The 72,089-nt window shown below is 42.2% G+C and overlaps 2 protein-coding genes and 3 long non-coding RNA genes across 7 annotated transcripts; 2 read left to right on the top strand and 3 right to left on the bottom strand.

Annotated features, from left to right (window-relative positions):
• The first annotated feature begins 464 nt into the window (after positions 1 to 464).
• Positions 465 to 1,915, top strand: LOC110503584. Its single transcript, XR_002470495.2, has 4 exons — positions 465 to 807; positions 897 to 1,012; positions 1,231 to 1,361; positions 1,642 to 1,915. It is a non-coding gene; the product is annotated as an uncharacterized LOC110503584 (long non-coding RNA).
• A 4,335-nt stretch (positions 1,916 to 6,250) lies between these two features.
• LOC110503586 (protein YIF1B) lies at positions 6,251 to 15,723 on the bottom strand. 3 transcript variants are annotated; one of them, XM_021581990.2, is made up of 8 exons: positions 15,533 to 15,723; positions 10,285 to 10,505; positions 10,067 to 10,171; positions 9,819 to 9,897; positions 9,659 to 9,716; positions 9,416 to 9,571; positions 9,138 to 9,231; positions 6,251 to 9,008 (listed from the first exon to the last, which is right to left on the bottom strand). In XM_021581990.2, the coding sequence occupies exons 1-8, from the start codon at positions 15,597 to 15,599 to the stop codon at positions 8,853 to 8,855; spliced, it is 936 nt and encodes a 311-aa protein (XP_021437665.1). In that variant the 5' UTR covers positions 15,600 to 15,723; the 3' UTR covers positions 6,251 to 8,852. The 3 variants fall into 3 exon arrangements, with proteins under 3 accessions (XP_021437665.1, XP_021437666.1, XP_021437667.1); XM_021581991.2 differs by having other exon boundaries at positions 15,563 to 15,722; XM_021581992.2 differs by having other exon boundaries at positions 15,553 to 15,707.
• On the top strand, positions 14,902 to 27,855 carry LOC118944026. Its single transcript, XR_005039337.1, has 4 exons — positions 14,902 to 15,138; positions 24,376 to 24,538; positions 26,394 to 26,536; positions 27,725 to 27,855. It is a non-coding gene; the product is annotated as an uncharacterized LOC118944026 (long non-coding RNA).
• LOC110503585 (HHIP-like protein 1) lies at positions 17,773 to 33,150 on the bottom strand. Its single transcript, XM_021581988.2, has 9 exons — positions 32,548 to 33,150; positions 27,640 to 28,286; positions 27,301 to 27,444; positions 21,227 to 21,555; positions 20,928 to 21,054; positions 20,554 to 20,699; positions 20,068 to 20,149; positions 19,578 to 19,660; positions 17,773 to 19,448 (listed from the first exon to the last, which is right to left on the bottom strand). Exons 1-9 carry the CDS (start codon positions 32,833 to 32,835, stop codon positions 18,322 to 18,324), a joined length of 2,973 nt encoding a protein of 990 aa, XP_021437663.2. The 5' UTR covers positions 32,836 to 33,150; the 3' UTR covers positions 17,773 to 18,321.
• Positions 33,151 to 40,471: 7,321 nt separating this feature from the next.
• On the bottom strand, positions 40,472 to 56,429 carry LOC118944082. Its single transcript, XR_005039386.1, has 3 exons — positions 56,292 to 56,429; positions 43,157 to 46,821; positions 40,472 to 42,137 (listed from the first exon to the last, which is right to left on the bottom strand). It is a non-coding gene; the product is annotated as an uncharacterized LOC118944082 (long non-coding RNA).
• Positions 56,430 to 72,089: the final 15,660 nt, after the last annotated feature.

Consider the following 72,089-nt stretch of genomic DNA (forward strand, 5'->3'; position numbering starts at 1 on the left):
TCAATATCTCATGGCTCAAAGTAAAGCAGAGATTGACTTCATTACTACTTGTTTTTGTAAGAAGTGTTGACATGTTAAATGCACCAAGCTGTTTAAACTACTAGCACCTATGCATACCCCACAAGACATGCCACCAGAGGTCTCTTCACCGTTCCAAGTCCAGAACAGACTACACTCAAGGAGTAAAATCGGATTTAAAAAAACAGAATAAAATATACTGCTGTTACCAGATGGAAAAGACTGCTCCCTGACTTCTGTGGCCCATGCCCTGGGAAAGGCTTGTGTTCAGGGACACCGTGTTAAGCAAGGCTGCATTCAACATGTGTTCCTCCTGCAGTGATGATTGTCAACCGCAATCGTTCATCAGCAGAGTTTCATCATTGTGCGTCTCTTTCTGCAGGGTTAGTGTTTGAGGTGCTGGCCGCTCGCTTCTCCTCCTGCACATGCTCAGACATGGTCTGGCAGAGGGTGCGCTGGAAGCTGCTGGAGACCGTCCCAGAGTGCTGGCTGGAGTGTGTTCTCACTGGGCTGGTGTGGACTGTCAACAGGTAAGGGAAGGGGAGATTGCTAGAGGTTATAAAAAAGGTGTCAAGCTTTGTCTTTGTCCCATGTCTTTTTCTCGTAATGCAAGTGTTCTTTTTCCTCTAAGCCTGACAGGGGTCCAGGATCATGGGGAACCTGGTGTTGAAGGACAGAAAGTCCACTTAAAAAGCTGTTGTTATAGCTAAAGTCTTCAACTTCACTCTTGTTTTGAGGATTCTTCTGGGCTACCCGACTCAGGACAGGGAGAGGCCACTACTTATACAGGTGAGTGTACAACAGTCTTTTGTGTTATGATGATATGTGTGTATTTTCTTGACAATGTTGATTGTGTGTGTGTGACTGCGTGTGTCCAGGTGCTGCGGTTGCTGTGCCAGGCCTGAGCCAACCCCCTCTGGAGCAGAAGCTCTGTGAGCCGGGCTCTGCTGCTGTGTGTGACTGAGTGATGCAGAGCTACAGTAGCTACGCTCAGGTAACACCCCTAATATTACGGCACAGTATTGTCACACGATCAGAGCTGTTCATACTACTTTCTGACCTGCCCGCCTCTTGAGTTATATATTCATTTTTCCTAGGAAAACGATAAACATTTTGTTATGGGAAGTGTCCATGTAGTCCCACCTTGTTGAAGTCTGTTTTCTTCTGTTTTGTGCCTAATGATCCCAACACTAATGTCTTTTCCCATGTCAGAGTTACTGCAGGTCATGCTGGGAGGGATACAGAGTCACCTGGATAGCAGCGTAGTGCATGTGAGGGGCATGGTGGTTGGGGAGTGTCTCCGCTCCTGCATGGACATCAACAGAGCCAAGCTCAAACTCGAGGTATACTACAGTATGGCACCTTACCCAAGGTTTTGGGGGCATCTCAATAGTCTGAAGTGACTTATATTCTGTTCTCTGCTCATACTGCTCTGAATGAACTGGACAGGTGAAGACAAATACCATAATGCTTTCACCTATCTGCTGTTCAGATCAGTGCAAATGAAAGGAGTTAGAGGAAGCCACTGTAGACTATTGAAGTGCACCCCTACAATAAGCTTTGCCTGCCTTATTATGATTAATGTGTAGGACACAGGGAAGGGTGTGTGTTTCTTTCCCTCAGGATGAGGAGACCAAGGAGCTGCTCTCACTGATGACTCCACTTTCTGATGAAGAAACGGAGCCGCTTGATGACAGATTGGCTCGTCCTCGAGGTCAAAGGGCAGACCATACCATCCCAGGCTGCTTCAGTGGCCCAGAAATCAGGAGCTGACCCAGACTCTTGTTATACACTACATTTATTAACATAATGTTGTCTGTGAGACTGAAGTTGTATATTTAATTCAAATCATTACAACTTAATGAATCTTCCCACGAGCAAGTTAAGGCATGGTATAGAGCTCACCAACTTGTAGTCCTAAAAAACATAAATGCTTCAAAAATCACAAAAATGTAGATTAACCGATGAAGATTATCTCATTGAGAACATATACGATCTCCTAAGCCTGTGTTTACTACAGACCTTATTTTCGGTGTTTATCCAAAAACCCTACAAAAACGCCATTAATTTCCCCATAACCTTGTCCAATGAACCATGGTGGAGTTAGTGCCTACAAAAAGACGCCATTTCTATTTCTCGCTACAGTAGTGTTGTATTAACTAGGCTCTATGTCCCTGTCCTGTGTTTGTATGAACCAGTGATGATTCGCTCACCCCCTACTGACCAGGAGATGAGACAAGCCGCCCCGCCTTGCTACCTCCGAGACAGTCTTGGAGAGTAAGATACAGTACATTCGAAAAGTATTCAGACCCCTTCCCCATTTCGTTATAGCCTTATTCTAAAAGGGATTAAATGAAACATTGGACTCTGCAAGGTGTTGAAAGTGTTCCACAGGGATGCTGGCCCATGTTGACTCCAATGCTTCCCACAGTTGTCAAGTTGTTTGGCTGGCCTTTGGGTGATGGATCTTTCTTGATACACACAGGAAACCGTTGAGTGCAGGGTACTTGAATTAAAATGAGCAGAACAGAACATGATCAAATATGTTATTTCCTACGTGTTTTCCTTTCACCACAATGGTACTCAGCCAGGCAGGTACAGAATTGATTGATTAAGCGCCGCCAAACATCACATTGATAGCTAAAAGGCCGGGCAAATGTAGATGTATTCCTGCCTGGCAGGATACTGATGTTAATGAATGGGTTTTGCCAGACAACCAGGGATGTAGTGGAGCGTGAACGCCGTTTACGCACATTTTTACTTGTGAAATAGCATTTATTTTTGTATTATTGTTTACCCACTTATTATTACGTTCCCAGCATTGATCAGAGTTCTAACCTCAGCAGGAGCAGTTGACTGAAATTAAGATGGCTACCATCAAAAGATGGGCTAATACAATTTCTCTTAACAAAATACATTTTATTTACAGAGGGTAGTGAGACAAACAGAAATGAAGGAGGCAAAGGAAGATCCAAAGAGAGGAAGTGTTGAAGCAAGCAGGGACGGAGGACAGTGTTACAGTTGTACCCAAACTTGGGGTCCCCAAAATTTTAAATAGGGTCCCCTGAGAGTTCTTAATCTTATTAAACACATTAATAACTTGTATCTCTTCAAATGGGTATAGAATGCAACATTTTAGAGTCAACTAAAGGAAAGGCATTTTACACGGTCAGAATTCATGTCATTGTGTTGGGACAGCTTGTGGGACCCAACATGTTGACTTATAAAGACAATTTAAATATTATTATGTACACTGAACAAAAATATAAATGCAACATGCAAAAATGTCTAAGATTATACTGGGTTAGTTCATTTGAGAAAATCAGTCAACATCATCAGTACTCATCAGTACTGACTCACCACTCTTGTGTAGTAAATAAGTAGTGAAACGAGTAGAACTTGTAAGGTAGTGATGAATAGTATGTATTTTTTTTCATGTGGTTGATATACTGCAATCTGGTGGCGACGAAAAACATTTGCGTAATAGGAACTATTACAAGTTGATGATCCTTGAAAATAAATATTAGTGCTTAAAAGACTGCAGCATTGCAGTTCTTGACACAAACCGGTGCGCCTGGCACCTACTACCATACCCCGTTCAAAGGCACTTTAATCTTTTGCCTTGGCCATTCACCCTCTGAATGGCACACATACACAATCCATGTCTCAAGGATTTAACATCAATAGGGGATCATAGCGTTCACCTGGTCAGTCTGTCGTGGTGTCCACAACGTTTTGTACACACCATGCACAGTTTTGACAAGGTGGATGATACATACTGAATTTATACTGTTTTTCATACTAAGATGTGTTGCTTTTTCACATATTTGTTCATTGGTTTTGCAAGAGTTGGTTGATGGGTCAGTTCATTGGTTTTCAAATATGTTGATGCCATTGATTAAGAATAGGATGCAATGTCCACCCCAAAATATAAGCTTGTTTTACTCCATTGTTTGTAAACCAATATATAATTGTACAAATAAATTGTTGGTTGCATAAATAATGACTAAATGTTACATGAAATGTTATTAAGAAATATTTAAACCGAATGAAAACCCCCTATGTTTAATATGTATTGGCAATAATTCACTTAATGGTGAGGCATAGAATAATACAACATGTCTTTTCTCACACTGGATGTTTGAAATATGAGGTGATTTTAGTCATGCTTCTTTAGTAGTGGAATAAAGACAATTAGCACTTGAATGTTCTTAATCAATACTGTGTACTTACTGAATTGATGTGATTATGAATCCAATTGTTCATTGACCAATTTGATACTGTGTCCATTTGAATGAAACTACATTGAAATTACTTTGTTTTCAAGTCATTGAAACAACCTGAAAAAACTTTTCAACTTCCAACCGAAAGTAGGATATTAGGAAGATGTTCTTGATGTTTGGTACACTCAATGTATACTGTCCAAAATGTACCCTTGCCATAAGTGTCCCCATGGCATACTACATACAGTGCCTTCGGGAAAGTATTCAGACCCCTTGACTTTTTCCACATTTTGTTACGTTACAGCCTTATTCTGAAATTAAATCATTCCCCCCCCCCCCCCCCCCCCCCCCCTCAAACTACACACAGTACCCCATAATGACAAAGCAAAAACAGGTTTAGAATTTTTGCAAATGTATTACAAATAACAAAAACTATCACATTTACAGAAGTATTCAGACCCTTTATTCAGTACTTTGTTGAAGGACCTTTGGCAGCAATTACAGCATCAAGTCTTGTATGACAAGCACCTCCTGCATTGTCTTGGCTGTGTGCTTAGGGTTGTTGTCCCGTTGGAAGGTGAACCTTTACCCCAGTCGGAGGTCCTGAGCGCTCTGGAGCAGATCTTCACCAAGGATCTCTGTACTTTGCACCGTTCATCTTTACCTCGATCCCGACTAGTCTCCCAGTTCACGCCACTGAAAAACATCCCCACAGCATGATGCTGCCACCACCATGCTTCACCATAGGGATGGTTTTGGCCAGGTGATGAGCGGTGCCTGGTTTCCTCCAGACGTGATGCTTGGCATTGAGGCCAAAGAGTTCAATCTTGGTTTCATCAGACTAGAGTGTCTTGTTTCTCATGGTCTGAGATTCCTTTAGGTGCCTTTTGGCAAACTCCAAGCGGGCTGTCATGTGCCTTTTACTGAGGAGTGGCTTCCGTCTGGTCACTCTACCATAAATGCTTGATAGATGGAGTGCTGCATAGATGGTTGTCCTTCTAGAAGGTTCTCCCATCTCCACAGAGGAACTCTGGAGTGCTGTCAGAGTGACCATCTGGTTATTGGTCACCTCCCGGACCAAGGCCCTTCTCCCCTAATTGCTCAGTTTAGCAGGGAGGCCAGCTCTAGAAGAGTCTTGGTGGTTCTAAACTTCCATTTAAGAATGATCAAGGCCACTGTGTTCTTGGGGGACCTACAATGCTGCATAATCTTTTTGGTACCCTTCCCCAGTTCTGTGCCTCGTCACAATCCTGTCTCGGAGCTCTACGGACAATTACTTCGACCTCGGCTTGGTTTTTGCTCTGACATGCACTGTCAACTGTGGGACCTTTATATTAGACAGGTCATGCCCTTCCAAATAATGTCCAGTCAATTGAATTTATCTCAGGTGGAATCCAATAAAGTTTATTAAAGGATCATCAAAGATGATCCATGGAAACAGGATGCATCTGAGCTCAATTTCAAGTCTCCTAGCAAAGCATCTGAATCGTTATGTCTAAGGTATTGCAAACATTTCTGAACCTGTTTTCGCTTTGTTATTATGGTGTAATGTGTAGATTAGTTTTTAAATGCATGTTAGAATAAGGCTATAACAAAATGTGGAAAAAGTGAAGGGGTCTGAGTACTGTTTGAACATATGAACTTAGCTATGAATCTGGAAATACACTGTCTTGCAATACTTGGCACCAGTTGTCTATTCTTTTTGAGAACTCAAAAGGAAAAAACTTCAGTCAAACCAGATGGATAAATTATTTGTGGTCGTCTATGGAGAGTTTCTGTCGACAGGCATATAGAGAATAATATTTGCCTGCGAAGTAAAACCACACCTTCGTCTTTCTTCTATTGTCGCTACCCAATCAGACTACGGACAGCCATCTTCATGAGAGACATAACTGACCTCATTTTACACATCGAATTGTGAACATAATACCAAATAATAGTTTTATACAGAGATCACCTGAAATATGTAGATTGGTCTTTCTCAGAACATTGTCAGAAACCCATGTAGTAGTGCAAGTAGATTTTATTGGTTTCTCGCATTCAAAGACTAAATTGTAAATAAATGTTCAATCATAAATTATTAACAAATAGTAAAATCCTAAAGTAGCACAGTTTAAATATAACACAATGTTAACAGATACAATATATGCAAAACAATAATACAACTACAATCTTTGGGTCGCAGCAGAAAAGCTCAGTGCTTGACAAGTACTGTATATGGCAAAGTGTAATGTGTAGGCCAAATTTTCCACCTGTACATTTAAATCTAGCCAGAATGAAAAGTCCATTTCAGTTGCTATTAGCCTATCAGATATGAAAATAATACATTGGTATTACAATCCAATCCTTTTTGTTTGTATTATTTATAAGTCACATAGCTTTCTGTAAGCATGAACAAGGCGACTGTCCAATATATCGATTGCAGCTTTTATCTAAGCATTTTCATAATTTGACCACGTCTCTGCTATAGGTTATATTCAGGTTCCGTTAGCGATTGATCACTGATCAATTATTTGGAGGAAACTAAACCACAGTTGTACTCCCAGCCTGTCGTTTTTTTTAAAAATGTGGTGCTTGTTAGGCCTATATAGGGGTTATTTTCAATAGAAGATTACAATAATATAAAGACAACATCCATGCGTAAAGAACAACCCTGTCCAAACCTGTTTGGATAATGCTTTGCGCCACTCAGATGCACTTTGTAGCCTACTTGAACTTGTTTTGGTTTTTACTGTGGGCATTAGAGCCTACGTGTCATTTCTATTTATACTGTTCAATATATTTTGTACACACATCCAGATACTCAGCTCGTTTGCGTGGGGACTTTTTTAGGGATGGGAGAGATTCTCAGAATATTTATTTGTACGGCCGTGGACAGGGCAAGGTTAATTGGGACAGTAGGCTATTATGGCCAGTCTTAAATCATTGGATAAAAAAAGTAGGCTGTAATGATGAGTATAAAACAAAACGTGCCATTTCCTTTCAATTTATACAGCTTGTTTCATAATGGGAGGTCCAAGACAGGTTGAATTAATTTGCATACAGGGAGGGACCATGGCATCTGGGCAAAATGTGGAAGCAGCGGTGGATAAGACACATTTTATTACCATGTGTAACGCAACACATCTCGATTAGATAGTGATCCGATCAAGAACGGATGACAACCACATGTTAATCCAAGGTGTAAACCACAACTTCTGTTAATCTGATTGTGACAGTGGGGACAGAGCAGCAGTGTTGGATCAAGATTGACAGGAATATCTGACATACATCTGCTAATGTCAAGGTAAGCAGGCTTTATCATACACACCGGCTTTCCTTATTGATTACCATATCATCCTAACCTGGGGCAGAGAGGGAAAAGGGCTAAGGTGTTAATCTTACATAGATACAATGTAGCCATTGTCCATTAAAGCTTATTTCCTGTTGGAAAAAAATTGTATCAATAGGAAGCAAAGTTTGAGTGTATGTTAGTGATACCGGACGAGACATATTCAGCTTCATAACAGTTCAATTTAAAAAAGCCATATCAAATTTGTACTCCAGTTTCAGTTTATTTATCAAGTTGAAGAGAGCATTAGAGGATCCATGTTATTCCGCCTCTGTATATCAAATATTCATAAAAGCAACTGAGGCATGGCAAGCAACACCATTTTAGCGTGATATCTCTAGTAATTAGGCCTACATTTGAAATGGAGGCTAGTATTTGAACATCTTAAACCATTAAATATTGTTTCCACTTTTCCAGTTTGAAGCCTGAAAATCAATTACAGTGTCATATGCTCATGTAATTTTGTCAAGCTTGTTTAAAAAAGCATCAGCTGTAATTTAAGATGACTTAATGACTTTGTTACATGATTGAAAGTCTTTGTTTGGGCTTCAGTTCGTGGCACCAAGACATGTACAAAAAGCACTTTTCGTATTTACAAACACACATCCACAAATCTGTTTACATACATCATCCTGTGATTAAGGACATTAAGAGCGCTTTTTTTGTGTGTTCACTGGACGGCGCAGGCAAATTATGCTAAAGCCTTTGGGTCAATGTAAGTATGTAACGCAAGAACACAATTCACATTAAATGGTTTCCCTGCGTAGTTGTGACACATTACAAATTGTGGGCTGCAAATTCTGCAATGCAATTCTGCAGGACAGCCATTTCACGGAGCTAACTTTGTTCTTGCGTTGCCTACTTACGTAGGCTATGAATTTGCCTTAACTGTGCTTCCATCCTTGGCTCAGTCAAAGCTTTTGCGATTGAGGACCCAAAGCTGGATTGCTAATATACAACCATATGTTCACAAATACTTAGAAAACATAACTAATTACAGTATACAAAACATGACGAGCCAGTCAATTATCCTTCTTAGACAATTACATTTAAAAAAAACAATACAAAAGACAGGTCAACACTACTGTTACACTTGTACTGTGAGACTTCGCACAATGCTAATTCTACAATGCCATTTGTGTGTGGTTTTATTTATCCGTGCATGTGTCCCGCACCTCTGCAGCGAATGGTGGGGAGAAGTGATGGTCAGTGAACAGTCTTATTTTTCCATAGAGAGGTAGTGTCTTGTCAGATGAAACACTCCTGGTCAGCTCGTGGTCTTACCTGACCAGGTGATAGGTCAACCAGTACATGAATATGGGCTGGGCGGCTGCGATGGACATGGTCAGGTACATCCTCAGCTGGTTCCTGGCCCCGTGAACCAACACGCCTTGGGCTGCTGCCTCAGACAGGAGCTTGAGTCTCAACGTGCGGATCTGAAGAGAGGACCAAGACAGAGGGAGCCAAAATCAAGCTTGTGAACCTACGTACAGTAGTCAAGGCGCTAGCAGGGAACATTGGGTGGAGTAAATCCGATTCTATCGTCCGCTCGTCCTGCTACTCACCATGAAGACGAAGATGGATATACAGCACCACAGCAGCGTTAGGTAATATCCCGTTCGACCAAATAGTAACCCTGCCACGACCCCTACAATCATCCTGCACACACAAGGGAATCTTTCACAATTCATCCGAGTAGTTGATGTGTCATCATGTCTTTACAACTTTAATATATAATTAAGACAACTTCCATGTTGAAAGACAGGGAAATCCAGAAACACAAACCGCAATGTCATACTAATCATGTCAGAGAGAGCAAGAGAGAGAGAGAGACCAGCCATACCCCACATATTTGTATCCGGAGAAGGCCACAAGATCGATGGTGGTGAGGTCTGTGTTGACTGTGACCAGGTAGAGACTGAGGAGGACAACCAGCACCTCCATGATGAGCCACACCAGGGCTGAGCTGGCCTGCATGCCCAGGATCTCAGGGGTAAACCTAGAGGGGAGATTAGGGTAGATACACGTTTCAGGATACTCTTTATACAGAAAACTGGGAAGAAAGGTGCAAAGTGGACCAGTTTACCTGTTCTGTGTTCCGAGCGCTAACCCAGCCACCAGGATGTATGTGATAAAACCCATTGCTGCAAAATAATATAAAGCAATGTTAAAACAATAATAGGCTAGTTGCAGGTTTTATTTGTTTGGTTCAGTCAGGGTGGTAGACCTGACCAGATCTCCTTTACCTGGAATGTACAAGTCAGGAGCGTTGATATCAAAGCGTGGAGCCACTGGGGTGTCCTGTTGGTAGCTCACTTCCCAGTTCTAATCAAAAGCAAAACAAAAACATACACCTTCTTTAGTCACCCATTCAATGAGAGTCATCCTAGGGCGTAAGTTCAGTATCAACTTGGTAGCTCTGAGTCTGGACATGGACATAAGCAATACCAACAGATGGTGACCATAGTAACACAGGGTGACATGGCATCAGTACCTGGTGCATGTAGGGGAAGACGAGCAGGCCGAGTTTCTTGCCCACGTAAACTGTGTCCACGGCAAAGTAATATTTCAGCTTAGAGATGGGGAGGAAACGATCCAGCTGTAGATTAAACGGAGCAAAACCAAGACAATTTAGGCCCACTTAATGACACATCATGTTGCTACTTACTAACTGGTACCACAACTATGTACCGTCACTACCATGAGTCTTACATTTTTGTCCACCAAGTCTTTGCCCTGGCTGGCCAGGCTGCTCCCGTAAGCCATGGCCAAGTTGGACATAGGGTCTGAGAGGAGGGTCCGGCCGGGGTGGCCCATCGTCCCAACACCCTGGCCCTGGAACCCAGTGGGCTGCACCCCCGGCGCTGCACTGGTGTCATCAAACAGCTGACTGGGGTCTGTCCCGTCCATTGACGTGTTCCTCATTTCGGGATCTGTCACACAAGAGGTGGATGAAAGCACATTCTGGTCAGTGGAGTGGGGAATACGTCCAATGCATTTTGAAGGACAACCCAAATGTAGCTGCAAAAGGAGGAGCTATGCAGTGCACATTGACACAATTCAACAAATAGCCTAGCCTATGCAGACAGTGCCTATAACGGGGTCTCTTCACTCCATGTGTAAGATAAACCCTGTTCTCAGTCATCAATTCTGGGTGTGTTTTATCCCGAGTGCAGAATCACATCGCCCACTAAGCAGATGGATACCCTTATGTCACCCCAGCCGCTTCCTATCAATGTATACTTTGTCCTTCCACAGACATCCATTGGCCTGCACCGTAGACTAATCTTATTATTAATACTTAACAATGAGATCAATTGAGATTAGGAACCTCTTTCTCAAAGAGAGAGAGGTCAACCGGGACAAGTAGGCTGCATTTCAAAATTAAACTTCAAAAACGGACACACTTACAGATCTCCACTCGTGGTCTACTGTAGAGCCGGGACGATAAACCAAAAATGATCGGTACCAACCAAACCGAGGATTTTACAGATATCAATAACTAAGTATAGGAATGTGAAGTTTGAAATGAAATAAGTCTGCTAATATGGGCTATTGCTAACTGGACAAATGGTACAATATTACAAGTAGCAGTAGTAGTTAAGCGCCATATAACAAAAGTAACTTCTGCACACTGTTTTAAAGTTATTCAATTTCTCATTATCGTGCCAATTTATCGCGTTATAGATGTTTGTCCATATCGTCCAGCTCTAGTCTGTCTCAAAAAAGCCTATAAGCCTAAATAATGAAATACAATGTTTGTTATTCATTAGAAGCACATCTCTGATTCTCTATTTCTGACCTATTGAAATGGGTAGCCCTAATGTTTCATATCCTTTACCAAATCAGTAAGTTTACCATGGTACTCTTAGCCGTTCTCATGACTACAATTCCATTCCATTACAGTGGAGCCAATCCATGTCCCATTTTGCCTTGTGAGTGAAATGGCCCATAGCTCTGACGCTTTATGTAGCAGGTTTCGCCTGCTACATAAGTTCTGTTATAGTCACAGACATGATTGAAACAGGGTTAGAAACTTCAGAGTGTTTTCTATCCACACCTACTAATCATATGCATATCATATATTCCTGGCATGAGTAGCAGGAAGTTGAAATTGGGCACGCTATTTATCCAAAAGTGAAAATGCTGCCCCCTATTCCAAAGAGGTTAAGCAATGTCTTTTTTTTCTGGCCACTTTTCTGTAAAGCCCAGCTCTGTGGAGTGTACGGCTTAAAGTGGTCCTATGGACAGATACTCCAATCTCCGCTGTGGAGCTTTGCAGCTCCTTCAGAGTTACCTTCGGTTACTTTGTTGTCTCTCTGATTAATGCCCTCCTTGCCTAGTCCGTGAGTTTTGGTGGGCGGCCCTCTCTTTGCAGGTTTGTTGTGGTGCCATATTCTTTCCATTTTTTTATAATGGATTTAACTTCTCTAGGGTAGGGGGCAGCATTTGGAATTTTGGATATAAAGCATGCCCAAATTAAACTTCCTTCTACTCAGGCCCAGAAGATAGCATATGCACTCTAAAGTTTCCAAAACTGTTAAAATAATGTCTGTGAGTATAACAGAACTGATTTGGTAGGCGAAAAGCTGAGAAAAATCCATTCAGGAAGTAGGATTTTTTTTTTTTTGTCATTTTCTATTCAATGCCGTGTCAAAGAGCTTTTTCATGTGCGCGACCAGAGAGTGCTTTTCTTGTTTACCTTTTATATTGACGACGTTATTGTCCGGTTGAAATATTATCGATAATTTAGGCTAAAAACAACCTGAGGATTGAATATAAACATTGTTTGACATGTTTCTATGAACTTTACAGATACAATTTTGATTTTTTGTCTGCCTGTTGTGACTGCGTTTGTGCCTGTGGATTACTGAAGAAAACGTGCAGACAAAACGGAGGTTTTCAGATATAAAGAGATTTTGGACTGATCTTTGTGGGCTATACTCAGCCTTGTCTCAGGATGGTAAGTTGGTGGTTGAATATATCCCTCTAGTGGTGTGGGGGCTGTGCTTTGGCAAAGTGTGTGGCGTTAAATCCTTCCTGTTTGGCCCTGTCCGGGGGTGTCCTCGGATGGGGCCATAGTGTCTCCTGACCCCTCCTGTCTCAGCCTCCAGTATTTATGCTGCAGTAGTTTATGTGTCGGGGGGCAAGGGTCAGTTTGTTATATCTGGAGTACGTCTCCTGTCTTATCCGGTTTCCTGTGTGAATTTAAGTATGCTCTCTCTAATTCTCTCTTTCTCTCTCTCTTTCTTTCTCTCTCTGAGGACCTGAGCCCTAGGACCATGCCTCAGGACTACCTGGCATGATGACTCCTTGCTGTCCCCAGTCCACCTGGCCGTGCTGCTGCTCCAGTTTCAACTGTTCTGCCTGCGGCTATGGAACCCTGACCTGTTCACCGGACGTGCTACCTGTCCCAGACCTGCTGTTTTCAACTCTCTAGAGACAACAGGAGCGGTAGAGATACTCCTAATGATCGGCTATGAAAAGCCAACTGACATTTACTCCTAAGGTGCTGACTTGCTGCACCCTTGACAACTACTGTGATTATTATTATTTGACCATGCGGGTCATTTATGAACATTTGAACATCTTGGCCATGTTCTGTTATAATCTCCACCCGGCACAGCCAGAAGAGGACTGGCCACCCCTCGTAGCCTGGTTCCTCTCTAGGTTTCTTCCTAGGTTTTGGCCTTTCTAGGGAGTTTTTCCTAGCCACCGTGCTTCTACACCTGCATTGCTTGCTGTTTGGGGTTTTAGGCTGGGTTTCTGTACAGCACTTTGAGATATCAGCTGATGTAAGAAGGGCTATATAAATACATTTGATTGAGGAGTTCACCACATCAGTCATTGGCTTCTTCAAAAAGTGCATCGATGATGTCATCCCCACAGTTACCGTACGTACATACATACCCCAACCAGAAGCCATTTATTACAGGCAACATCCGCACAGAGCTAAAGGCTAGAGCTGCCACTTTCAGGGAGCGGCACTCTAACCCAGACGCTTATAAGAAATCCTGCTGTGCCCTCTGGCGAACCATCAAACAGGCAAAGCGTCAATACAGGACTAAGATCGAATCGTACTACACTGGCTCTGATACTCATCGGTTGTGTCAGGGCTTGCAAACCATTACAGACTATAAAGGGAAGCACAGCCGAGAGCTGCCCAGTGACACGAGCCTACCAGATGAGCTAAACTACTGCTATGCTCGCTTCAAGGCAAATAACACTGAAACATGCATGAGAGCACCAACTGTTCCGGAAGACTGTGATCCCGCTCTCCACAGCTGATGTGAGTAAGACCTTTAAACAGGTCAACATTCACAAGGCCGTAGGTCCAGACGGATTACCAGGACGTGTACTGCGAGCATGTGCTGACCAACTGGCAAGTGTCTTCACTGACATTTTGAACCTCTCCGAGTCTGTAATACCAACATGTTTTAAGCAGACCCCCATGGTCCCTGTGCCCAAGAACACTAAGGTAACCTGCCTAAATGACTACCGACCCGTAGCACTCACGTCTGTAGCTAAGAAAGTAATGAAGGGTGCACAACAAAACCTATTCCCCCTCAGGAGACTGAAAAGATTTGGCATGGGTCCTCAGATCCTCAAAAGGTTCTACAGCTGCACCATCAAGAGCATCTTGACTGGTTGCATCACTGCCTGGTATGGCAACTGCTCAGCCTCCGACCGCAAGGCACTACAGAGTGTTGTGCGTACGGCCCAGTACATCACTGGGGCCAAGCCCAATGCCACCCAGGACCTCTATACCAGGCAGTGTCAGAGGAAGGCCCTAAAAGGAAGCCCCCCCCCCCTTCTAGAACACTGCTGCTACTCTCCGTTATTATCTATGCATAGTCACTTTAATAACTCTACCTACATGTGTATATTACCGCAACTAACGGTACCCCCACACATCGACTCTGTACCGGTACCCCCATGTGTATAGCCTCGCTATTGTTATTTTACTGCTGCTCTTTAATTACTTGTTACTTTTATTTTATTTTACATTTTTTTAACTGCATTGTTGGTTAGGGGCTCGTAAGTAAGCATTTCACTGTAAGGACGGTCTACACCGGTTGTATTTGGTGCATGTGACTAATAAAATTTGACTTGAATGTCCCCCGAGTGGCCTAGTTACAGTTTTGGCAAGACTTGAAAATGTCTGTCTAGCAACAATCTACTTGACAGAGCTTGAAGAATTTAACAATTAATAAATGGGCAAATATTGTACAATCCAGGTGTGCAAAGCTCTTAGAGACTTACCCCAAAACACACTGCTGTAATCACTGCCAAAGGTGCTTATTTGAAACATGTATTAATTTTGTCATTATGGAGTATTGTGTGTAGATGGGTGGGAAAGAAATATTGAATCCATTTTGAATTCAGGAAGTAACGCAACAAAATATGGAACAAGCAATGGGTGCTAAATGACGTAAATAGAATACTCTGTATTGGGAACAAGTTCTGATTGAACACTGGGCGGAGACCAACAAGAGGCTAACAAAACAAGAGGCACAGTCCCATGTCCCAATTTAGAAGCAAGGCAATACGTGAAGGCTTGAAATCGTAAGTCTTGAGAGGGAATAGCGCGACCTTCTAACCTACACCTGAATAATGTGGCCCGAAACTGATCAGACATGTTTCAGATTCGCTGTCTACATGGAATATGACAACGTCACCAGATAGTTTATCTAATGACGTGGCTAACAGCCAGCTAGCTAGCTAACTCAGTCTTGTGCAACATGGCGTCAGCTAGCCATATTAGTAAGAAATTAGCTGTCATGATTGATAACACACCGCATATGACACAAAAAAGCAAGTTAGCTAGCAACATTTTCCAGGTAGTTAGTTTAGCTTTGGCTTGAAGAGCAGCCATCGAGTGGGTTAGCTTGTTAGCTAGCTATTGGTATTAGCATGCCGGTTAGCTACATTTCTAGGCCAAAAAGTTCAGACATCTTACCAATAGTTTGATCAACGTACGTTAACTTACGCTGTCTGGACACACTTTGGGTTGCGGTGTAATCCATGTCTATCAATTATTACAGGTAGTTTCGGATATCGTCTATAAAAACGCTGATATGAAACCATTCAATATGCTTCCTACAAAATTTGTACACAGCCACACCCATGTGTCAACTGGCCAATGATAGAATCGTAAAAGACAAGACGAAGTTGTTCCAGGAAAAATGTGGACCAATCGAAATAATCCACTATAATTAATTTATTTCTACGTCTACCATTTACCATCAATTCTGGGACAGACCATGATGGTCTTAGATATGCAGTTTTAGAAACGTATTTGTCCTGTAAACATTACATGGCCATTTTGATAGCGCACAGGGCTGCGGGCCAAACCGTTGTGGGTTTGCAGACTACCATAGAGTAGGGGTGGAAAGATCTCCTATATAGTAACATGAAAAATAATATTTTATAAACATTTCATGCAATTCTACTTTGTTATATAATAGCGGAAACGTTTTTTAATACCACACGTTACCTGAAATTACAAGATAAGAATGGACAGAGAGGTTAGGCATCTGTTCATTTTATCATATTTCTCCAACGCCAAATCAGTGTGTCTTGTTTGCAACGAAACTGTCACTGTTTGCAAATAATACAATCTGAGCATGGTGCTGAACTTTCAAAAGTTAGGCCTACCTTTCCACCAGAACAAATATAAGCTTTAATTGTGGGCTACTCTTCTTCCATGGCTTAACCCAATGAGAGGTCACAAGTAAACCCAGCTGTCTTGGTTTAAACAGTTTACTCAATTGATAGTGACAGAATTTGATTAATTCTCAAGCAAAGTAAATGTATTGTCTCCTCGGCTATGGAAGGTTGTAGCTCAGCCTCTGAATATCCAAGAAACGGAACAATGATATCCCCATATGTATCGGATTCATGTCTTTCATGGGTATTTTACAGCTTGTTCCTTCCTATATATAAAGCATCGGACCAAAGCGGTGTTAAATATCACTTTATTTAATCTTATTCGTTTTATTTTCTTCAAAATCTTAAACTAGTAAAATCTGGTTAGTAAAATCTAATTAAAATGAAGATGGATTTAATGAATTATGCCCACTCAGTTGCCTACTTTCAGAATCATGAGCTGTCCATTTCTGACTGATTGTGCCGGGGCTTCTGCTTCAAGTGTCAGCACCACAATGTAAATTACTCAAATATGGCTTATTGTGAGGTCAATAACTCTGATAAATAGGCTGACATGGGCAAGAAACATATTGCTTTTAATGAAATCAATTATAGTAGTAGCAAGCTATCAAAGTTGACCTCAGGTCCTCCTCATCTTCCTGCTCTCTTTCTCAAACCGAACAGAACATAGGCTATAGGCTTGTCCATGCGCAAGATGGACTAGGCCTAATTTTTTTGAAAGCCTTTCACTCTCCTGGACTGCCACTATATGCATACACAGGACAGCCATTATGTAAGGCAAAGCACAACAACTTTTTGATCAGCAAGAGCAAAGCAGACATTGGGCTCAGTGTTGGAATATCCATTGCAGTGTGTAATGCAGCCCAGTTTTATTTACACAATCCCAGCAGCCATCTTAGAAATATAACTTTGCTCTGTGCTTCTCCAGGCATGCATTTCGTAGCCTATAGTTTATAGGCTATGGATAATTTGGTTGAGACAATACTAGCCTATAGGCGCACTTGATATAGCCCACCCAGCAGAGAATCAAAGATGAGGGGCAGCATTGGGCACAGCATTGGGCACCCAAAAGTACTCTTTACATTTTGAATGCTTAGCAGGACAGAACAATTGTCAAAGTTAAGCACTTATCAAGAGAACATCCCTGGTCATCCCTACTGCTTCTGATCTTGCCAGCTCACTAAACACAAATGCTTCATTTGTAAATGATGTCTGAGTGTTGGAGTGTGCCCCTGGCTATGCTAAAATAAAAACAAGAAAATGGTGCTGTCATGTCGGATTTAGACTTCTCAGTTTTCCATTTACCATGAGCACATGAAACCACCCTTCTCCCTTATCGTCCAGCATTATGCCTCGTTCAAGTGCTAGTCGGAACATGTATAACTACAACCTATTAGCAAGTCGAGTTTCCTAGTTCCGACTAGCATGTGAACGCAGCCATTAGTCCTCTGAATAACAGTATCGTTTTATCGGGTTGTCCATGGGTGATGCAGTATGCTTGCTTGAGTAGAAATGAGGAGCAAGAATTCAAATGAAATCTCAATTTATTCGTCTCAATGGCCTTAAACAGTTTACATGCTGTATATAATCAGTCAAATTTTACAATAATAAAGCACACAATGTCCAGCATTTTCCTTTTCATTATCATTATTATAATTATTATTTTGACATCACTTCTTCACATGTAGAATTTTGTTTTATGAAAAATAAAACATATATATATATATATATATATGTAATTATCAATTCATACAATGTAAAAAATTATAAATTCAACAAAATATATGCCATTTCTTCCAGCAGAGGACAGTATTGTAAAGTGATACACTTTTTTCTGGTAGAGAGGCAAGGAAGGAAAGGGATTCTGCCTCTGAAGTAAAGTATCAGGATGTCTAGTCTACAATCAACAATTGTTGTTAATCATCTTGAATTCGCAGTGTGTGTGAGTATGTTTGGAGGAGTAGAAGGGTGAGATGTGTCTGACCACAGTTTGTGCCCTGAAGTACAGTGCATAGAGGAAGATTCTGTTCATGCACAGGAGAGTAGCAATGATCCCCCAGTCAGACGTATTTTGGCTCATTATTTATCCTCGTCGTGGTGGTAGCCACACACCACCCCAACATCCTCATCGTGTGCACAATTGTGCTTGCCCACCTTTGCCCGTTTGCAGTCCAGTAACGTCCTCTCTGTGCCTTCACACTCCACATCATCTAGCAGGATACTGCCACTGCCGCCCCCCAATTCCGCCCGTTTAGCCACACGCAGGGCTACAGGGAATCCTAGTTGCTGGCACACCACCGTGGCCGCTTTACTACTAAACAAGTCATCACACACTGTACCCCACTCCCCCCGTATGTAAATCTCCACCCGCCCACGGTCCGATAGCTGCTCTGCACTGATCAGCCTCACAGACCCAGCCCGGTGCTTCCGGCGCCGCTGCTTCCCAGGTTGGGAGCCCCGGTCCTTCTTGTTGAACCGGTTCCTTGTGGAACGGTCTATCTTGTCACTCTGGCCTTTCAGGAGCTTGTCCTGGACCTTTGAGAGGGTGAAGTTAGGCCTCTGGGTGGTGGGCTTTGTTGAAGCTGTACAGTACATGGGCCTTGGTGTGGTCTGGGGCCGGTTGGTCGTATCCCCTAGTGGTGGGGGTCTGACCATGTCGTGTGGTTGTGGTCGGGTCAAGGGTCGTGCTGTTGGTGGAGAGGGCCTTCTGGCTCCAGTTGTCAACCGTGGTCGGGGCTTCGGGGTAACAGTGGGCCTGGTGTAGGACAACGACATTCTCTGCCGGGAAAGAGTGGTGGCATGACCTGGCCTGGCCGTCACTACCTGCCTCCATGAGGTGGTCAGGGCAGGTGTAGCGGTACCAGTCGGCCTCTGCTGCATTGAGGTGGGGTTGGAAGTTGTTGCTGCAGGTTTAACAGTAGCCCGCGTCGTCAGAGGTTTAATAGTAGCCCTCATCGTTGAAGGTTTAACTGTAGCCCGCGTCGTTGCAGGTTTAATAGTAGCCCTCATCGTTGAAGGTTTAACTGTAGCCCGCGTCGTTGCAGGTTTAGCGGTAGCCTTCAGGGTTGCAGTTGGCGGTCTGTAGGTAGGTCTTGTCGTCGTAGAACGCATGGTGGTCGGAGGAGTACGGAGAGTGGTAGTAGCTGTTGTTCTAGCCGTAGTAGTGGGCACAGCAGTGGTCATCGGCTTCTTGTCAATGACAAACTCTGTAGAGAGGAAGTCAAGCGAGAGAAACAGCCCTTTAGACCACTCCAACTGACCGAGATGTGTTGCACTATGACTAATGATAGCTCGCAAACACAGAGCGACTCGTGTTTGTTTGTGGTGTCACTTACCCTCCGTCGGGTGGAAGTGAATCAGCTTGCCCTTAATCTTGACAAGAGTGGGCTTGAAGCTGCACTTGCCTGGGGGTGCTCTCCTAGATGGTGAGAGAAATCCATTGATTCCAAAGCTGCTCATGATAACTCTATCTCCTAATAATACAGTATTGTGTGATTTTAATCATACGTTATCATAATCACATGAAAAAAAACAATGATATCATAGATATAAGCACATTATATTCAGTAAATTGCATTTCAGGGTAAAGGATTTAGCAGATATTCCCTTAGCGTGACACAGAGCGATTACATTTGTGAATACATAGTTAAAGTAAGATATGTACTAAACAAACACAGGGGGATTGAAGACCACATCAATAATTGGATGGACAATAGACATTAGTATATCTGGCAAAGGTATGTCTGTTTTGGGAATCTTTCATTAATTCAAGATTAATTCCCAGAGCCCCCTGGCTGTTGAGACATTGGGACCCTAGTTTAATACCTGGATGGATCTACTATCTTATAGATCACCCCCGCTCTGGCAGACGCACTGGGAGCTCCCGTTGCCAGGAAGTACAGCTCCCCTAGAAACAAGAGGGGAAAAGGATCTAAGACCCAGCACAAAGATATGCAACACTTTCAAAGTGAAATGAAGACAGACCGTTTCTTTTGAACCTCTTCCCACTCTAATCAGCTTTGAAGTCAGGAATTCTGAACAAGATTGCTTTTTGAAACTTATCTGAAGTTAAAGAGCATGCACTAAGTGGTGCACCACTGGGTTTGAACTGGGTGTTTTTATTTCTTTATTGCCGTTCAAAAGCAGCAGACGCTCATCATGAAATAACTCAGAGAAGCAATTTGTCATGGTTGCCTTGGGTGAGTGAATTCACAAGCAGCATGCATCCCCTAATGGCCTTTTCATGTACGGATCAGTACGAACAAAACACAAAGAGACACAAAAACATGCAAAGCTAGTTGTCAAGGTTACCTGCCTCATCTTCAGCAAAGGAGATTATGTATTTGTAATAGCTGTTGATGAGTTTGGGGAATCGGCACGTCTGGCCTTTTCCCATACATATCTCCTTGTACTCCCACTTCCCAGTGCTTTGGTTCTCCTTCAGTGACATTAGGCGCCTAGGCAGACAAGTAGTCACTCAGATTGTGCATGTGTCAAGTGAGTTTTAGGGCAAAAAAAACTATTGTATTGCTATTGTTTTTATGCATTTGAAACATTTGGCAATAATCTTTCAATGTTAAGAACATATCAACTTCTTTTTGAGGCATGACAAACTATGGAACATTTTCAGCATATTAATTGGTATAACATTGGATAAATGTAGGTTATGTTGTATAAACACACACCCACTCATAAAATCCCCGAATATGTAGAGGCCATTGAGATTAGGCATCTGGCAGCCTCGATATATGTAGCCTCCAGTGACCGACTTCCCCAGTTTGTGGGGGTAAGCGAAAATAGGTAGAATGTCATCTGAGGAGAAAAAAATGTAATACAACAACACATCTCACTTTGGAAACACACTGCAAGAATGTTTTCACCGCTTAAGGGATTTAATAGATATCTGAACTTAAAATGAGCTGATGCTTGATAGAGAATCAGCCTGACACTTCTACCAAGCCTGTAGGAGGAGTAGCCTACTTACCAAGAGAGGAGTTGCGACACAGCCTGTTGTCATAGCAGGAGAAGCCCTCCTTGGCTCTCCAGCCGTAGTTGCCACCCTTGACGATGAGGTCCACCTCTTCAAACTTGTTCTGCCCCACGTCCCCGCAGAACAGTCGGCCACGGCCCTGCCCGGTGATGGGGTCGCCCCGGTCGATGGAGCAGCGCCACATGTTACGCACCCCGTAGGCATAGATCTCAGGCAGCGAGTCCTTCTCCCCCAGGAAAGGATTGTCTGACGGGATACTGTAGGGGTCCATGTCATCGTTGTTGTCCACATCGAGACGCAGCACCTTGCCCAACAGAGTGGACCTACGCACACATGGGGTGGAGTTTATTCATAGGAAAATGTACGAGCGTTTTAGTGTGTGCTTCTGTCATTGTTGTGTGTGCTTCTGTCGTTTTTCATTTGTGTTTGTGTATCCAAACTGGTCTCAGACCATTTTGTAAATCTGAGACACTCTAGTATGATACAGTGGCTTGCGAAAGTATTCGCACCCCTTGTCATTATTCCTATTTTGTTGCCTTACAACCTGGAATTAAACTAGATTTTTTGAGGGGTTTGTATCATTTGATTTACACAACATTCCGCTGATGTACAGCAATCTTTAAGTCATACCACGGATTCTCAAATGAGGTCTGTGCTTTGACTAGGCCATTGCAAGACATTTAAATGTTTCCCCTCAAACCACTCCAATGTTGCTTTAGAAGTATGCGTAGGTTCATTGTCCCGCTGGAAGATGAACCTCCGTCCCAGTCTCAAATCTCTTGAAGACTGAAACAGGTTTCCCTCTAGAATTTCCCTGCAATTAGCGCCATCCATCAGTCCTTCAATTCGGACCAGTTTCCCAGTCCCTGCCGATGAAAAACATACCCACAGCATGATGCTGCCACCACCATGCTTCACTGTGGGAATGATGTTCTCGGGGTGATGAGAGGTGTTGGGTTTGCTCCAGACATAGCGTTTTCCTTGATGGCCAAAAAGCTACATTTTAGTCTCATCTGACCAGAGTATCTTCTTCCATGTGTTTGGGGAGTCTCCCAAATGCCTTTTGGCGAACACCAACGCGTTTGCTTATTTTTGTCTTTCAGCAATGGCTTTTTTCTGGACACTCTCTCGTAAAGCCCAGCTCTGTGGAGTTCTTCATGGTGCCGCTCGCTTGGTGGTGCTCCTTTCTTAGTTGTGTTGAAGACTCTGGGGCCTTTCAGAACAGGTGTATCCATAATGAGATCATGTGACAGATCATGTGACACTTAGATTGCACACAGGTGGATTTTATTTAACTAATTATGTGACTTGTGAAGGTAATTAGTTGCACCGGGTCTTATTTATGGGCTTCATAGTAAAGGGCTGAATTACATATGCACGCACCACTTTTCCGTTTAAAATTTAGATTTTTTTTCTAAACAAGTTACTTTTTTGATTTCACTTCACCAATTTTGACTATTTTGTGTTTGTCCATTACATGAAATCCAAATAAAAATCAATTTAATCTACAGGTTGTAATGCAACAAAATAGAGAAAAAGCCAAGGGGTTGAATACATTTTCAAGGCACTGTATGTTACATTTCGTATGATATGTATTAAATTTGCTCAATACTCATTTCGTATGGTATGTTACAATTTACATTATATGTTACGAATTTGCAAAACGTACAATATGTTGTGAATTTGCAAAATGTATGATATAATGAATTCTAGCTAGCTGGCTAACATTAGCTAGGCTATGGGTTAGGGTTAAGTTTAGGAGTTAGGGTTAGCTAAAAGTGTTAGGGTTAGGGGAAGAGTTAGCTAACATGCTAAGTAGTTGCAAAGTAAAAAGAAAAGTAGTAAGTATTTGAAAAGTTGCTAATTAGCTAAAATGCTGAAGTTATCCAGGATGAGATTCAAATTCATTACAGACAAGGATTAAGGTTAGTGTTAGGGGAAGGGTTAGTTAAAAGGTTTAAGGTTAGGGTTAGTGAAAGGGTTAGCTAACATGCTAAGTAGTTGCAAAGTAGCTGAAAAGGTAGTAAGTAGTTGAAAAGTTTCTAATTAGCAACAATGCTGAAGTTGTCCATGATGAGATTCAAACTCACAACCTTTGGGTTGCTAGACTTTCGCATCATACATACTGCTGTACTTTCATTCTTGCTTTAAGTAACCATATGTCTTATGTAATCTTATGTAAATTGAGTGTCTCGGATTTCTGTTTACTATGTTGCGTCTAGTCTACGAGACCAGGCTAGTGTATCACAACAGTCATCAAAGACATTTATGTTTAATGATGAGTGAGTACGTTAAAGATGCACAAAGGTCATGACCCTAAAGCATTTTTGGGGGAATGATATTTATGACTCCGTGACTTTCTCACTGATCATTATTCACAATTCCTTCATGATTATCCAGAATCATGGTAACATCCACATTAATGTAGAAGTATCCAGAAACATATTATATTCTTATTTACAATAATTATTTTTGTATTATTTACCATTTATTTCTATTGACCACAACATCATCTGAAACACAACCAAAACAAACTGCAAATGCATCCAACAAGGTTGTAGAGTAGACAAGTTTGATGTAGTCATTGTGTGCTAGGAAAATGGGACCTAATATTAAAAACTTTTGACTATATTTAATACACTATAAGTGGATGTATCCAAATACTTATGACTAAATACATAAAGTGCACAAATTGCTTGCATTTCTAAACGATAAAACAGATATGTATGAAAATACCCTCAAATAAAAGTTGACATTCTGTACTGTCACCTCACATAAAACATTTCATCTCAAATCCAAAATTCTGAGGTATAGAGCCAAATGAATCATTTTAGCTTCACTGTCCAAATAAATAAATAGTGGAATTTCTCTCTCTCTCAATTCAATTCAAATTCAATTCAAGGGGCTTTATTGGCATGGGAAACATAAGTTAACATTGCCAAAGCAAGTGAAGTAAATAACATACAAAAGTTAAATAAACAATCAAAATGAACAGAAAACATTGCACTCACAGAAGTTCCAAAATAATAAAGACATTACAAATATCATATTATGTATATATACAGTGTTGTAACAATGTCTCTCTCTCTCTCTCTCTGTCTCTCTCTCTCTCTCATACACACATACTATTATGAGGCCCACAGCGTCGCGTCTTGTGTAAATATTAGCCTTGGCAGGTTCCACAACCCTCATATCCCTGGCCTCCCATTCATTGGCTGTCAAGAAACCCTCTGCTCATCTTTCTTCTCCTGCGATGAACTGAAAGGGATGTTTCCACCCAATGGAACTCAATAGAATGCCTTTACCGTAAGTACCGCCCTCCGTGGTAAAGCTGTGATGTAAAGATCCCCTTATTTCCACATGCATACATTCTGCTATACACTAGAGCTACCCAACTATAAACTAGACATAACCCTCTTCTGAGAATAACACATAACAAGGTTTGATTTAGAGCACCTGCTCTTACTGTACGTCTTGCTGCTGTTGAAGATAGGAGGATGAGCTCATTGTTATGGCTGGAATCAATCATGCATTTTCCATATTTTTTGTGATTTGTTTGATACTGTTCCATTTATTCCATTCCAGCCATTACAATGAGCCCCTTCCTCCTATAGCTCCTCTCACCAGCCTCCTCTGCACCACATTTATATCTACATTGTAATATTCTGAACAGAGTAGCAGATATTTTACCTCCACTCAGGTCTTTAAAAGGAGAGGTAAACTTCCCTTTTAAAGCTCAACTACACAAGACTGTAGTAATTATCACATGGTACGAAAAGGCCAGACATCGTCCGACAACATTCCCCATAAGTATTACTTTTGGTCTGGCACTGCAGGCCCAGACACTGGCCACTGACCAATACTCTGTGGGGGTGGCAGTCACTTAGAACCTGACTGGCAATGTTATGCCCTGTCCTTGCCCATGGTTCAAAATAAAAATGCATTCTAAGACACAGACTGTCCAAAGCTCAGTGATGTTTTTTTCATAATATCACTGTGTGTACAATTCTGCCATTGTGTTATAACTATAGAGGCTTTGAGTCATTTCTGAATGGCCCTGCGAGACACTGTAGACTCTGGGCACTGCCAACCCCTGCCCCTGCCAGGAGAAAGCTAAACTTACAAGGCTAATATTGTGAACAACTGTACCGTCTCTGTCTGCATAAATGTACACATAACGTTGAGCTGAATGTTTGTCATGTCAAATGCTCAGGGGTTGAGGTCATACATGGCGATTCTCTCCCAATTTTGCCACCACTGACGAGTACGGTCATAAAATCGCACTTTCATGAATAGCTGCTGAGTGGCATTGCTGAAGGTCTTGTATAAATTTAATTGGAAAACGTTGAGCTTAAATCCATAAATGTGTCACTCCCTCAAGGCCTAGAGAAATGTCTAGTCAAAGTTTCTAGTAAAATATTCTTCTACCCTCTGGAGTCAATTAATATTCTGTAATATTAAACTTGTGACAACTCAGACATAAAGTTAATCTATGATGTGTATTAGTTTACCATAAATATAATAATTACTAGACATTTACCATGGCAACAGGATTTTCCATTCTTTAAAAAACTTATTTGGGCTAGGCCCCTTTTTTCTCCACTTCCTGTCTAAATGACGTGTCCAAAGTAAACTGCCTGTTGCTCAGGCCCTGAAGCCAGGATATGCATATAATTGGTACCATTGGAAAGAAAACACTTCGAAGTTTGTAGAAATGTTAAAATAATGTAGTAGAATATAACACAATAGATACGGTAGGAGAAAATCCAAAGAAAAACCAACCGGAATCCTTTTTTTTTGAGAGACCATGCTCTTACAATGGAAAGTATAGGGGCATACTGAATTCTAGCTCCCATTATGCAATTCCTATTGCTTCCACAGGATGTCAGCAGTCTATGTTCAAGGTTTCAGGCTTGTAACTTCCAAAACGAATAAGAAATATCAGTTTTAGTACAAGGACACAATCCTGGAAATTCGTGTTTGGGCGTGCCATGAAGACAAGACACACCTGCTAAAATTGATTTCCTATTGAACATACTTCTTTCCGTAAGAAATATTTTAGTTTAATTACATTTTAGAGTATCTGAGGAGTGAATAGAAATGTATTTTAACTTGTTGAAACAAAGTTCAGGGGTAGATTTTCAGATTCCTTTCTCTGCAGGTTGAACGAGTGGATTACTCAAATCGATGGCGCCAACTAAACTGACTTTTTGGGACATAAAGAAGGATTTAATCTAACAAAACGACACTACATGTTATAGCTGGGACCCTTTGGATGACAAATCAGAGGAAGATTTTCAAAAAGTAAGTGAATATTTCATCGCTATTTGTGAATTTATGAAACCTGTGCCTGTGGAAAAATATTTTGATGTGGGGCGCCGTCCTCAAACAATCGCATGGCATGCTTTCGCTGTAATAGCTACTGTAAATCGGACAGTGCAGTTAGATTAACAAGAATTCAAGACTTCAACCGATATAAGACACTTGTATGTACCTAAATGTTTAATATCCATATTTGTATGATTATTTATTTGAATTGCGCGCCCTCCAGTGTCACCGGAAGTTGTCCCGCTAGCGGGACGTCTAGCCCTAATTATAGAATCATGTATCACTGTAGTATCATATGAGAAGGTCACATAGTGTGAGAGTTGAGTACTACAGTTTACAAACACACTAAAATACTAACTGTGCCCTATGGTCCCTTTACTGTAGCTTAGAACTCTCCTGGCATAAAAAAAAATATGTCACGCTATAGGTTTAATGTTTTGAACCCTTATTTTTCCCGTAATTTCTTGTCTGTAAATAAGTATACTTTAAAGAGCCAGCACATCACATTAAGTGTTTCCATCCACTACTATCTCTAATACTCCAACACTACTGTTTAGGTGTCCTTAGTTGAATGATAACTGTATCTTCAACACTTGAAAAATGGACGTCTCTGAAGCAAACATATCATTCTGACCTTCCAAAAACATCAACATGGGGTGAAGGCTAGAAATACACTAAATGTCATCCACTAATTTGTTTCCCCTGAATGTGTTTGAAATGTATAGAGCACAGGGACTCACTTATTCTGGGAGTTCCCAAACTTGCCAAAGGGGTCCCCTGCTCTTCCGCCATCACCGATGAAGATATAGAGGTAGCCATCGTGCCCGAAGAGAAGTTGGCCCCCGTTGTGGTTCGAGGCAGGTTCCACCACTTCCAAAATAGTTCTACAAAGAAAACCACTCATGACTAAACATCACTAAATTAGAAATCTGATAGGATGAGTGTAGTTGCAGATCTCTATTTCAAATCTGCTGGTTCGTTCAGATTTGTTTCAAAATGTCAAATGCATTCATGTGAATGGAGCCGATAACACCACAGGTTCTGATTCAGTCCATGCCATTTGGTGATACTTCTCTTACCTCTCTGAGGAGTGGTCTAGTTGGTTCATATCATCAGCGGACAGTGTAAACTCACTAATGCGGATCCTCTCCTCCTTCTTCACAGACACAGAGTAGTAGACATATGCCTTCCGCACCACAGTAAAGCGCGGGTGGAGGGCCATGCAGAGGAAGCCTCTCTCATCCCCCGCCCAGGGCGAGGTGAGCACTGCTTTGGTCAGGTTGAGGAAGGGCCGGTCAATACGGGAGCCGTTGGCCAGGTACGCCCACACGTAGCCCAGCTGCTCGGCCACAAAGAAGCGGTGGGTCCCGTCGTCGGCATGGACCATTGCCACTGGGTTCCTCAGGCCGTTGGCCACCTCCTGCAGACACAGCTGCAGACAGCCCTCGGGGTCCGCCCGAACATCTCCCAGGTTGGCATTGAGCTTGTCGTCGGAGAGCACGTTGGGGTAGCAGTACTCCCTGTCTTTGAGTTCCAGGAAGTTACAGAACTTATTGCGGTCCTCCTCTATGCCCACCGTGGCGTTGTTATCGGTGAGCAGGCTAATGGTGTAGCGGCACTGGTGCCAGAACTCAGAGCAGTAGTCTCCGCACAGGCCTGGCAGCTCCCTCATGGGCGTGTTGGCATCCTCAGCATCATACAGGTGGGCAGAGTAGGGAGAGCACTCCTGCAAGGATAAGGAAACCTGGTTTGAAAGTGGCAGAGCTTTTGGGGCTTGGACGACACACGCTTTTGAGCAAAACTTCATGATCAGTAGACCTACCTTATCGGCTGATAACTTTCATAATGAGCTACCACTTAAGCTGTAGTATATAGCCACTTGATTTGTGTAATGTCGTATATAATCTTCAGAAGTATAGTCCTCAGGTTAATCCTATGCCATGTCTGTTCGTGATACTGTGCAGCTATTTTCATGATGTACTCTCCCTAAGCTTGAAAACATTTGCAATTCACCATGTCCTCTTCTCATCCCAGTACTAACCAGATCAGCTAGTAATAACTGTTCTAGAAATAAATAAGGCCTGTTTAAGTGCATCTTAGAACGTCCAATCCCTTATTAAGTCAAAGACACAAAATTACACTAATTTTGACACTGGTAAACCGTTGGGACAATTATGCAAAACATATAAACCACCTTAAAGACTGGTACTGAAAAAGACGGGTTCTGTTACAAAGACTCTGATGAATGATATATCATATGATTCCAAGTCTAAGGCAAAGTGGGCATAACGTTTTTCTGGAGTTCTGCTGAGTATTTATTTACTTCTTTATATTTAAATCTGGGATATGCTCTCTCAAAGGTACCCTCAAACCACTGCTCAAAAACTCAATATCAAAGCTTTTAAAATCAACAGCACTGGCCAACTCTGGGCTGAAATCTGTAGCTGACCATAAATTGTTAGGTGGATTATGCAGTCACATGATGTCAGGCAGTGACGTAAACAAAAGGGGGCAATCTGGAGGTGGTATGTGTTATGCACAGCCACACTGTGTGTTTGAGTTGGGGGTACAGTAAAAACTAGTAAGTAAGAGCTGACAAATGTGGGCATATAGCCACTAAAAAGAACATAAAAGAATGCATGAAATGCCTTGATTATATACAACATGTATGATATATCACATCACATCATAGCACCTTGTGGGAAATGTTTATTTTTTTTTTACTTACATCATTTCTGTTAGATCTTAAAATATCTAGATTTGGCTCTTGTTGAGGGGTTCATTTGTTTCTGCAGATCTGATATAGTTTCCCAGCTATCTCTTTCAAGTCTTTACAAACAAACCCGGCCATGGTGAGTCCCATTTCCTTTGTGCATGTTTTGGAACTATCCAGAGAAATTGTATGAAAAGAGCCCAGTGTTCAGTGAAGCTAAGCAAAGCAGGATTGATATCATGCCATGCTTATTTGGTTCAATTTCAATCCAAGGTGAAAAAGGGAATCTCTGAGTCTGAATCTAAGATGCTATTGAACTACGCCAAACATAGTGTCTTGCAAATTTATTCATCCCCCTTGGCATTTTTCCTATTTTGTTGCCTTACAACCTGGATTTTTTTTTTTTTTAATTAGGGGGGGGGGGGGGGGGGGGGGGGGGGGGGGGGGGGGGGGGGCTGTATCATTTGATTTACACAAAATGACTACCACTTTGAAGATGCAAAATATTTTCTTGTGAAACAAGCAAGAAATAAGACAAAAACTGAAAATGTGTAGAGCCACCTATAGCTGCAAGACTCTTGGGGTATGCTTGGCACATCTAGCCACTGGAAATTTTGCCATTCTTCAAGGCAAAACTGTTCCAGCTCCTTCAAGTTGAATGGGTTCTGCTGGTATACAGCAATCTTTAAGTCATACCACAGTCTCAATTGGAGTGAGGTCTGGGCTTTATTGCCTCTCTGATTAATGCCCTCCTTGCTTGGTTCGTAGGTTTTGGTGGGCAGCCCTCTCATGGCAGGTTTGTTGTGGTACCATATTCTTTCCATTTTTGAATAATGGATTTAATGGTGCTCTGTGGGATATTCAAAGCTTAAGATATTTTTTATAACCCAACTCTCATTTGTACTTCTCCACAACTTTGTCCCTGACCTGTTTGGCGAGCTCCTTGGTCTTCATGGTGCCGCTTGCTTGGTGGTGTTGCAGACTCTGGGGTCTTTCAGAACAGGTGTATATATACTGAGATCATGTGACAGATCATGTGACACTTAGATTGCACACAGGTGGACTTTATTTAATTATGTGACTTCTGAAGGTAATTGGTTGCACCAGATCTTATTTAGGGGCTTCATAGCAAAGGGGGTGAATACATATGCACCACCACTTTTCTGTTTTTTAAGTCATTTTAAAAATTTCACTTCACCAATTTGGACAATTTTGTCTATGTCCATTACATAAAATCCAAATAAAAATAAATTTAAATTACAGATTGTAATGCAACAATATAGGAAAGACGCCAACGGGGATGAATACTTTTGCAAGACACTGGAGACAAAAACCTCTAGGTGGCAATTACCCTTCTATGACTCTCTGTAATAAACATACCAGCGCTACCCTTAACCATATAATTTATTGTGTAATTCAGCCCAAAATCCACAGGGCCAAGTTAAAAAAAAATGTTAAATGCATATAAAAAAATCTATGCATATAAAATAGAATGAGCAGAACTGGAGTCCACATTCAAGTCAATGATTTGACAGTTCTAGCGATTCTATTTCTATGCATGTAATCCTAATCCAGATTGATAACTTTTGAAGAACTGCACCCTGGTCATTGTTCTTTGCCCTGTTTCATCTTGTTTCATCAAATGGGTGTTGACTCCTCTGGCCTCTACTGTAGGCAGCCCTGATAATGCAGTAACTTCGCCAATTATAACGTTCTGTTTAAGTCCTTCGGAAATACTGTAAATTAGGCCAGCGTTGGATGGGATAGGGAGTTCTGAGAACAGCAATCCGTCAAACTTAAATCCACGTGCCTTTTGTTCACAGAGATGACAACCAGATGTGGCATTAGAATTTGTACAGTTTAGCGTGGAAAAAAACCTAGATTTGTAAAGAAGGTTAACTACACAGTGCAGGGTGAGCTGGTAGGGTTAAAGCTGTGTGTGTTGGTTTCCTTTCCTCCATAAGTCACCAAAAGTCAACATAAATACACTCAAAGAACACTCTAAAAAGGCCCTCCTTCCAAAAGAGGTGGGCGGTAATGAGAGTGTGCACATGTGCCACATTGTATAGGACAAACCTTCAGAGTTCCACGTTGCCACGATCACGGTAAATGTGAGACTTCTCAGCTTCCAACGTTGGGAAGGAGGTATAGGATAGGCTATATTGAGTTAAATGGCTGACGTCAATGTTACTAATTGTTTTGTATCCCAATAGTCAGCCTTAATCCCACCACAAGTAGAAGTTGTAGTTCCTTCAACTACTTCAGATGGATTCAACTCCTCACCTGCATCTCCCTCCTGCCCTCCCTCCCTCCCTCCCTCCCTCCCTCCCTCCCTCCCTCCCTCCCTCCAGTGAAAATATGATACTGTATATCCTGTTCAGTGGCCAGACAGGAAATCAATGTTTCGCTGGTGGTCAGTGGACCTCTTGACAGATCACAAGCAGCCCCCTGTATCTATGATAACTGTTCGGACAAAGGGCATCATTGAGCAGAGTTTACCCTGGCTAAATGGCCGTAGGCATTCGGTCTCCAGCTACTGACCACACTGCCTGTATCTCAGCATGGCTGATAGGAGAGCTGAGAGCCAAGCACAACAGCTCACTTCCACCAATGGAGGCTGCTGAGGGGAGGACGGCTCATAATAATGGCTGGAACGGCGTAAATGGAATGGCGTCAAACACATGGAAACCATGTATTTGATACCATTCCACTAATTCCAGCCATTCCCACGATCCCGTCCTCCCCAGCTAAGGTGCCACCGACCTCCCGTGACTTCCACTGGATCCAAAACCAAACAAAGCTGAGGACACATGGGCTGTGATTCTCTTCATTGGAGAGGAGAAACAAGTCATCCGTTTACAGTAGTGATGTTGTGGTACTGTGGTTCAGGACCCTAAATCCACCATTGTTAACAGTGCTGTCGTTTCTCATGCTCGAACAGTCAAGTCAAGGTCTTACATAATACCTCCAACTATAATTTGTTACAATCTACAGCGTGCACATTTGGAAAGGCCTGGGGTATGTTATTATCATGATGTCCACATACATTTCACTAGCGCAGGGGTGTACAAATCTGAATGAAGTATAGTTTCATGAAATGTGATAGCTTAATCTGTATACATTTTTCATGTCCTGTGATGAATTAGTAACAAGTGAAAATGTTTTAAAACCGTGCAAGAAGGTAATCCATTCTAAAAATATCCTGCAATTTTGTGGACTGTTTTAGAGAAGGAGTCATTAGCTAACATCTGACTACTGACAGACTTCAATTTACCTGACAGAGGATGGTGCGTATGTATTTCGCACAGGTCACGTAACCCAAGTAGTCAAAGTAGTCCATGATCTTGTAGAAGTTCTGGGAGATCTTGTCATCTTTCTCCAGGTCACAGCAACCAAACTTGGCATACTCCTTACAGAAGACCAGAGGCTCCCGTGGCTGGAAGGGGGGCTTGTAATCCAAGCACTGGGGGTGTGTGTTCCCATGTCGGGGTGCGAGTAGGACCAGTAGGACCAACAGCCACCGGGACATCAGCTCAACTCCCTTTACACTTACCCCGCTCATAGCAATGGTAGTTCACCCTGCCACCTGTAGGGCTAAGTAATGGAGTGAGGCAGAATTCCAAAAGGTCTGTGTATAGTGGTGATTCTGTCCCTTCCCCCTGGTGCTTGACTGTTGGAGAGCCTTCCTATGTTTGCTCTGGACATGTGCTCTTTTGTGGGACAAAAAAACGAACGGTGGTGGAGAGCAACAGGCCCTTTCATTCAGCAGTCAGCCCCGGCCAGCCACGCTGCTTCCACTCTCCACTCAGATCCTATTCCCATCCCTCCCTTTGCCCCCTCCCTCTGCTCCCTCCTCCCCTTACTCTCCCTCGCTCTCTGTCTGTCCTCCACAGACACATGGCATTCTTTCCCATTGCAGCCTATCTTTATCACCCTGCTGTAGCTTCCCTCCCCCTCTACATACTCCGCCTTTTCTCTACTTCCCACACACCTCTCTACCCTGCCTCACTGAGGGGAATAGACTAGGGGTGTGTGTGGTTGAATGACTCAGGACCTTGTGCTGAAAGAGGAGAGCAATGGATCCTCCACACACCACAAACAATGGCATAGCCTATACGAAACTGTATGTATACGATGGAGTACATATGGATAACGCTGTTTGATATAGGCTTCTGCCGTTATTCAACAGGCATTTGTGAACCACTTGGTTCCAACTGAAACTGAAAATCCACCCTAAAGTGAATTGAGGCGAGCGATAAGGGGCAAGACAGCATTTGAATTGACTTGCTACAGTTCCTAAGGGTTGTGTCCTAGACCTACAGGGTATACAAATACCACTGTTGTATGTCTTTCATTTCGACTCAGCCACCTTCCTCCCTTGTACTTGGCTTCAGATGTGACACATTTGCAGAGCACACTCTGGTAACAACTTAGGAACTGTTTATATTTCCTCTTTCAATTACACATTTTGAACATGTGGATATTAAACCATATGCATCCCAAGAAATAAATACAGCACCACATAATTAGAGGACAAGCTCATGAATCAAATATTGGTTATTCAAATCGGTATCATCATTTTTAATTCCTTCTAGGATGTTTTAAGACCTTGCATTGTCGTCCGTGTTTAGTGCTTTATTGAGGTGAAATGGCTGCGAGACAGAGTAAGTGAGTTCATCTGCTTTCTGGGAATTAGTTAAATACCACAGAATGCTATTTTTAGAGAAAAAGTTATGTCTCATCCTTATTTGTTTCAAAATGATTCAAGCTCTGTCAAATTGGTTGTTCATCTTTGCTAGACAACCATTTTCAGGTCTTGCCATATATTTTCAAGCAGATTTAAGTCAAAACTGTAACTCTTCCACTCAGGAACATTCACAGTCCTCTTGGTACACAACTGTAGGTTATTGTCCTGCTGAAAGGTGAATGACTCTCCCAGTGTCTGGTGGAAAGCAGACTGAACCAGGTTTTCCTCTAGGATTTTGCCTGTGCTTAGCTCCATTCTGTTTCTTTTTTATCTTGAAAAACTCCCCAGTTCTTAACAATTACAAGCTTACCCATAACATGATGCAGCCATAATACAAATATGGAGAGTGGTACTCAGTAATGTGTTGTATTGGATTTGCCCCAAACATAACACTTTGTATTTGCTTTGCCACATTTTTTTGCAGTATTACTTTAGTGCTTTGTTGCATACAGGATGCATGTTTTAGAATATTTTTACTCTGTACACGCTTCCTCTGTTTCACTCTGTCAATTAGGTTAGTATTGTGCAGTGGCGGAAAAAGTAGCCAATTGCCTTGAAAAAGTAGCCAACTTGAGTAAAAGTAAAGATACCTTAATAGAAAATGACTTAAGTAAAAGTGAAAGTCACCCAGTCAAATGCTACTTGAGTAAAAGTCTAAAAGTATTATATACTTAAGTATCAAATGTAAAAGTATAAATCATTTAAAAGTCCTCATACTAAGCAAACCAGGCGCATCATCTTCTTGTTTTTTTTTATTTATGGATAGCCATGGGCATAATTTATAAACGAAGCATGTGTTTAGTGAGTTCGCTAAATAATTGGTTGTAGGGATGACCAGGGATGTTCTTTTGACAAGTGTGTGAATTAGACCATTTTATTGTCCAACTATGCATTCAAAATGTATTGAGTACTTTTGAGTGTCAGGGAAAATACATGGAGTAAAAAGTACATCTGTAACGATGTACGCAGAGAGTCAGGAAGCAAGTTCAGGGAGTGAATACATTTAATTAAAAAATGAACAAAACAGCGCACCGACATGGAACAGGAACAGAAACAATGACGACTGGGGAAGAAACCAAATGGAGTGACATATAAAGGACAGGTAATCAATGAGGTGATGGAGTCCAGGTGAGTGTCCTTATGCGCAAGTGGACGTGGCGCTGGTGACAGGTTTGCGCCATAAACGAGCAGCCTGGTGACCTAGAGGCCGGAGAGGGCAAGCTCATTATGTGATATTTAAGAATGTAGTAAAGTAAAAGTAAAAGTTGTCCAAAATATAAATATTAAATTAGTAGTAAGTAGTATTTTCAATTATTTTTACTTAAGTACTTTAAACTACTGGTATTGTGGAGTAACTACAATGTTGTTGATCCATCCTCAGTTTTCTCTTATCACAAACATTAAACTCTGTAACTGTTTTAAAGTCACCATTGGCCTCATGGTGTAATCTATGAGCGGTTTCCTTCCTCTCTGGTAAATCAGTTCGAAACAACGCCTGTATCTTTGTAGGGACTGGGTGTATTGATCCACCATCCAGAGTGTAAATAATAACTCCACCATGCTCAAAGGCATATTCAATATCTTTTATTTTTTAGATAATTGTATGTGTGGGGTACAAGGATGATGTAGTCCTTCAAAAACCATGTTAAACCCTATTATTGCAATTTATTATGTGACTCGTAAAGCACATTTTTACTCTTGAATTTATTTAGGCTTACCATAACGAAGGGGTTTAATGAGTATTGACTCAAGACATTTCAGCTTTTCATTTTTTATTACTATTTTTAAAAAATGACATTATGGGGTATTGTGTGTAGGCCACTGACAAAAAAATATACATTTATTTGATTTTAATTTCAGGCTGTAACACAACCAAATCCAGGGGTTGTAAATACTTTATGAAGGCACTGTACATAGTCATTGAACACTTGTCGCTTTAAGTGCTCAGCATATGTGGGAACTCCTTCAAGACTGTTGGAAAAGCATTTCAGGTGAAGCTGGTTGGGGGAATGCCAAGAGTGTGCAAAGCTGTCATCAAGGCAAAGGGTGGCTACTTTGAGCAATCTCAAATATGGAATAAAACACTTTTTGATACTACAAGATTCCATATGTGTTCTTTCATAGTTTGATGTCTTCACTATTATTCTACAATGTATAACATAGTAAATGAGTAGGTGTGAGTAGGTGTGTCCAAACTTTTAACTGGTACTGTATATACACACAAAATTATGTAGACACCCTTTCAAATGAGTGGATTCGGCTATTTCAGCCATACCCGTTGCTGACAGGTGTATAAAATCGAGCATGCAGACATGCAATCTTTATAGACAAACATTGGCAGTAGAATGGCCATACTGAAGAGCTTAGTGACCTTCAACATGGTACCGTCATAGGATGCCACCTTTCCAACAAGTCAGTTGGTCAAATTTCTGCCCTGCTAGAGCTGCCCTGATCAACTGTAAGTGCTGTTATTGTGAAGTGGAAATGTCTAGGAGCAGCAACGGCTCAGCCACAATGTGGTAGGCCACACAAGCTCACAGAACTGGATCGCAGAGTGCTGAAGCACGTAGCGTGTAAATGTTGTCTGTCTCTGGTTGTCTGTCTCATTCACCACTGAGTTCCAAACTGCCTCTGGAAGCAAGGTCAGCACAATAACTGTTCGTCGGGAGCTCCATGAAATGGGTTTCCATGGCCGAGCAGTCGCACACAAGCCTAAGATCACCATGGGCAATGCCAAACTTCGGCTGGAGTGGTGTAAAGCTTACCGCCATTGGACTCTGGAGCAGTGGAAACGTGTTCTCTAGAGTGTTTTATAATGTTTCACCATCTGGCAGTCCGACGGGCGAATCTGGGTTTGGCGGATGCCAGGAGAACGTAACCTGCCCCAGTGCATAGTACCAACTATCAAGTTTGGTGGAGGAGGAATAATAGAAGCACGTCCCCACAGTAATTTTCCAACATCTAGTGGAAAGCCTTCCCAGAAGAGTGGAGGCTGTTATAGCAACAAAGGGGGTGTAAAAAAGGCAGGGACAATTGGGAACTCTGAAAAAGCAAGGTTGAATCATGATGATGTCAGTGATCTTCAGTTCGGAGCTCTAGAAAGAGGCCCGAGTTCCCGACTTGAAATTCCGAGTTGGATGACCATTCAAAACCTATTTTCCCAGTTCTGAGTTCCCAGTTGTCTTGAACTCACTAAGGTCTGACATTTCCCAGTTCTGAGTTTCCAGTTGTTTTGAGCGAGGCAGAAGTCATGCTGGATTGACAGCATGGCCAATGTTGACTGTTTTTCCTTTTAAGCTTGGAAAAGAGACCCTTAAACCCAGACTTGGACCACACACCCACTGCACTGAATAGCAGGCTAGTAATTGCTTTGCGATGCTTGCAGTTAGCCACTGATTCCTTCCAAACCACTCATTGTTGAATTTTCCATTTCCAACTTGTATAATGTTTATGTTCAATGGGCGATAAGCACGGATACGTTTAATCTATCATTTAACTTAATTATTTCTCGTCATCTGAAAAGGATTTGCCAGTAGATTGTTGACTTGATTCATGATGACTGCTAGCTTTCTAGCTAAGATTTTGAAAGTATGATGTTGATATGATCATTCCAATCAAAGCTACTGTAGATATAATGTGATTTGACATAATTTTACCTGTGGCCATTGACCTTGAGCCTTCTTGGATGGACACTTCTAATGTAACTCTATAACAGCATCCAAGGGGCTTGAATTTGTTTAGGTCTACACATAGATTTTGCGGTGATGTAGTGTCCCCATGAGTGACAGAATACTGAGCCAATCACGGCGCAAGTAGAGAACATTACCATCCCCTACACTACATATTTTCCGCTGGCTGCCCCAGGACCACAGAAAGCACTGAGCTAGGCTGAAACACCTGCATTTTGGAGCTGCTTTCCTCAATAAAGCAAAGAAGAGACCGAGTTTGTATGCGGCTTTAATAACTCAATGTTCATTGTTTGCAAACTGATATGTGACACGTATTAATGCCAAAATAACAGGCAAACAATTATTATTATTATTATTTTTTTGCTAAACAGGTGGGGCTCAAGACTGCCCTGAAGTGTACAAAACATTAAGAACACCTGCTCTTTCCATGACCAGCTGAATTCAAGTGAAAGCTGTGATCCCTTATTGTCACTTATTAAATCCACTTCAATCAGTGTAGATGAAGGGGAGGAGACTGGTGAAAGAAGGATTTTTTTTGGCCGGTAATCTATTGGAAAATATTAAATATATTATAAAACATGTTTTTAAAAAATTTGAATTTTTAAGCCTCGAGACAATTGGGACATGGATGGTGTATGTGTGCCATTCAGAGGGTGAATGGGCAAGACAACAGATTTAAGTGCCTTTGAATGGGATATGGTAGAAGGTGCCTGGTGCACCAGTTTGTGTTAAGAATTGTAACACTGCTGGATTTTTCATACCCAACAGTTTCCAGTGTGTATCAAGAATAGTCCACAACCCAAAGCACATTCAGACAACTTGACACAACTGTGGGAAGCATTGGAGTCAAAATGGGTCAGCATCCCTGTGGAACACTTTCAACACATTCTAGAGTCCATGCATCGACGAATTGAGGCTGATCTGAGGCCAAAAGGGTGTGCAACTCAATATTAGGAAGGTGTTCCTAATGTTTTGTACACTCAGTGTATATCTTGCTATCGCCCTCTTCCTCTCCTTGCCTGCCTGCCTCAGAGTATCATCGCAGGGTTGAGTATCCATTAACTCCAGAGACAACGCTGGAGCAGTGCATTTCATGCTCTGACGCTTCCCTCCATCTCCAACCTAAGAGCCAGACCGTGTGAGTGAAGGAGGGAGAGGGTGCATTCGGCTCGCACAGGAAAGTCAGGTGTCTGCGGTCGTTCAGGGGAAACCAGTATACTGCGCTGCTCTTTCAGAATGATACACAGCCAAATCCACCCTTTAGTTTAGCATCACTAACAATTATTTCTAATGAAGTTACATTTTGGTTTGATTAACAGTGACTGCTTGATTGTTACGCAATTCCAACACTTGATAAAAGTGGTGATATAAAGGTATGAGACGCCTGACTGTATTAACCTTTTAGAGTTCATTTTTTGTGTCTCGATCAATCATACTACACTACCCCCCCTTCCTTCGAGAGACTGTGTCCCCAAGCTTCTCTATACCAAGTTCCTCACGTGAACACGCCTCTGCGATGGCCTCCCAGGCACCATCCCGACTTCTGACATCAATGTAGCGAATTCGGGAGTACCTCCGACAGGGACTCGAACCCGGCTCCAGCGACTGAACATTTTAGCTACGTATGGTTTTACTGTGTCTGTGTAGACTATAGCAATCCAGATACTCTGACCTGAATTACAAGGTACCTTTCAGTGGTAAAATCAACAAAAGGACAGATATTTCATTGTGCACCAGTGGAGACTGTATTGAGGGTTGAGGATGGCACTTTACAGTACATTGCTGTGACATCATGGGGATGGCAGCAAATGAACATGTTTTGTTAAGCTTTAGAATGCCCAGTGGACTAACAGAGAAGGGTATTCCCAAAGTGTGCATATTCTCTCCCCAAAGACATCATGGCGTGACTACACATATATCATGGATTGCCAGGAGCCAAAACATCCCAAACAGTACAAAACACACACCCAGTGTCTCTTACGTATACACATCAATTGCTTACCGTACCATAAAACTATCCAAGCATGCATTTCAAATCTAATATACACTCTGTACATTCTTACCACCTATCGAGATATTGTTGCCAAATTAATATTAGCCTTTATCCTGATGATTTACTGGTTTTCCAGTGGACTAACAGAGTCAGGTCGACACCAATACTTTTGGCATTAATATTCCTAATTCCTATGTAAATCCATTTCCTGACATATTATGTAACCTATCAGCCAAGCAAAGTTAGTTCCCACAATCCAAGCTTGTTCCAGCTCTAAAACGAGTTGGATTTAGTGCTTTTACCTCATGATTTACCCCAGTTGCTCTCAGAGAAAAAATGTGACAAAATGCTCAAATAGCCATGAAAAAGACCAGGATTTAATTTTCAGTCAAATTGCTACTGACACTAATTGATTGCCGTTTTAATTGTATACATGAGAAATCAAAAAGCCACATTAATTTCATATTGCATTATATCACTCCATATCTCCAGATGGCCACTTGAGTGTGGATGTGCCAGAATGTATAAGCTGATTTCAGTTTTGAACTGCAGTTGCCATTTCAGAGCTAATTCTGAAAGAACAAGAACATGTCCCCTCTTTAAATTCTGACGAGTAACCCATTACTAGGAGTTTGGGGAAAAACATTTGTTCAAAGGATGAAATTAGTCCACTGTGGATTCAACCCCATATGAGCATGACATTGACAGAATTTGTGATAGCCTAATATTATTCACATTCATATGAAGAATAACCTGACAGGACAGCCCATCATTTTCACGTTCCTGTCAATTTAATTGAATTATAAAGGATGGTAAAATCATGAGGTTAACAGACAATATAGATTTTTAATTATGCAGGTAAAAACACATCTACTTCTAAGCTTTTCTGTTCGCTTGCAAGAGTGTGTAAAAATACAAAATAAATACATCAAGGCTTTTAGCAGCAATGTTTCTGCACTGACTGAATTACTAAAACATCGGGAAAAAGTACACGATCGATAAAAAGTTTACAAAAAATATTCCTCAAAACGAATAAACATTAGTTCTACATATTTGTTCACGTACAAAGTAATTCATCATTCAATCAATATTCCATCAAATAAGATCATGATTTTTACATTATTTATCCCTTACTGGAACGCAGCTTGCAGAGTAGTCAACTAACAAAATGTTGGGATGGAAATAACCCAACACATGCAAACAAGCTAGATAAGTACGCTTATACTAAATCAAAATATTACAGTTGAAATTGAAAACGCAAGAAAATGATCATTGTTGAACTGTCAAGTGGTCTCGCACCAGCTGCATTTAAGTGTTTTCCATATTAAGATGTCTTTCCAATGAGCATGCACACATGGCTTGGATGTTGGGACTAATGAGGAGCATATGAACAACAGAGCTGGTCCAATTTACTGACGTGCACACCACCATTATCCTCATAAAGGTACACGTATTGATTCCTGGCTCATGTAATGCAAGCCACAATGTGTGTGTGTGTGTGTGTGTGTTTTGGTTAATCTAGCATGGGAACAAAATAATAACGAGCCTCAAATATCAGGTGTAACATAAAACTGGTTTCAATAACTTTCATAGTGCTTATACTGTACACTGCAATCATGATTACACACACTGGAATTAAAATAAATCCCAAAATGTTTCATTTCCATTTTTAAACAAGGAATGTAGGTCATATATTTATGGGAAGTCAAGACAATAAGTACCCCCCCCCCCCCCCTCCCTGGAAATATAATTTAAAACACATTGCAGTAATGTGACTCTGTGCAATATTTTGTATGAAGTAATTGTTATAGAATGCTTTTGTGAATGAACATTGTGAATGAATTTAACCAACACAGTGACTGTATTTAGCCAATAGCCTTTTGATAATCAGTATTTCATAGCGGTAACCCTGACACCTACAGGGAGGTAATCAGAACGTACAACCCTGCAACTGGATGCACAGAAAAGTAGAATCCAAGTGTTCAGAGTCGACAAAGTCGATGTATATCCATCTCCATTCGTTGCAATGAATGTGTGAATCGCTGTCAGGTATCCATTTCTAAAACAAGACGTATGGGACTCCAGAAGGATCTTGCTCTTTTCCTAGTGTGGCTTCACTTTCTACGTTCTTTTGAGTGTTATGAGTCACAGCACATTCTAAAATAAAGTCAACTACTAAGTAACCTTGGATAAGATATGGTATTATTTGCTGAAGTCATGAATATGATGTCCGTCACCTCTCAAGTCCCACCTCTTCCATAATATCCCTCCTAGCCCCCATGTATAGTCTTTATGGGTTCCCTGTAGGTGCTTTAAAAAAAGTCACAGTCCCTAGTCACCCATACTGTCTCTGCTGTACTGAAGATACAGGAAGTCTGCTTTAATGAGCCGATGTGTTCCTGGGGGCAGAGGAAGGATGGACAATTCCTGGGAGTCTGCAGAGACAAAACATAAACAAGCCACGGGTTAAGGGAGCCGCTGTGAATCAGGAGGGAAGGGAGTGCATATGATGTCCGGCAGCATTAAAGTCAAGAAGCATTCTCATACCTCCGACTGAACAAACATGCAGCGTAGCCTCGTTGCATAATGCAACACTCCGCCGAGGATGAGAGGCTGGGATGCTTAGGACCCCAGAGCAATAGAACACCACAAAAGTGAGGCGATCTATGGAGGGTGTTACCATAGCAACAACATATAGAGACACCCACTGAAGTCTGACCATATTTTCATTACCCCGCTAGCTAGGTCATTTGTCAATTCATACATGGGTATATCACGATATGTGAACTGTTGTATTCATAAGCTATTAAATATTTACAAAGACTATCATGCTTATGAATTATAGAACTTCCAAGTTAGTGTGGGGCAGCATATTTATGCAACATAGTCTAGGGCTATATCTCAGCAGTAAGCATGTTTGACTGTGTGTGAATAACTATGACATTAGGCAATACAGTGCTTATTAATTAAAGCGAAATTATAACTAGTGTAATTGGAGAGAATATCCGCCTCAGGGCTCTATTCAATCCGTATCGGGGAAGTTCAGCGTTGCAGTGTGCTTGAAATTTAAAGGCAATGTTAGTGGCGACTGTTTTCTTGGTAAAGGCTGCATACGTCGGCTCATATGGAAATGACCTTTACATTTCTATTGCGCAATCTGTACCGCTTCAGAGATAAAGATTGAATAGAGCTCAAAGTTGAAGCGTAACCCATTTAGCCCAGGAAGACTAGCTCCACTTTTAATGGCCCCTATAAAATGTCCTCATTTGCTAATTAGGACCATGGTGAGAAAAATGGTGTAAAACATTTCAAGTCTATTGAAAGATACAAACAAACACAAACCCTGAGAGCACATAATGACATCATAGCATTGTCATCTCAACCATGTTACGGAAAGGTACATTTACATTGTGTGTGTGTGTGTGTGTGTGTGTGTGTCTGTTCGCTTATATACCCAGCTGCTCCTTGCTCCTACAGTTCTCCTCTCGTAGGAGTGACTCGTCCATTTCCCCAGCAACGGCCGGACTATTTCTTGCTGCCTGGGAAGGAAGAGGCATGTGGGCATGAGGTGCCCTGCCTCGAGTCAGAGGTCAGTGCCAACGCAGACACCACGGTCTAGTGCTCTGCATGGATGGATGGATGGATGGATGGAGGGGTGGAAGAAGAGAGAACAGAGGGGAAAGGAGAAGGAGGATGGAACGTGCAGTGCTCTATGGGCTGTAATTAAGCAGTCCCCTCTGGGCCTATGGAGGGAGGAAGTCAAAACGTGGTGAAATGCATCTGTTGGCGGAGGGAGCACCCTATGGCCACGTCTCCCCCATTTAACAGCTGTAACTACATGAGTTTTGTCATGGTAGCATTTCTTTACGAATGTGACATTTATCATATAATGCAGTAGAGGATACATGATGACAAGTCTACACATGCTCTCAGTTAACGCCACACTGAGATGTACTACTAATCCATTAGAAGGAATAAGGAGACGACACGCTTGGTGGGAATGTTTAAACTCAAGATCTACAGTAGACTTAGTACGACTGAAGTAATGTTGACTTATAGAAATAAAGAAACAGTACATGAAAACAAATGTGATTATGAATGAAGCATCACTCCAAGTTCCCCAATACTAAAAAAAAGAACTGTTCCCTTTAACAGGCAGATGCATAATGTATTGCTCAACAATTCACTTTTTTACCTGGAGGCGATAATTAAAAACAAATCATAAAAACAGTAAAAGGGCAATTTCCCGGACACTAGTGAAGCCTAGTGTTGGAATAAACATTAGGCTCAATAGAGAATCTCCATCGGAATGTTTTTTGGAGTACAGGATTAGCTTTATTCGACTGTGTCCGGTGAACCGCGCCTACAAACGGGGTCACGCGGTACCTGGGCTTGAGGCTGTGATGACGTCTCGTCGTGTGGAGGAGGACCATCATCCATGGTGGTCAAGGGGCGTCCATGGTCAATAAGCAGTTGACGGGGAGGAGTTGTGTAAGTCAGCTCAGGCACATAATTCGAGCCGTAGACAGTGGGCACCGGAGCCTTAACCAGTCCCATGTCAAAGCACACAGCCGACACAAGGGTAGAAGAAATTGATATTATAGCTAACTTGGGATTCCTCACCTAGTTCATATGCATGTTGTTTCAGAATAGTTACTGTATTAAAGTACCTACATATAGTGGGGATGTATAATACTAACTTGTTAGCGTCATCTTGAGTTATTGCCAGCAGATACTTATGACGCCCCATACTGTGCAATAGAAAAACTAGCGTTTTTTTTGGATTGTTGTTGTTTATTGTTAAGAGACCATGCATTACTGTTCCCACAGGTTTCTTCAGACTAAGCTCTCTAAGGAACCTGGAAAGGACCGCTCAGAGACGCCACGATGAATCTGTCTCTTGTTTTCATTAACTCTACTGTACAGTGAGATCAGGGCAATTAGCTGTGTGGAGTGATGTCTCTGCCTGACTTTTGATCCTAAATCTCTCCATCTTAAAACCTTTTATTCCACTTCGTTGGTTTCAATAAAAAAAATATATATTTTCCATTGTACTTCAAAAAAAAGTCCTGTAATTCAAAGCGATGACATGGAAGTTGGCTGTTACAAATCCAATCCCATGCGGTCACTCCTCTCTCTCCTACTCCTCTCCCTTTCAATCCCAACGAGTGCTGATTCAATTAGGAAGTCACACTCTAAAAATGCACTATCCTTGTTCAGCGCAGCCGAGTGCAGCAGGGATCAGATCTGCTCTGATCACCGCAGCGCAACTGGGAGGTCAGTGTTCGCTTTAGGAAAGAGATAGAGAGAGAGAGACATTACGTCTCATTACAGCCCTGCCGCTTGACAAGTCTGTGGCCCCACTCCACTGGGTGCATGGGAGACAGCACAGCACAGAACTACTGGGGCGGCTGCCACCTACACACACTAGTCTACTGAGAGACAATCTGAGGTGAATGTGAGATTCTGCCTGCCTGGCACAACAACAACCAAACACTAACGTTAACAGCAAATGGGGTTTCTTACGACAGGAGCAAAATCATTTCAATGCTAGCTCAACAGCGTGGGGCCTTCGTAGCGGCGGTCTGGTCATTTGGGATAGTCTGGTTATGGTGGGCGGCTCAATGATTTAGTGCGATGTAATTGGTGGCTCCGTAATTGCAGATAATGTCAGCAGGGGTGGTATAACATAAGATGTGTGCTGACAACTTAATTCCCTCATTTGGCTTGTGGGTGATACTGTGTTTGTATACATCGGTCTCACTTATAAACATTATCCACAGCTATCCCACGGGGAACATTTCATTGAAATGACGTGCCATATTCAACCAGTGTGTGCCCAGTGGGATGCCATCACTGCATAGTTCAACTGGCACAGGTCTACAGCCACTGCAGAGATGCAACAGGTGAGCCCTGAACACTGCAGTTAAAACGGAAGAAAAGTCCCCAGTTTATTGGGTTTTATAAAGTGCTTAGGGAGATTTCTATCACAGAGGCCGATGAGGACAGGACAGAGCAGTAATGGTGAATGGTAGTACAGTGGTGCAGCAGTCACAGGAAAGAACACCGAGTACTGCCAAGTCTGCCCTGGGCCCCTCCGCTGTCCCCTCGGCGCTCCTACCAGCCACCATCTGTCACATATCTCTCCACTGGTCTCCGAGACAGTGGCCAACCACAACGGGAACTGCTGATTCGGTGTTTATTTATATCACCCTTATTTAACCAGGTTGGTCTCATTGAGATACAAAAAAAGAATACTTTAATTTTCAAGAGAGACCTGGACCAAGACAGCAGCATCAACACATTCATTTCAGACAAACAGGCACATGACATCAACCAGACAAAGATATATGGGGTGGTGTTCTGTTCAGGTTCATAGGCAGAGGGGATCTCACAGCTGTACACGTTCCCTGTGCACTTCCCACTTCCCTACACTTCCACTTCCCTTCCTTTAGGCTGACCTCTGGTGATCCCTCCGATTGGAAAGCAGAAGGGAGGCTGCTTTATACAATGTCCATTTCCAAAACTCATTTACAAAATGTTCATTATACAAAGGCACAGCCCACATCAGCTCACTTCCCCGTTTATCATAAAAATACAAAAAAAACACAGTGGGAGACATAGGCTTTAGGTAAGATACAGTATGGTAACGCCAGAGGATTGTCTCTCTCTCTCTCTCATTCCTAGACTTACAAACGCATTCATAGTCCTACAGAACATCAGTTAAATCAATCCCTATATTTTCACGATCATACTTCGTCGACCCTCAGAACAGGGCCTTGGCTTTAATATTACGGATGGACACATACAAGATGAAAATAAATACAGGGGATAGGTTAAAGTGGAGGCGGAAAAGGTGGCAAGAGGGAGGTTCGGCTGTGTGCTTGTAACTAACGGGTCTTAGAAGGCACAGGCGCAAACCACTGCTACCACTACTATGTTGCCGATGGTTGCAATGACGGCCACCCAAAGCCAGATGGCGTCGCTGGAGTACTTGCCCTCCTCTTCCGCCTCGGTCGGCCGGGAGAAGTTGGCGTTGAGGTTGGAGGTGGAGGTCTGGAGGGACGTGTTGCCATTGTACGGGGAATCCATGAAGGCCCCACTCACAGCCGGAAAATGCTGAGGGACAAAAGAAAGAGTGAGATGAGAAGATGACTTGGATCGAGGCCAGGATAATAGCATATCAGAGACAGGCTATATGTACAGTAGCTCTGTAAACCCTTTGTCCAAAAATAGCATCTGGAGGGTAACAGGTATCATAAGGTTGATAAAATGGTCCACCACTCAGTTAATGAAGTACTGAACACTAAATGTGTTTTAAAAGGGTACATCAAGTGGAATCGATAGAGGGAGATGAGAATAGAAACACGTCGGAGAGACGTGTGCATGTAGCTACTTGGGAACAGGAATACCCTGAGTGCTGTGAGGGCAGAAGGGGGAACAAGAACAATCCAGAGCATCTGGTTAGTCACTGTGACATTTCTACCCTGTGTCCTATTCTGACGATCACAACTGCATGACCTATATTATACAACACAGTCAGGCATCGTCTCCCTCTCTCCTATGGGACTCACCAATGTTTGTACGGAAGACATCCTCAAATAACTTACCGAGTCAAACTATACCACTCACGATTAAAATCCATGAACAATTTAAAAAAGGTGCAGTAAACCACCTATGGGATTTCATAACCATATACAATATGATAAGAAAATATATTTGCTGTGGCTTTTTCTTTGTGATCCTTGCAAATGTGCAGCCTTGAACTAGCTAAATGATTCACCAGACAAGAGTGTTCCTGTTGTTATTCTGAGGAACGTTCGGAGGACACGGCCAGGTTTGTTTTCTTCACCCCTCTTCACCTTGCCTGGCTTAAAACACACACCCATTTATCAGCTAAGTCTGACTTTGCCCACCCAGCTCTAACATATGGCTGGACCAGCCAGACGGGACAACTGCACGTAGTGATGGCTCAATCATTTAGCTGTTCCTTGTCCCCGCGCCTCATTGCCCCCACAGTCTCCACAGGGACAGGCTCGATCCATCAGGAGGGGACACAGTCATCATTCTCTTACTCCCATCTGCCACTGATAAGAAGAGAGAGGAACCAGGAGGAACCACCGGGCTAACTCCACTACACCTCCTATCATGAAGAGTGATCAGGGAGAACTTGGTGTCCACCAAAGATTCAATTGAACAACAGTTAAAGTTGTGTAGAGTTGTCACAAACGGTCAGAAACCGTATCCAGGAAGCTCATCTGCGTGCTCGTCATCCTCACCAGGATCTTGACTTGACTGCAGTTTGGTGTCGTAACTGACTTCAGTGTGCAAACGCTCACCTTCGATTGCCACTGGCACGCTAGTGAAGTGTGCTTTTTACGAATGGCTCAACTTCAACGTTGTGAACAGAGTGCCCCATGATGGCGATAGGGTTATGGTATGGGCAGGTGTAAGCTAGGGACAAAGTACACAATAGCATTTTATCGATGGCAATTTGAATGCACAGAGATAACGTGACGAGATCCTGAGGCCCATTGTCGTGCCATTCATCTGTCGCCATCACTTCAGCATGATAAAGCATTGCCCCATGTCGCAAGGATCTGTACACAATTCCTGGTAGCTCAAAATGTCCCATGTTCTTCCATGGCCTGTATACAGTGCCTTGCAAATGTATTAATCCCCCTTGGTGTTTTTCCTATTTTGTTGCATTACATCCTGTAATTTAAATGGATTTTTATTTGGATTTTATGTAATGGACATACACAAAATAGTCCAAATTGGTGAAGTGAAATGAAAAAAACAACTTGTTTCAAAAAATGATAAAACATTAAAAACAGAAAAGTGGTGGTGCATGTGTATTCACCCCCTTTGTTATGAAGCCCCTAAGTAACATCTGGTGCAACCAATTACCTTCAGAAGTCACACAATTAGATAAATAACGTCCACCTGTGTGCAATCTAAGTGTCACATGATCTCAGTATATATACGCCTGTTCTGAAAGGCCTGAGAGTCTGCAACACTACTATGCAAGGGGCAGCATGAAGACGAAGGAGCTCTCCAAACAGGTCAGGGACAAAGTTGTGGAGAAGTACAGATCAGGGTTGGGTTATAAAAAAAGATCCAAAACTTTGAACATTCCACAGAGCACCATTAAATCCATTATTAAAAAATGGAAAGAATATGGCACCACAACAAACCTGCCATGAGAGGGCCGCCCACCAAAACTCACGTACAAGGCAAGGAGGGCATTAATCAGAGAGGCAACAAAGAGACCAAAGATAACTCTGAAGGAGCTGCAAAGCGCCACAGCGGAGATTGGAGTATCTGTCCATAGTACCACTTTAAGCCGTACACTCCACAGAGCTGGGCTTTACGGAAAAGTGTCCAGAAAAAAAGCCATTGCTTAAAGACAAAAATAAGCAAACGCGTTGGTGTTCACCAAAAGGCATTTGGGAGACCCCAAAGAAGGTACTCTGGTCAGATGAGACTAAAATTGAGCTTTTTGGCCATCAAGGAAAACGCTATGTCTGGATCAAACCCAACACCTCTCATCACTCCGAGAATTCCATCCCCACAGTGAAGCATGGTGGTTGCAGCATCATGCGGTGGGTATATTTTTCATCTGCAGGGACTGGGAAACTGGTCAGAATTGAAAGAATGATGGATGATGCTAAATACACGGAAATTATTGGGGGAAACCTGTTTCAGTCTAGAGACTCATACCCCAAGATATACTTGCAGCTGTAATTGCCGCAAAAGGTGGCTCTACAAAGTATTGACTTTTGGGGGGTGAATAGTTATGCACGCTCAAGTTTTCCGTTTTTTTTTTTTGCTTATTTCTTGTTTGTTTCACAATAAAAAATATTTTGCATCTTCAAAGCTGTAGGCATGTTGTGTAAATTAAATGATACAAACCTCCCAAAAATACATTTTAATTCCAGGTTGTAAGGCAACAAAATAGGAAAAATGCCAAGGGGGTGAATATTTTTGCAAGCCACTGTACTCACTGGACATGTCACTCATTGAGTAAGTTTGGGATGCTCTGGATCAACGTGTACAACAGCGTGTTCCAGTTCCCGCCAATATCCAGCAACTTCGCATAGCCATTGAAGTGGAGTGGGACAACGTTCCACAGGCCATGATCAACAGCCTGATCAACTCTATGCAAAGGATATGAGTCGTGCTGCATGAGGCAAATGTTGGTCACACCAGTTATAGACTGGTTTTCAATATCTGGTAAATTTGCTAATAATTATGTTATGACATCACATGCCCAACCTACCTTCAAAAGTATTTGACAATCATAATGTATTTGAAAAACAGTTTCCATTATAATTTGTCACAATAAATAGTTAGACAACAAATGTTGTCAATCTTTAGAAAATGTCTCCTATATCTGCCGTTTCCATTACACGGGTTGCAATGATTGCTTCTGTCAAATAAACCCGGGTTAATGGAAACCTGCCCAATGCCTCTCAATGGTGAGGATGTGTCTAAGGCCCTGAGCTACTGTGAAAGACTGCAGAGACACAGGCCCAGTGAGGGAATGACACAAATTACTTTGATTGTCTCACAATGAGCTCTGTCTGTCCCTAGAGGCCAATGAGAAACCCATTGAAACAGACAGAAGGAAGGAGCAAATTAAGACTTGAGGTTCATCAATAGCGATCGCTGTTAGGAGTTGTAATTAATACTCTCTAACAAGGCAATGGGAAAAGAGCCAAGCATGCACTGGCAGGCTGGGCAGCCTAACTGACAAGCTTCTGTTTCCTGTCACAACACGAGGAGATCCCAGCTTAATAAGAAATCATGTCTTTGATTATGTCATCCCAGTTCTATTTCAGTGTGCTATTAAACCCTGGGAGGAACACACAGGTAAGGGCACCCCAGGGCCACCAGAGACGTGTGTTGTCCTGTAGAGGTCGACCGATTAATCGGAATGGCCGATTAATTAGGGCAGATTTCAAGTTTTCATAACAATCGGAAATCTGTATTTTTGGACACCGATTTGGCCAATTTAAAAATGTTTTTATTAAATATTTATTTACACCTTTATTTAACTAGGCAAGTCAGTTCAGAACACATTCTTATTTTCAATGACGGCCATGGAACGGTGGGTTAACTGCCTTGTTCAGGGGCAGAACGACAGATTTTTACCTTGTCAGCTCGGGGATTCAATCTTGCAAACTTACAGTTAACTAGTCCAACGCTCTAACCAGCTGCCTCTCATTGCACTCCACGAGGAGCCTGCCTGTTACGCGAATGCAGTAAGCCAAGGTAAGTTGCTAGCTAGCATTAAACTTATCTTATAAAAAAACAATCAACCAATCAATCATAATCACTTGTTAACTACACATGGTTGATGATATTACTAGTTTATCTAGCATGTCCTGCGTTGCATATAATCGATGCGGTGCGTATTTGCGAAAAAGGACTGTCCTTGCTCCAATGTGTACCTAACCATAAACATCAATGCCTTTCTTAAAATCAATACACAGAAGTATATATTTTTAAACCTGCATATTTAGCTAAAAGAAATCCAGGTTAGCAGGCAATATTAACCAGGTGAAATCGTGTCACTTCTCTTGCGTTCATTGCATGCAGAGACAGGGTATATGCAACAGTTTGGGCCACCTAATTTGCCAGAATTTTACGTAATTATGACATAACATTGAAGGTTGTGCAATGTAACAGGAATATTTAGACTTATGGATGCCACCCATTAGATAAAATACGGAACGGTTCCGTATTTCACTGAAAGAATAAACGTCTTGTTTTCGAGATGATAGTTTCCAGATTCGACCATATTAATGACGTAAGGCTCGTATTTCTGTGTGTTATTATGTTATAATTAAGTCTATGATTTGATAGAACAGTCTGACTGAGCGATGGTAGGCACCAGCAGGCTCGTAAGCATTCATTCAAACAGCACTTTAGTGCGTTTTGCCAGCAGCTCTTTGCTGTGCTTCAAGCATTGCGCTGTTTATGACTTCAAGCCCATCAACTTCCGAGATTAGGCTGGTGTAACAGATGTGAAAAGGCTAGCTAGTTAGCGGGGTGCACACTAATAGCGTTTCAAATGTCACTCGCTCTGAGACTTGGAGTAGGTATTCCCCTTGCTCTGCATGGGTAACGCTGCTTCGAGGGTGGCTGTTGTCGATGTGTTCCTGGCTCGAGCCCAGGTAGGGGCGAGGAGAGGGGCGGAAGCTATACTGTTACACTGGCAAAACTAAAGTGCCTATAAGAACATCCAATAGTCAAAGGTATTTGAAATACAAATGGTATAGAGAGAAATAGTCCTATAATTCCTATAATAACTACAACCTAAAACTTCTTACCTGGGAATATTGAAGACTCATGTTAAAAGGAACCACCAGCTTTCATATGTTCTCATGTTCTGAACAAGGAACTTAAACGTTAGCTTTCTTACATGGCACATATTGCACTTTTACTTTCTTCTCCAACACTTTGTTTTTGCATTATTTTAACCAAATTGAACATGTTTGATTATTTATTTGAGGCTAAATTGCTTTATTGATGTATTATATTAAGTTAAAATAAGTGTTCATTTAGTATTGTTGTAATTGTCATTATTACAAATAAATTAAAGAAATCAGCCGATTAATCGGTATCGGCTTGTTTTTGGTCCTCCAATAAATCGGTATCGGCATTGAAAAATCATAATCGGTCGACCTCTAGTGACAGGGACAGTAAATGTTGAAGTTAATAACATACAACTGTGTTGTTTTGCATGATTTTATTTAACTTCTTGGTGACGGGGCAGTATTTTCACGTCCGGATGAAATGCATGCCCAAATTCAACTGCCTGCTACTCATCCCCAGAAGGTAAGATATGCATATTATTAGTATTGGATGGAAAACACTCTGAAGTTTCTAAAACTGTTTGAATCATGTCTGTGAGTAGAACAGAACTTATTTAGCAGGCGAAACCCAGAGGACAAACCATTCAGTTTTTTTTTCTTCTTTGAGATCACTCTCTTTTCAATGGGATTTCATTTGGAATCCAGATTTCTAAGGGACCTTCTTGCAGTTCCTATCGCTTCCACTGGATGTCAACAGTCTTTAGATATTGGTTTAGGTTATTCCTTTGTGTAATGAAGAAGTACGGCCATATTGAATGAAGGTCACTTGAAGTGTACTGTTAGATAGAGGCGCGTGACCAGAAAGCATGCTTCAGTTTGTTTTCTTCCTGTATTGAACACAGATCATCCCGTCTTCAATTGTATCGATTATTTACGTAAAAAAATACCTAAAGTTGTATTACAAAAGTAGTTTGAAATGTTTTGGCAAAGTTTCCAGGTAACTTTTGAGATATTTTGTAGTCATGTTGCTCAAGTTGGAACCGGTGTTTTTCTGGATCAAACGCGCCAAATAAATGGACATTTTGGATATATATATTGACGGAATTAATCGAACAAAAGGACCATTTGTGATGTTTATGGGACATATTGGAGTGCCAACAAAAGAAGCTCGTCAAAGGTAAGTTACAAATTATATTTTTTATTTCTGCGTTTTGTGTCGCGCCTGCAGGGTTGAAATATGCTTTCGCTCTTTTGTTTACGGAGGTGCCATCCTCAGATAATAGCTTCATTTTCTTTCGCCGAAAAGCCTTTTTGAAATCTGACATGTTGGCTGGATTCACAACAAGTGTAGCTTTAATTTGCTATCTTGAAGTGTGATTTAATGAAAGTTTGATTTTCATAGTAATTTATTTGAATTTGGCGCTCTGCATTTTCCCTGGCTTTTGGCCAGGTGGAACGCTAGCGTCCCACATATCCCAGAGGTTTTAACTGACTTGCCTAGTTAAATAAAGGTTATGAACAAATTCTTATTTAAAATAACAGCCTACCCCGGCCAAACCCTCCCCTAAACCCAGATGATGCTGGGCCAATTGTGCACCGCCCTATGGAAATCCCGAATACGGCCGGTTGTGACACAGCCTGAGAACGAACCAGTGTCTGTAGCATTGCAATGCAGTGCCTTAGACCGCTGTGCCACTCAGGAGGCCTGATCACACGATGATCACACACACATCAAATGACCAGCTGCCTCTAGCTTTGAGTTGTTGTTTTTTTCTTTAATCCAAATACTATTCACCAGACAAACGATTACAGTTGATGGTATCAGGTGTGCTGAAGTTTGTGTCAAAAACGTGTTCCACTGAGGCAACTAAAGATGAACTGTCCACCAAAACATATATCACAGTCAACAAACATCTGGTTCCCAAATAACGCTCTGGTGATACTCCACAGCATTCAGAAACCCATAAAGAGTAGGACACTGGATATTCATAGCAACTCCTTTTAGCTGAGACAATAACCAGCTTAGGTTCCAGGGAGGCTTCTGAAGGTGTCATTCCATCCATACATGAGCCATAGAGTTGTCCGAGGACATTGTCACTGAAGTGGAGGCAGGGTGAGATTTCACCGTGTCAATTCTTCTTTTAATGATCAGTAGGGTCTGATAAAGTCTCCCTCACCTCACCAATTATCAGTGCAGATAACAAAACCTAATCTAAGGCTCGGGTACAGCCCATGGTGTCAAAGCGAAAGTTCTAAACAAGGACCTTTCTCACAGTGGAAGATGATTTGTATTATGATATCCAAAATCCAGATGGTTTAGGTATCGTCTTCTAAGAGAGAATAGAAAATATCAACTCACATGGTCACACAGAGGAGGCCTGTGTGAAGGATGAGAGAACATATCTATGAAACATCCTGAACGTCATAGTTATTCACGTATGCATAGCAGCACTTAAGTGATCTCTTACAACAGAGGTTCATCATCTGCTGTGGAAACAATTGAGTGAATGAGGGGTCCAGACACTTTTTGTTGTTGTTGCTTTCACTTGTTTTTCAAGAACTTACCCTAACCAGCGATTCATTTCCTCATAAACAGAGGCTCTGAAAAGACATGAACAAATGCTCCAAAAACACCCAAATACGTCATTTTAGAAACGGAAACACTCTCAGTATAGGGATGCAGGTCTTTAGATGTTGTACACATGAAATTGTGTCATTACAAACCTTATCCGCGACGTTATATCCAATTTAGTTGCGACTCGAGTGATACCTCTCTGTCCAGTCTACAGGTTACTGCCAAAATAAAGGAAACACTTGAGTAAATGAGGGATACAAAGTATATGAAAAGCAGGCGCATCCACACAGGAAGTTCCAGACATTTGTAGAATCGATGCCAAGGCACATTGAAGCTGTTCTGGTAGCTCATGGTAGCCCAATGCCACCATGAGCTCATGGTGGCCCAACGTTTTAAGATACTTCATGTTGGTGTTTCCTTTATTTTGGCAGTTACCTGTAGCAGCAGGTTACTCTGAGAATGGACAGCTGGTAACGGCTTGCGTAGAACAAAATTGATATAACTTTGCGGAAAATCTTTGGAATGACACAATTTAATGTGAACAACATGTAAAGACCTGCATCACTATATTGAGAGCTTTTTTGAGTGAGGTGTATTTGTGTGTTTTTGGAGCCTTTGTTCATGTTTTTTCAGAGCCCCCATAACGCACAACGACGATGAGAAAATGTATTGCTGGTTGTGGTTAAAATTCTCAAAAACAAGTGAAATTGCAAAAAAAACTTTCTGGACCCTTGTATAACATTCCATTTACATAAAAATGTTTGAAATGGTTGTAAAAAAAAAAGCTAATAAATCTCCATAAACTTATTAAAATGTATTTTTTTTATTAGTGCCAATATTTTACAGAGAATAAAGGAAGGCCGTTTAAGAGATTTGAGTGCCTGTAGTTCCCCTTTTTGTTTTCGTAGTCAAGGCAGAGCCAGAAATAACTAAATATCTATATATGGTTGAAGTTTAACTATCTATCCTCATTACCCCTGTATCGCAACATCAATGAGTAAGACAACTAGCAGTTGTGACCTATTGGTCTTGTTTGTTGACATTTTGTATGCAAAGTCATGCTTCCAATTCCAAACATCTTAAGACATAGGGATGTGTCAGAATAATTCTGAGAACAACATTTAATCCCTGGTCTAATGATTTATGTACCACGTCTCCACTCACACGGGGAAGAGAAAAATGACTGACATAAATGGGGCTGTTGTCAACCCAGCAAAAATGAAAGTGACGGTTATATCAGCTTAAATGTTAATATCACCATGTAAAGTCCGTCATGAGAGTCAGTCAACCAGCTCAGAAGGCTAAAAGCCTAGGTCCTTTTGCCATGCACCATTAACTTTCCAATGCATTTCACAAGTCACATGCACCAATCGTACTTTGTTTAGCATGTCCCAAACAATCTCTGCCCATGTGTTCGTTCTTCAATGTGCATTACAATCACTAGGCAAGGTGATTGAAAGCGCAAGAGCCGCTTCAAGTGAAACTGACTGCACCGTGAACCGCATTCGCCACACTGTCAGCCAAACAAGCAAAGTGCAAAGTTGAGCTACGTTAGAGGATGCAGGGACAACGAAAGACACACACAAAGTCGAGAGTCGACCCAGGGGAACGGGTGATGGGGACGAGACGTAATATTTGAGGAGGGGGAGAGAGTGGGGGAAAAGGAAGAGAGAGAAGGTGTGAGTACCTACTGTAGGCTGTTTCAGTAGACTCCTCTACCACCTGCTGTATCACCGGAGGGCTGCGCTGCGAGTGCTGATTCACCACAGAGAGGGGGATTTAAAAGGAGAGCGCTCTACTCAGACGGCACTGAGCAGCGATTGGACCAGTGCAGCGAGACTAAGTCATGGTTGTGTTGGTCTGGTCTGCATGAGGGAGGGGCAAGGGATGCAGAGAAACAGGGGTGAGTCTATCATTTAGCAGTGGGACTTCAGTAAACAGATTAAGGTCAATCTAGAATGATGCGGTCGCTTAGAGCTAACTCTCTGGGAATCTAAAGCCCCAACAAACAAAGTCCACCTGGTCCCAGTCCCAACCTTGGATCTGACGTGGGTACAGACACACTAAGTCACCATTTCCCCAGCAACCTCCCCCTTTGCAAATAATATCATTATTACACTAATGTGTAAAGCCCTGCAAAGACAGTTGACACGATGGACTCCTGACATGCACAGTAGACATCCTGACATTGCTGTGGGCCTTGGCTCTGATGGACTAATAAGTTTAAACTCTCGGTTCCATTCAGGGAAGGGGAGAGAAGGTGGCTAATCAGGCAATGGAGCGGTAGTTGCATTATGATCTTATGTAATATTACTTGGTTGAGAGGAGATGGAGATGAAAAGAGCCAATCGTGAATCGGGGGATGAAGGGAGCTCATCTTGGAGAAGGTGTGGGGTCATACTAATCAGAGATGGGGAGTATTATGCTACATGTATTTGAAATACGTATTTAAATAACTTGAGTATTTTGCCATTTTTAATTCACTGGCTTGAACTACAGTTCTGTTTATTTTGTAACAATATACACTAGAGAACTGTATTTTGTATTTTCTAAATACTTTTCAGCAGTCCTGATAAAAAAAATATATATGGTCTATTTCTAAAATAAGTTTAAATTGAAAAAAACGGCGTTCACACGTATTTGTTCCATTTACAATTGCAGAGGATATTTTACTTAAATATTTTTATACATTTTTATGCCTACTTTAAATATATTTTCTGTATTTTAAAATGTATTGTTGACAACAATATTTAGTATTTTATTTTTATAATTTCTTTATGGTATTTTATAAGATATAAATCAAAATGTCTTTGCCCATCTCTAGTCATTCAAATGTGTACTTATTTGGGGGTGGAGCTCATTAGAACAATATACCCAGCATGCTTTGAAAGTGGTCATTTCAAATCAAATCAAATTTTATTGGTCACATACACATGGTTAGCAGATGTTAATGCGAGTGTAGCAACATGCTTGTGCTTCTAGTTCCGACAATGCAGTAATAACCAACGAGTAATCTAACCTAACAATTTCACAACAGCTACCTTATGCAAACAAGTGTAAAGGGATGAAGAATATGTACATAAAGATATATGAATGAGTGATGGTACAGAACGGCATAGGCAAGATGCAGTAGATGGTATCGAGTACAGAATATACATATGAGATGAGTAATGTAGGATATGTAAACATTATATTAAGTGGCATTGTTTAAAGTGGCTAGTGATACATTTTTTACATGTATGGCAGCAGCCACTCAATGTTAGTGGTGGCTGTTTAACAGTCTGATGGCCTTGAGATAGAAGCTATTTTTCAGTCTCTCGGACCCTGCTTTGATGCACCTGTACTGACATCGCCTTCTGGATGATAACGGGGTGAACAGGCAGTGGTGGTTGTTGTCCTTGATGATCTTTGTGGCCTTCCTGTGACATCGGGTGGTGTAGGTGTCCTGGAGGGCAGGTAGTTTGCCCCCAGTGATGGTTGTGCAGACCTCACAACCCTCTAGAGAGCCTTACGGTTGTGGATGGAGAAGCTGCCGTACCAGGCGTTGATACAGCTCGACAGGATGCTCTCGATTGTGCATCTGTAAAAGTTTGTGAGTGCTTTTGGTGACAAGCCGAATTTCTTCAGCCTCCTGAGGTTGAAGAGGCACTGCTGCGCCTTCTTCACCACGCTGTCTGTGTGGGTGGACCAATTCAGTTTGTCGGTGATGTGTACGCCGAGGAACTTAAAACTTTCCGCCCTCTCCACTACTGTCCCGTCGATGTGGATAGGGGGTGCTCCCTCTGTTGTTTCCTGAAGTCCACAATCATCTCCTTTGTTTTGTTGACATTGAGTGTGAGGTTATTTTCCTGACACCACACTCCGAGGACCCTCACCACCTCCCTGTAGGCCGTTTCGTCGTTGTTGGTAATCAAGCCTAACACTGTAGTGTCAACTGCAAACTTGATGATTGAGTTGGAGGCGTGCATGGCCACGCAGTCGTGGGTGAACAGGGAGCACAGGAAAGGGCTCAGAATGCACCTTTGTGGGACCCCAGTGTTGAGGATCAGCAGGGTGGAGATGTTATCTACCCTCACCACCTGGGGGCGGCCCGTCAGGAAGTCCAGTACCCAGTTGCACAGGGCGGGGTCGAGACCCAGGGTCTCGAGCTTGATGACGAGTTTGGAGGGTACTGTGGTGTTAAATGGTGAGCTGTAGTCGATGAAAAGCAATCTCACATAGGTATTTTGTCCAGATGGGTTAAGGCCGTGTGCAGTGTGGCTGCGATTGCGTCGTCTGTGGACCTATTGGGGCGGTAAGCAAATTGGAGTGTATCTAGGGTGTCAGGTAGGGTGGAGGTGATATGGTCCTTGACTAGTCTCTCAAAGCATTTCATGATGACGGAAGTGAGTGCTACGGGGCGGTAGTCGTTTAGCTCAGTTACCTTAGCTTTCTTGGGAACAGGAACAATGGTGGCCCTCTTGAAGCATGTGGGAACAGCAGACTGGGGATGCCGTCTGGGCCTGCAGCCTTGCGAGGGTTAACACGTTTAAATGTTTTACTCACGTCGGCTACAGCGAAGGAGAGTCTGCAGGTTTTGGTAGCGGGACGTGTCAGTGGCACTGTATTGTCGTCAAAGTGAGCGAAGAAGTTGTTTAGTCTGTCTAGGAGCAAGACATCCTGGTCCGCGATGGGGCTGGTTTTCTTTTTGTAATCCGTGATTGACTGTAGACCCTGCCACATACCTCTTGTGTCTGAGCCGTTGAATTGCGACTCTACTTTGTCTCTATACTGACGCTTAGCTTGGTCATTTTTACATTTAGGTAATTTAGCATCCAGAGCGATTTACATCCAGTGCATTCAACTAAAGTAGATAAACAACCACAGATCACAGTCATAGCAAATCAAACATTTTTGCTACCATTACTGAGAATATTTTTGAGGTTAAGGGGAAAATTGCAAATGTATTTTGAAAATATATACTGTACTTGCAAAAGTATTTTGTATTTTATTTTGATACATTAGGTTTTAGGGTACATTGTAATTGTATTTTGTAAATCTTTTACTATTATTTAGTAAAATATTGTGTTTAAAAGAGGGAGAGAAGAAAAACAAGAAAATAAGGACTTGTATATGTAACCACCAGCCTGTTGCGCCTGCATTAACATGAATTATGGATGCCATCACAAAGAAGCTAAAATATTCAAAAGGTACCAATTATGTAATGACATTCTACGCTGGGAAACAATGGACCAACTCTCTCACATGAACAGCATCATCACAGCTCCTTCTACCCCTCGTACATTTATGACGGGTGTTAAAAATACATTGACAACCACAAAAACAAGCCCAATTTGTTACAGTACAGAGCCCTTTGACCGAAACCAGACAGTTTACAGTGTAATTAGCCAGCTCTAAAGTGCTGTTATGTAGAATAAATTGAAGGGGCTATGGCTTGTCTCCCCTGCCCCTTCTGAGAAGCGAGGGGAAAAGGCTGCAGAGCAAGCAGATGTTTCTACCCTCTGTAACATCTGTCTGAGCGATAGGTAATCAGTTGCAGAACTTTACTGTTTGTCCCATTTTAGTAGTACGCCTCAAAACAAAGTGGTGGACACATTTTAAAGGTACGAGCATCAGCAAGAGAAAAGGCATCAGTCTACAATATAGTCTTGGGCATATTTATTGTTAAAAAATGTGGAATATAAATATTGTGTGTTTCAAGCAGCTTCAGCTAGAAAGAGATGAGCCGTGGGGCGAATAGTGTGGCATTCTGTTGTCTAAACTGTCAATGTGACAAAAAGTATACACAAAACAAATAGGGAAAAGCGCAGACCCAGTTATCTACAGATAGATTACCCCAGATGACAAGTGTAAAGTACTATATGTAGTGATGAGTTTCCAACATTGACCTAAACAGATTTTGGGGGGGGATTATAATTGTCCATCTAAATGTAATTGAGGGTGTCCTCATTTGCTTTGGCAATGTTAACACGTTTCCCATGCCAATAAAGCCCCTTGAATTGAATTGAAAGGATGTCTTCATGAAGTGACAGAGACAACAGTGGACTTTTCTACATCACACCAGTTTATCCACCCACTTAAAGTCCAATCTCACTGATTTGGCATGTCTCGGTGTGTAGCCTACTCTTGAGGTGAGCCATATTGTCCACAATTTGTTTTCAGAACATTCACTGGCAAAAACGTACAGGGGGAAAAAAATGGGCGTGTGTTATCTTTTAATTGAAGAGGCCCTGACCAGGGAACATGACAAGTGGCTGGATTTGGCCTGGAGCGAGGGGAGAAAGGACGGGGTACACAGACTTGTTTTACCCCACTTCTAAAAATGTCAACTGCACACACACACACACACACACACACACACACACACACACACACACACACACACACACACACACACACACACACACACACACACACACACACACACAGTCAGTGGTGTAATGTACTAAAGTGAAAATACTTTAAAGTACTACTTGCAGTTGAAATCGGAGGTTTACATACACCTGAAACAAATACATTTAAACTCAGTATTTCACAATTCATGACATTTAATCCTAGTAAAAATTCCCTGTCTTAGGTCAGTTAGGATCACCACTTTAGTTTAAGAATGTGAAATGTCAGAATAATAGTAGAGAGAATGATTTATTTCAACTTGTATTTCTTTCATTACATTCCCAGTGGGTCAGAAGTTTACATACACTCAATTAATATTTGGTAGCATTGCCTTTAAATAGTTTGGGTCAAACGTTTCAGGTAGCCTTCCACAAGTTTACCACAATAAATTGGGTGAATTTTGGCTCCTGACAGAGCTGGTGTAACTGAGTCAGGTTTTATAGGCCTCCTTGCTTGCACACGCTTTTTCAGTTCTGCCCACAAATTTTCTATAGGATTTAGGTCAGGGCTTTGTGATGGCCACTCCAATACCTTGACTTTGTTGTCCTTAAGCCATGTTGCCACAACTTTGGAAGTATGCTTGGGGGTCATTGTCCATTCGGAAGACCCATTTGTGATCAAGTTTTAACTTCCTAACTGATGTCTTGAGATGTTGCTTCAATATATCCACATAATTCTCTTTCCTCATGATGCCATCTATTTTGTGAAGTGCACCAGTCCCTCCTGCAGAAAAGCACCCACACAACATGATGCTGCTACCCCTGTGCATCACGGTTGGGATGGTGTTCTTCCGCTTGCAAGCCTCCCTCTTTTTCCTCCAAACAGAACAATGGTCATTATGGCCAAACAGTTCTATTTTTGTTTCATCAGACGAGAGGACATTTCTTCAAAAAGTACGATCTTTGTCCCCATGTGCAGTTGCAAACCGTAGTCTGGCTTTTTTATGGCGGTTTTGGAGCAGTGGCTTCTTCCTTGCTGAGCGGCCTAATGTGATTATGTCTATATAGGACTCGTTTTACTGTGGATATAGATGCTTTTGTACCGGTTTCCTCCAGCATCTTCACAAGGTCCTTTGCTGTCGTTCTAGGATTGATTTGCACTTTTCGCACCAAAGTACATTAATCTCTAGGAGACAGAAAGCATCTCCTTCCTGAGTGGTATGACGGCTGCGTGGTCCCATGGTGTTTATACATACGTACTATTGTTTATACAGACCACAGAACGTGGTACCTTCAAGCGTTTGCAAATTGCTCCCAAGGATGACCCAGACTTGTGGAGGTCTACAAGTTGTTTTTCTTAGGCCTTGGCTGATTTCTTTTGACTTTCCCATGATGTCAAGCAAAGAAGCACTAAGTTTGAAGGTAGGCCTTGAAATACATCCACATGTACACCTCCAATTGATTCAAATTATGTCAATTAGCCTATCAGAAGCTTCTAAAGCCATGACAGCATTTTCTGGAATTTTCCAAGCTGTTTAAATCACAGTCAATTTAGTGTATGTAAACTTCTGACCCACTGGAATTGTGATACAGCAAATTATAAGTGAAATAATCTGTCTGTAAACAATTGTTGTAAAAATGACTTGTGTCATGCACAAAGTAGACGTCCTAACCGACCTTCCAAAACTATAGTTTGTTAACAAGAAATTTGTGGTATTTTGTTGAGGTATCTGTACTTTACTATTTATATTTTGGACAACTTTTACTTCCCCACATTCCTAAAGAAAATAAATGTACTTTTCACTGCATACATTTTCCCCGACACTTAAAAGTACTCGTTACATTTTGAATGCTTAACAGGACAGGACAGTGGTCCAATTTACCACTTATCAAGTGAACACCCCTGCTCATCCATACTGCCTCTGATCTGGTGGACTCACTAAACACAAATGCTTTGTTTGTAAATTATGTCTGAGTGTTGGAGTGTGTCGCTGGCTATCCGTAAATAAATAAAGAACAAGAAAATTGTGCCGTCTGATTTGCTTAATATTAGCAATTTGAAATTATTTATACTTTTATGTTTACTTTTGATACCTACGTATATTTTTGCAATTACATTTTCTTTTAATACTTACTTAAGTATATTTTAAAACCAAATAGTTTTAGACTTCTTATTGGATTACCTTCACTTATATTTGAGTCATTTTCTATTAAGGTATCTTTACTTCCACTCAAGTATGACAACTGGGTACTTTTTCAACCATTGCACGCACACACACACACACACACACACACACACACACACACACACACACACACACACACACACACACACACACACACACACACACACACACTTCCACTCACTTTGATCACTCTTGCCCTGAACATGGTCTATCCAGCTCAATTTGCTTACACCCTCCTCTGTTGAACTGATATACCAGCACTGTTAAGCTTTTCCACACATGCATGTTCATCATGCTTGAGAGAACGGCTGAGTTGAGAGCATCGCATGAAACTTATTTGTATACATTTCATTGGTGGGAGATGAGTTTCATCTAGTCATAATTGAACGGAACACTACAGTCCCTTGATTTCCAGGTCAGGAGACGTTGTGCGTTCAAAAGGAGGATGTGATGATGTCCAATTGTTGTTCCATGTGATGGTGGATAACCATGGTGATTATCCTGTACTAAAGTAGCTCTCCTCGATTATTGGTGTGTATGTAAACCTATGGTCAGTATTAAGCACTGGGATAGAATGTCCATTCTGAGGGCATCAGATTCCCCTAATGCACCCTCATCTTTTCAACGCCTGAATAGCTCTTAAATCCTCCATCTCTTCTCTCATCCCAGTGAGCAGCACAAAGCATTGTGTCCATTGCTCCGCCACTGTCAGATTATCTGGTGTGTGTGTGTGTGGACAGATGATTCCTTTTTTTTCGTGAGGGAATTAACCGTAGATTATTTTTTTTAACACAGGGGTTTGTCATCGCCTCAAAACAGGGCTCTGGGTTATATAAGTAACTTCATCTGCTCCTCTATGTTATCCCCTATTAATTGGACTGGTTTGCCATGCTATCGTCCCCGGTCACATGAGAGAGCGCATTTATTTTATTGCCATGCAAATCCCATGAGAACAAGCTTTGTCAATTTGCCCTGCCATTGTTTGTATGGGATCCATCCAACTGATACACCAGTGCCACAGGAGGTAAGATGCTACAGGGCTCTTTATTTCTCACTGGGTGGCTTAGGGAAGGCACTGAGCACATCATCTGACTGTTTTCAATAAGACTACAGGGATCTAAGTCTCCTTTGGTTCCTCGAGTATAGGGATGGGCAACTGGTGGGCCGGGGCCATGCCCCCCTTCTGTAGACCGGCCAATCAATTCCCCCAACCAAAAAATAAAATAATATACAGTATACAGTACCAGTTAAAAGTTTGGACATAACCACTGAGTCAAGACTTTTCTTTATTTTTACTATTTTCTACATAGTAGAATAATAGTGAAGACATCAACACTATGAGATATCACAAATGGAATCATGTAGTAACCAAAACAGTGTTAAAGAAATCATAATATATTTTAGATTCTGGCCACACTTTGCCTTGATGACAGCTTTGCACACTCTTTGCATTCTCTCAATCAGCTTCATGTGGAATGCTTTTCCAACAGTCTTGAAGTAGTTCCACATTTGCTGAGCACTGCTTTTCCTTCACTCTGCGGTCCAACTCATCCCAAACCATCTCAGTTGGTTTGAGGTCGGGTAATTGTGGAGGCCAGGTCATCTGATGCAGCACTCCGTCACTCTCCTTCTTGGTCATTGTCCTTTTGAAAAAACAAATGATAGTCCCACTAAACGCAAACCAGATGGGATGGCGTATTGCTGCAGAATGCTGTGGTAGCCATGCTGGTTAAGTGTGCCTTGAATTCTAAATAAATCACAGACAGTGTCACCAGCAAAGCACCCCCACCACTCCTCCATGTTTTATGGTGGAAACTACACATGCAGAGATAATCCGTTCACCTACTCTGCGTCTCACAAAGAAATGGCGGTTGGAACAAAAATCTAAAATTTGGACTCATCAGACCAAAAGACATATTTCCACCGGTCTAATGTCATTGCTTGTGTTCTTATCGGTGTCCTTTAGTAGTGGTTTCTGTGCAGAAATTCGACCATGAAGGCCTGATTCACGCAGTCTCCTCTGAACAGTTGATGTTGAGATGTGTCTGTTACATGAACTCTGTGAAGCATTTATTGTGCTGCAATTTCTGATGCTGGTGACTCTAATAAACTTATCTTCTGCAGCAGAGGTAAATCTGCGTCTTCCTTTCCTGTGGCGGTCCTCATGAGATCCACATTCATCATAGCGCTTGATGGTTTTTGCGACTGCACTTGAAGAAACTTTAACATTTTACGGGGTGACTGATCCTCATGTCTTAAAGTAATGATGGACTGTCATTTCTCTTTGCTTATTTGAGCTGTTCTTGCCATAATATGGACTTGGTCTTTTGCCAAATATGGCTATCTTCTGTATACCAACCCTACCTTGTCACAACACAGCTGATTGGCTCAAATGCATTAAGAAGAAAGGAAATTGCACAAATTAACTTTTAACAAGGCACACCTGTTAATTGAAATGAATTCCAGGTGATTACCTCATGAAGCTGGTTGAGAGAATGCCAAGTGTGCAAAGCTGTCATCAATACTACTTTGGCTACTTTGAAGAATCTAAAATATATTTAGATTTGTTTAACACTTTTTGGGTTAATACATGATTCCATGTGTGTTATTTCATAGTTGTGATGTCGTCACTATTATTCTACAATGTAGAAAATAGTACAAATAAATAAAAACCCTTGAATGAGTAGGTGTGTCCAAACTTTTGAGAGGTATATGTGTCACACACAGAGTATATAAATGTTTTTATTGAAGCTAAGTCGGGGTCTCAACTTACTTAGAGTTAGAATAGTAGAACGCACAGGTTCAATATCGAAATTTGGTTGTGTATCAGCAGTTTCTCTTGTTGTCACTAACAGTCACTCCATTAGCTTATGTCAGCAAACATTTTTTAGATTGGAAAATTAGTCTAGCCAGCTATCTAATCTTGTAGTAATCATTGTTGAATTACCGACTGGGGGGGTACCCATATATATATTTTTTGTCAACCTCACCTCAGGAGACGGGGGCGAAAAGGTTTTGCCCACTTAGGACCCCCAAAAGGCTCTGACTGCATATGTGGGTATAGATGTGGGTACACAGAACCCGCGAGCCACTGCGACCTCTCGTGATCAGTTCAGATTTCTTGTGGCCCTTTCACCCCCAACAAAGTTGTTCGTCCCTGCTCCAGTGAGTCAGTGAATAATATACAACTGTCAGACATTCTTTTTTCGATTTAAGAAGTCATCTGACCATTTACTCCACTACAATTTCTCTGGAGTCATTAAACTCTCAGAAAAACATTTCCCCTGAGAGGTTGAATTTGATGGCTAGGGGTTTACCCTGAAATGTGATTAAAGCTACACAGTCAACGCACGCACCCTCTATGAGAGGGTAGTATTTATATATAAGTGGTGCACGTTTGAGGGTTGGTGTTAGGTAAAAGGCGTTTCTCATTTTCAGAGCACTTTGGTGGTAATGTTGATGTTCTTGCAAGAGCTTTTTGAGCAAGGCCTTTCTTTTTCCACATTGAAGTGTTATATGGCAGCCATCTCGACGTGTCATGCTGGGCTTGATGGCTCTACCCCAGGGACTCATCCTCTGGTGGTCCGGTTTCTGAAAGGTGTTCGTCGGCTCAGACCAGTGTCTAAGCCTATGGCACTGACCTTGGACTTGGCTTTGGTGCTGGACGCTCTGTGTGAGCCTCCGTTTGAACCATTGGAGTCTGTGGACCTAAAGGACATTCCTTCAAAACTGCCCTGCTCATGGCCTTGGTGTCGGCCAAGAACGTAGGGAATCTCCATACATCTCAACACTATCAGTACACCCTTCCTGTTTGGAGTTTGCGCCTGGCAACTTCAAAGTGATGTTACTTCCGAATCCAGCTTTGTTCCCAAGTTAATAGCCATGTCTTACCTGACTGTCAAGATGTTCCCTTTCCCACCCCTCAGTTTGCTTCCAGTGAACAACCCGCCTGTGTCAGGTGAGCGCTTTATGCGCGTATATGGATAGGAACAAGGATATCTACGTTTGTGCCCAGCTTTTTGTCTGTTTCGCTAATCCAGCTCGGGGTAGGGCACTTTCTCATTGGATTGTGGAGGCTATCTCCCTGTCACGTGACAGCAAAGGACAAGGGTTGCCTAGCAGTGTGCGTGCCCACTCCACTTGGGGTGTGGCGTCTTATTGGGCATTGTTCAGGGGCCTGACGATTGGTGATGTCTGTTTCGCAGCGAGTTGGGGTTCCCCACATTCCTTTGTGAGATTTTAATCGCTTGAATGTAACTGGTCCCAGTGTGGCTCATAGTGTTCTTATGGCTGAGTCCGGGAGTGGGTGTTAGGCAGCTTCCAGGTTGCAGACTTATCTGGGTTACCACAGTTCCCTGTGGATTTGCGCCTTGGGCTGACTTGAGGTGCGGCACAGCGTAAAGTGCGCATTATCAGGGTTACCACAGTTTCCTGTGGGTTTGAGCCTCGGGCTGCCGTGGCAACGTGTGAGTACACAGTTTCTGGGTTACTGCAGGATTCCAGTGGGTTTGAGCCCCGGGCTGCCGTGCACTTCACCAAGTCAGGAGTTCTGTTATTTTGGACTTGCAGTTCCTTGTACGAGTTCTGACATTTCAGGCTCACAAGGTAAGTAATGTTTTTGGAACTGTGGGGTCTATTGGCAGCTTGTCAGTGTGTATAGCCATGAAGTAGCAGGTTATGGTTCCCTATATGGGGCTCTGACAGTTCAGGCTTCTTGGGTGAATATTAGGGGAAATGTGTCTTCTGTAAAACCCTTATTGGAGCCGGTGGAACCTGTGTGTGCTTGGGCTGCTGTGTGCCTCCTAGTTTGGTAGCCTCTGAGCCATCATGGGGCGTGATTGTACAGTGCCTTGCGAAAGTATTCGGCCCCCTTGAACTTTGCGACCTTTTGCCACATTTCAGGCTTCAAACATAAAGATATAAAACTGTATTTTTTTTAGAAGAATCAACAACAAGTGGGTCACAATCATGAAGTGGAACGACATTTATTGGATATTTCAAACTTTTTTAACAAATCAAAAACTGAAAAATTGGGCGTGCAAAATTATTCAGCCCCCTTAAGTTAATACTTTGTAGCGCCACCTTTTGCTGCGATTACAGCTGTAAGTCGCTTGGGGTATGTCTCTATCAGTTTTGCACATCGAGAGACTGACATTTTTTCCCATTCCTCCTTGCAAAACAGCTCGAGCTCAGTGAGGTTGGATGGAGAGCATTTGTGAACAGCAGTTTTCAGTTCTTTCCACAGATTCTCGATTGGATTCAGGTCTGGACTTTGACTTGGCCATTCTAACACCTGGATATGTTTATTTTTTAACCATTCCATTGTAGATTTTGCTTTATGTTTTGGATCATTGTCTTGTTGGAAGACAAATCTCCGTCCCAGTCTCAGGTCTTTTGCAGACTCTATCAGGTTTTCTTCCAGAATGGTCCTGTATTTGGCTCCATCCATCTTCCCATCAATTTTAACCATCTTCCCTGTCCCTGCTGAAGAAAAGCAGGCCCAAACCATGACGCTGCCACCACCATGTTTGACAGTGGGGATGGTGTGTTCAGGGTGATGTGCTGTGTTGCTTTTACGCCAAACATAACGTTTTGCATTGTTGCCAAAAAGTTCAATTTTGGTTTCATCTGACCAGAGCACCTTCTTCCACATGTTTGGTGAGTCTCCCAGGTGGCTTGTGGCAAACTTTAAACAACACTTTTTATGGATATCTTTAAGAAATGGCTTTTTTCTTGCCACTCTTCCATAAAGGCCAGATTTGTGCAATATACGACTGATTGTTGTCCTATGGACAGAGTCTCCCACCTCAGCTGTAGATCTCTGCAGTTCATCCAGAGTGATCATGGGCCTCTTGGCTGCATATCTGATCAGTCTTCTCATTGTATGAGCTGAAAGTTTAGAGGGACGGCCAGGTCTTGGTAGATTTGCAGTGGTCTGATACTCCTTCCATTTCAATATTATCGCTTGCACAGTGCTCCTTGGGATGTTTAAAGCTTGGGAAATCTTTTTGTATCCAAATCCGGCTTTAAACTTCTTCACAACAGTATCTCGGACCTGCCTGGTGTGTTTCTTGTTATTCATGATGCTCTCTGCGCTTTTAACGGACCTCTGAGACTATCATAGTGCAGGTGCATTTATACGGAGACTTGATTACACACAGGTGGATTGTATGTATCATCATTAGTCATTTAGGTCAACATTGGATCATTCAGAGATCCTCACTGAACTTCTGGAGAGAGTTTGCTGCACTGAAAGTAAAGGGGCTGAATAATTTTGCACGCCCAATTTTTCAGTTTTTGATTTGTTAAAAAAGTTTGAAATATCCAATAAATGTCGTTCCACTTCATGATTGTGTCCCACTTGTTGTTGATTCTTCACAAAAAAAATACAGTTTTATATCTTTATGTTTGAAGCCTGAAATGTGGCAAAAGGTCGCAAAGTTCAAGGGGGCCGAATACTTTCGCAATGCACTGTACATATTACCTCAATTACCACGACTAATCGGTGCCCCCGCACATTGACTCTGTTGTTTTACTGCTGCTCTTTAACTACTTGTTACTTTTATTTCTAATTCTTATTCATATTTTTCAAACTGCATTGCTGGTTAGGGGCTTGTAATTAAGCATTTCACTGTAAGGTCTACAGCTATTGTATTCGGTGCATGTGACGAATAAAATTTGATTTGATTTATTGAAACTCTGAACAGAGTTAGAATAGTAGAATACACAGGTGTAATTTCATCTTGTTTCTGTTGTTATGTCAGTCACTGACAGCCACTCAATTAGCCTATGTCAGCAAAACCTTTTTTGATTGGTAAATTAGTCTAGCCAGCTATCTAAACTAGAGGTCGACCGATTAATCAGGGCCGATTTCAAGTTTTCATAACAATCGGTAATCGGACGCCGAATATGGCCTATTACATTGCAATCCGCGAGGACACTGCCTGGCAGGTTGCCCACCTGTACCCGCGAGTGCAGCAAGGGGCCAAAGTAAGTTGCTAGCTAGCATTAAACTTATCTTTTAAAAACGATAAATATTTTTCACTAGTTAACTACACATGGTTGATGAAATTACTAGGTTAACTAGCTTGTCCTGTGTTGCATACAGTGGGGAGAACAAGTATTTGGTACACTGCAGATTTTGCAGGTTTTCCTACTTACAAAGCATGTAGAGGTCTGTAATTTTTATTATAGGACCACTTCAACGGTGAGAGACGGAATCGAAAACAAAAATCCAGAAACTCACATTGTATGATTTTTAAGTAATTAATTTTCATTTTATTGCATGACATAAGTATTTGATCACCTACCAACAAGTACGAATTCTGGCTCTCACAGACCTGTTAGTTTTTCTTTAAGAAGCCCTCCTGTTCTCCACTCATTACCTGTATTAACTGCACCTGTTTGAACTCGTTACCTGTATAAAAGACACCTGTCCATACACTCAATCAAACAGACTCCAACCTCTCCACAATGGCCAAGACCAGAGAGGGTGTAAGGACATCTTGGATGAAATTGTAGACCTGCACAAGGCTGGGATGGGCTACAGCACAATAGGCAAGCAGCTTGGTGAGAAGGCAACAACTGTTGGTGCAATTATTAGAAAATGGAAGAAGTTCAAGAAGACGATCAATCACCCTCGGTCTGGGGCTCCATGCAAGATCTCACCTCGTGGGGCATCAATGATCATGAGGAAGGTGAGGGTTCAGCCCAGAACTACACGGCAGGACCTGGTCAATGACCTGAAGAGAGCTGGGACCACAGTCTCAAAGAAAACCATTAGTAACACACTACGCTGTCATGGATTAAAATACTGCAGAGCACACAAGGTGTCATGTACTGTCATGTTGTGTCTTGTCTCTGTCCTTTCCTTTCACCCTGTCTCCCTCTGCTGGTCGTCTTAGGTTACCTTTTCTCCCCCGCTTCCCCCCAGCTGTTCCTTGTCTCCTCCTAACTACCCATTCACCCCGTTTCCCACCTGTTCCCTTTTTCCCTCTGATTAGGTCCCTATATCTCTCTCTGTTTTTGTTCCTGTCCTTGTCGGATTCTTGTTTGTTGTGTTTCATGCCTGAACCAGACTGTCGTCATGTTTGCTGTAACCTTGTCTTGTCCTGTCGGAATCTGCCGGTCCGTCTGAGCCTACCTATGTTTGGTAATTAAAGAAGCTCTGTTTAAGTTAATTCGCTTTTGGGTCCTCATTCACGCACCGTAACAGAAGAATCCGACCAAGAATGGACCCAGCGACTTCGGATCCTCTCCACTCAGCCGTCGGGATCCAGGGAGCGATGCTAGGCAGACACGAGCAGGAAGTGTCTGCTGCTCGACATGCCGTTGAGACCCTGGCCACCCAAGTCTCCAACCTCACAGAACAGGTTCACCATCTCCGCCTCGATCCACCGGCCACTTCCAGGGCTTTCGAATCTCCGGAGCCCAGAATCAATAACCCGCCGTGTTACTCTGGGGAGCCCACTGAATGCCGCTCGTTCCTCACCCAGTGTGATATTGTGTTTTCTCTCCAGCCCAACACTTACTCCAGGAGCACTGCTCGTGTCGCCTACGTCATATCTCTCCTTATTGGACGGGCTCGTGAGTGGGGCACGGCAATCTGGGAGGCAAGGGCTGAGTGTACTAACCAGTATCAGGACTTTAAGGAGGAGATGATACGGGTTTTTGATCGATCTGTTTTTGGGGAGGAGGCTTCCAGGGCCCTGTCTTCCCTATGTCAAGGCAATCGATCCATAACAGACTACTCTATTGAGTTTCGCACTCTTGCTGTCTCCAGTGGCTGGAACGAGCCGGCCTTGCTCGCTCGTCTTCTGGAGGGTCTCCGCGCAGAGGTAAAGGATGAGATTCTCTCCCGGGAGGTTCCTTCCAGCGTGGATTCCTTGATTGAACTCGCTATTCGCATTGAGCGACGGGTTGATCTTCGTCACCGAGCTCGTGGAAAGGAGCTCGCGCTCTCCGTCGCCCC

This window comes from Oncorhynchus mykiss, chromosome 24, assembly GCF_013265735.2.
Source record: "Oncorhynchus mykiss isolate Arlee chromosome 24, USDA_OmykA_1.1, whole genome shotgun sequence".
Classification (NCBI taxonomy): Eukaryota; Metazoa; Chordata; class Actinopteri; order Salmoniformes; family Salmonidae; genus Oncorhynchus; species Oncorhynchus mykiss.

What these genes read in the sequence shown, in the direction of transcription:
- LOC110503585 (XM_021581988.2), bottom strand. Translation starts at nt 32,835, where the DNA reads ATGAGCGGGGTAAGTGTAAAGGGAGTTGAGCTGATGTCCCGGTGGCTG. An exon ending in TACGCACCATCCTCTGTCAG is followed by an intron (nt 28,287 to 32,547) that starts GTAAATTGAAGT and finishes TTATCCTTGCAG; the next exon opens with GAGTGCTCTCCCTACTCTGC. An exon ending in TCACTTCCACCCGACGGAGG is followed by an intron (nt 19,449 to 19,577) that starts GTAAGTGACACC and finishes TCCTCTCTACAG; the next exon opens with AGTTTGTCATTGACAAGAAG.
- LOC110503586 (XM_021581990.2), bottom strand. Translation starts at nt 15,599, where the DNA reads ATGGATTACACCGCAACCCAAAGTGTGTCCAGACAGCGTAAGTTAACG. An exon ending in GCGCTCGGAACACAGAACAG is followed by an intron (nt 9,572 to 9,658) that starts GTAAACTGGTCC and finishes TCTCCCCTCTAG; the next exon opens with GTTTACCCCTGAGATCCTGG. An exon ending in TATCCATCTTCGTCTTCATG is followed by an intron (nt 9,009 to 9,137) that starts GTGAGTAGCAGG and finishes TCCTCTCTTCAG; the next exon opens with ATCCGCACGTTGAGACTCAA.